The 71,151-nt window shown below is 48.8% G+C and overlaps 2 protein-coding genes across 6 annotated transcripts; one reads left to right on the top strand and one right to left on the bottom strand.

Annotated features, from left to right (window-relative positions):
* Window positions 1-10,552: 10,552 nt before the first annotated feature.
* On the top strand, window positions 10,553-40,865 carry KIF22 (kinesin family member 22). 2 transcript variants are annotated; one of them, XM_063935275.1, is made up of 14 exons: window positions 10,553-10,683; window positions 21,352-21,550; window positions 22,517-22,644; window positions 22,731-22,891; window positions 23,005-23,214; window positions 24,477-24,707; window positions 25,421-25,574; window positions 26,410-26,524; window positions 26,600-26,768; window positions 26,865-27,057; window positions 27,308-27,369; window positions 27,499-27,696; window positions 39,030-39,089; window positions 39,258-40,865. In XM_063935275.1, the coding sequence occupies exons 2-14, from the start codon at window positions 21,360-21,362 to the stop codon at window positions 39,294-39,296; spliced, it is 1,911 nt and encodes a 636-aa protein (XP_063791345.1). In that variant the 5' UTR covers window positions 10,553-10,683; window positions 21,352-21,359; the 3' UTR covers window positions 39,297-40,865. The 2 variants fall into 2 exon arrangements, with proteins under 2 accessions (XP_063791345.1, XP_063791344.1); XM_063935274.1 differs by lacking the exon at window positions 10,553-10,683 and adding an exon at window positions 17,539-17,812.
* Window positions 12,033-17,496, bottom strand: PAGR1 (PAXIP1 associated glutamate rich protein 1). 4 transcript variants are annotated; one of them, XM_063935276.1, is made up of 4 exons: window positions 17,309-17,496; window positions 14,968-15,392; window positions 13,511-13,593; window positions 12,033-12,766 (listed from the first exon to the last, which is right to left on the bottom strand). In XM_063935276.1, exons 1-4 carry the CDS (start codon window positions 17,354-17,356, stop codon window positions 12,582-12,584), a joined length of 741 nt encoding a protein of 246 aa, XP_063791346.1. In that variant the 5' UTR covers window positions 17,357-17,496; the 3' UTR covers window positions 12,033-12,581. The 4 variants fall into 4 exon arrangements, with proteins under 4 accessions (XP_063791346.1, XP_063791347.1, XP_063791348.1 ...); XM_063935277.1 differs by having other exon boundaries at window positions 14,968-15,386; XM_063935278.1 differs by lacking the exon at window positions 17,309-17,496 and adding an exon at window positions 17,101-17,271.
* Window positions 40,866-71,151: the final 30,286 nt, after the last annotated feature.

Raw genomic sequence — 71,151 nt, 5'->3', positions numbered from 1 at the left:
TTCCAAACTGCTCAGGTGGGAGGGAAACTGGGTTTCCCGCCGCATGGGTAATAAAGTGCAAATAATAAGAATTTACTTACCGATAATTCTATTTCTCGGAGTCCGTAGTGGATGCTGGGGTTCCTGAAAGGACCATGGGGAATAGCGGCTCCGCAGGAGACAGGGCACAAAAAGTAAAGCTTTTCCAGATCAGGTGGTGTGCACTGGCTCCTCCCCCCATGACCCTCCTCCAGACTCCAGTTAGGTACTGTGGCCCTCATTCCGAGTTGATCGGTCGCAAGGCGAATTTAGCAGAGTTACACACGCTAAGCCGCCGCCTACTGGGAGTGAATCTTAGCTTCTTAAAATTGCGACCGATGTATTCGCAATATTGCGATTACTAACTACTTAGCAGTTTCAGAGTAGCTCCAGACTTACTCTGCCTGTGCGATCAGTTCAGTGCTTGTCGTTCCTGGTTGACGTCACAAACACACCCAGCGTTCGCCCAGGCACTCCCACCGTTTCCCCGGCCACTCCTGCGTTTTTTCCGGAAACGGTAGCGTTTTCAGCCACACGCCCCTGAAACGCCGTGTTTCCGCCCAGTAACACCCATTTCCTGTCAATCACATTACGATCGCCGGAGCGAAGAAAAAGCCGTGAGTAAAAATACTTTCTTCATAGTAAAGTTACTTGGCGCAGTCGCAGTGCGAACATTGCGCATGCGTACTAAGCGGATTTTCACTGCGATGCGATGAAAAAGAACGAGCGAACAACTCGGAATGAGGGCCTGTGCCCGGACGAGCGTACACAATAAGGGAGGATTTTGAATCCCGGGTAAGACTCATACCAGCCACACCAATCACACCGTACAACTTGTGATCTAAACCCAGTTAACAGTATGATAACAGAGGAGCCTCTGAAAGATGGCTCCCTAAACAATAACCCGAATTAGTTAACAATAACTATGTACAAGTATTGCAGATAATCCGCACTTGGGATGGGCGCCCAGCATCCACTACGGACTCCGAGAAATAGAATTATCGGTAAGTAAATTCTTATTTTCTCTATCGTCCTAGTGGATGCTGGGGTTCCTGAAAGGACCATGGGGATTATACCAAAGCTCCCAAACGGGCGGGAGAGTGCGGATGACTCTGCAGCACCGAATGAGAGAACTCCAGGTCCTCCTTTGCCAGGGTATCAAATTTGTAGAATTTTACAAACGTGTTCTCCCCTGACCACGTAGCTGCTCGGCAGAGTTGTAATGCCGAGACCCCTCGGGCAGCCGCCCAAGATGAGCCCACCTTCCTTGTGGAATGGGCCTTAACAGATTTAGGCTGTGGCAGGCCTGCCACAGAATGTGCAAGTTGAATTGTGTTACAAATCCAACGAGCAATCGACTGCTTAGAAGCAGGCGCACCCAACTTGTTGGGTGCATACAGTATAAACAGCGAGTCAGATTTTCTGACTTCAGCCGTCCTTGAAATGTATATTTTTAAAGCTCTGACAACGTCCAACAACTTGGAGTCCTCCAAGTCGCTTGTAGCCGCAGGCACTACAATAGGCTGGTTCAGGTGAAACGCTGATACCACCTTAGGGAGAAAATGCGGACGCGTCCGCAGCTCTGCCCTATCCGAATGGAAAATTAAATAAGGGCTTTTATAAGATAAAGCCGCCAGTTCAGATACTCTCCTGGCGGACGCCAGGGCCAGTAACATAGTCACTTTCCATGTGAGATATTTCAAATCCACATTTTTTAGTGGTTCAAAACAATGGGATTTGAGGAAATCTAAAACTACATTTAGATCCCACGGTGCCACCGGAGGCACCACAGGAGGCTGTATATGCAGTACTCCTTTGACAAAAGTCTGGACCTCAGGAACTGAGGCCAATTCTTTTTGGAAGAATATTGACAGGGCCGAAATTTGAACCTTAATAGATCCCAATTTGAGACCCATAGACAATCCTGATTGCAGGAAATGTAGGAAACGACCCAGTTGAAATTCCTCCGTCGGAGCACTCCGATCCTCGCACCACGCAACATATTTCCGCCAAATGCGGTGATAATGCTTCGCGGTGACTTCCTTTCTTGCCTTAATCAAGGTAGGAATGACTTCTTCTGGAATGCCTTTTCCTTTTAGGATCTGGCGTTCAACCGCCATGCCGTCAAACGCAGCCGCGGTAAGTCTTGGAATAGACACGGTCCCTGCTGAAGCAGGTCCTGTCTTAGAGGTAGAGGCCACGGATCGTCCGTGACCATCTCTTGAAGTTCCGGGTACCAAGACCTTCTTGGCCAATCCGGAGCCACTAGTATCGTTCTTACTCCGCTTTGCCGTATGATTCTCAATACCTTTGGTATGAGAGGCAGAGGAGGAAACACATACACCGACTGGTACACCCAAGGTGTTACCAGCGCGTCCACAGCTATTGCCTGCGGATCTCTTGACCTGGCGCAATACCTGTCCAGTTTTTTGTTGAGGCGAGACGCCATCATGTCCACCATTGGTCTTTCCCAACGGTTTATTAGCATGTGGAAAACTTCTGGATGAAGTCCCCACTCTCCCGGGTGAAGATCGTGTCTGCTGAGGAAGTCTGCTTCCCAGTTGTCCCCTCCCGGGATGAACACTGCTGACAGTGCTATCACGTGATTCTCCGCCCAGCGAAGGATCCTGGCAGCTTCTGCCATTGCACTCCTGCTTCTTGTGCCGCCCTGTCTGTTTACATGGGCGACTGCCGTGATGTTGTCCGACTGGATCAACACCGGTCTTTCTTGAAGCAGAGGTTCCGCCTGGCTTAGAGCATTGTAGATTGCTCTTAGTTCCAGAATGTTTATGTGAAGAGACTTTTCCAGGCTCGACCACACTCCCTGGAAGTTTCTTCCTTGTGTGACTGCTCCCCAGCCTCTCAGGCTGGCGTCCGTGGTCACCAGGATCCAATCCTGTATGCCGAATCTGCGGCCCTCCAATAGATGAGCCCTCTGCAACCACCACAGAAGAGATACCCTTGTCCTTGGAGACAGGGTTATCCGCAGGTGCATCTGAAGATGCGTGCATTGATGTACAGACACCTTTCCTGGTTTTAGGAGATTCCTGACCAGGTCGGATAACTCCTTGGCTTTTTCCTCGGGAAGAAAAACCTTTTTCTGAACCGTGTCCAGAATCATCCCTAGGAACAGCAGACGAGTTGTCGGCATTAATTGGGATTTTGGAATATTCAGAATCCATCCGTGCTGCTTTAGCACCTCTTGAGATATTGCTAATCCCATCTCTAGCTGTTCTCTGGACCTTGCCCTTATTAGGAGATCGTCCAAGTATGGGATAATTAATACGCCTTTTCTTCGAAGAAGAATCATCATCTCGGCCATTACCTTTGTAAAGACCCGAGGTGCCGTGGACAAACCAAACGGCAGCGTCTGAAACTGATAGTGACAGTTTTGTACAACGAACCTGAGGTACCCCTGGTGTGAGGGGTAAATTGGAACGTGGAGATACGCATCCTTGATGTCCAAGGATACCATAAAGTCCCCTTCTTCCAGGTTCGCTATCACTGCTCTGAGTGACTCCATCTTGAACTTGAACTTCTTTATGTACAGGTTCAAGGACTTCAGATTTAGAATAGGCCTTACCGAGCCATCCGGCTTCGGTACCACAAAGAGTGGAATAATACCCCTTCCCTTGTTGTAGAAGAGGTACCTTGACTATCACCTGCTGAGAGTACAGCTTGTGAATGGCTTCCAAAACCGTCTCCCTTTCGGAAGGGGACGTTGGTAAAGCCGACTTCAGGAAACGGCGAGGTGGATCTGTCTCTAATTCCAACCTGTACCCCTGAGATATTATCTGCAGGATCCAGGGATCTACCTGCGAGTGAGCCCACTGCGCGCTGTAATTTTTGAGACGACCTCCCACCGTCCCCGAGTCCGCTTGAGAAGCCCCAGCGTCATGCTGAGGCTTTTGTAGAAGCCGGGGAAGGCTTCTGTTCCTGGGAAGGAGCTGCCTGTTGCTGTTTCTTCCCTCGACCTCTGCCTCGTGGCAGATATGAATAGCCCTTTGCTCTCTTATTTTTAAAGGAACGAAAGGGCTGCGGTTGAAAAGTCGGTGCCTTTTTCTGTTGGGGAGTGACTTGAAGTAGAAAGGTGGATTTCCCGGCTGTAGCCGTGGCCACCAAATCTGATAGACCGACTCCAAATAACTCCTCCCCTTTATACGGCAAAACTTCCATATGCCGTTTTGAATCCGCATCGCCTGTCCACTGTCGCGTCCATAAAGCTCTTCTGGCCGAAATGGACATAGCACTTACCCGTGATGCCAGTGTGCAGATATCCCTCTGTGCATCACGCATATAAAGAAATGCATCCTTTATTTGTTCTAACGACAGTAAAATATTGTCCCTGTCCAGGGTATCAATATTTTCAATCAGGGACTCTGACCAAACTACCCCAGCACTGCACATCCAGGCAGTCGCTATAGCTGGTCGTAGTATAACACCTGCATGTGTGTATATACTTGTTTGGATATTTTCCATCCTCCTATCTGATGGATCTTTAAGTGCGGCCGTCTCAGGAGAAGGTAACGCCACTTGTTTTGATAAGCGTGTTAGCGCCTTGTCCACCCTAGGAGGTGTTTCCCAGCGCTCCCTAACCTCTGGCGGGAAAGGGTATAATGCCAATAATTTCTTTGAAATTATCAGCTTTTTATCAAGGGCAACCCACGCTTCATCACACACGTCATTTAATTCTTCTGATTCAGGAAAAACTATAGGTAGTTTTTTCACACCCCACATAATACCCTGTTTAGTGGTACCTGTAGTATCAGCTAAATGTAACGCCTCCTTCATTGCCAAAATCATATAACGTGTGGCCCTACTGGAAAATACGGTTGATTCGTCACCGTCACCACTGGAATCAGTGCCTGTGTCTGGGTCTGTGTCGACCGACTGAGGCAAAGGGCGTTTTACAGCCCCTGACGGTGTTTGAGGCGCCTGGACAGGCACTAATTGATTGTCCGGCCGCCTCATGTCGTCAAACGACTGCTTTAGCGTGTTGACACTATCCCGTAATTCCATAAATAAAGGCATCCATTCTGGTGTCGACCCCCTAGGAGGTGACATCCCCATATTTGGCAATTGCTCCGCCTCCACACCAATATCGTCCTCATACATGTCGACACACACGTACCGACACACAGCAGACACACAGGGAATGCTCTAAACGAAGACAGGACCCACTAGCCCTTTGGGGAGACAGAGGGAGAGTCTGCCAGCACACACCAAAAAAGCGCTATATATGACAGGGATAGCCTTATAATAAGTGCTCCCTTATAGCTGCTTTATATATATCAAGATATTGCCATTAAATTTGCCCCCCCTCTCTGTTTTACCCTGTTTCTGTAGTGCAGTGCAGGGGAGAGACCTGGGAGCCGTCCTGACCAGCGGAGCTGTGAGAGGAAATGGCGCCGTGTGCTGAGGAGATAGGCCCCGCCCCTTTTTCGGCGGGCTCGTCTCCCGCTATTTTGTGAATACAGGCAGGGGTTAAATATCTCCATATAGCCTCTGGGGCTATATGTGAGGTATTTTTAGCCTTTATATAGGTTTACATTTGCCTCCCAGGGCGCCCCCCCCCAGCGCCCTGCACCCTCAGTGACTGCGTGTGAAGTGTGCTGAGAGGAAAATGGCGCACAGCTGCAGTGCTGTGCGCTACCTTTAGAAGACTGCAGGAGTCTTCAGCCGCCGATTCTGGACCTCTTCTTACTTCAGCATCTGCAAGGGGGCCGGCGGCGCGGCTCCGGTGACCATCCAGGCTGTACCTGTGATCGTCCCTCTGGAGCTGATGTCCAGTAGCCAAGAAGCCAATCCATCCTGCACGCAGGTGAGTTCACTTCTTCTCCCCTCTGTCCCTCGTTGCAGTGATCCTGTTGCCAGCAGGAATCACTGTAAAATAAAAAACCTAAGCTAAACTTTCTCTAAGCAGCTCTTTATGAGAGCCACCTAGAATTGCACCCTTCTCGGCCGGGCACAAAAATCTAACTGGAGTCTGGAGGAGGGTCATGGGGGGAGGAGCCAGTGCACACCACCTGATCTGGAAAAGCTTTACTTTTTGTGCCCTGTCTCCTGCGGAGCCGCTATTCCCCATGGTCCTTTCAGGAACCCCAGCATCCACTAGGACGATAGAGAAATAGTAAATGTCCATAAACTTCTTATGTCCATAACTATACGCACGAGCGAGTAATCCGCTTCAAACCAACACCGGAATATTGCTAATTATATTCTCTTCCGATGGATACTAAACACCACTGTGTCACCCCTGTCTGACCCTTCGTATCATACAAAGAGGGATCTCTCTGTCTCTGAACATACTACATTGACTAAACTTTCAGATTCTATCAAAGGGACCATAATCTACAAAATACATTATATGACTAAAATATGTAACGATCGAGTCGCCCGCTAGACGCACACAAACTCTACCGTAAATGCGCATACTGTGCGCCTGCGAGTGCACGCGACCGCGAGTATACGCACGCACGGGAGGGCTCATGCACGTGCAGCGGGCACACGCATGAGGTGCATATATGGCAATGTGTAGCGTGATATTTTTCTGACTTTGACAGTGGTCACCAGGACCCAGTCCTGTATGCTGAATCTGCGGTCCCCTAGAAGATGAGCACTCTGCAGTCACCACCACAGCGACACCCTGGCCCTTGGAGACATGGTTATCCGCCGATGCATCTGAGGATGCGACCCGGACCACTTGTCCAACAGATCCCACTGGAAGATCCTTGCATGGGACTTGGCGAATGGAAATTCTTCGTAAAAAGCTACCATCTTTCCCAAGGCTCGCGTGCATTGATTCACCGATACCTGTATTTGTATTAGGAGGTCTCCGTCTGAGACGCCAACTCCTTGGACTTCTCCTCCGGGAGAAAACCTTTTTTATCCTGTTCTGTGTCCAGAACCATACCCAGGAACAGTAGACGCGTCGTAGGAACCAGCTGCGACTTTGGAATATTCAGAATCCAGCCGTGCTGTTGTAGCACTTCCCGAGATAGTGCTACTCCGACGAACAACTGCTCCCTGGACCTCGCCTTTATAAGGAGATCGTCCAAGTACGGGATAAGTACTTCGGCCATTACCTTGGTAAATACCCTCGGTGCCGGGGACAACGGCAACGTCTGGAATTGGTAATGACAATCCTGTACCACAATTTTGAGGTACACCTGGTGAAGAGGGTAAATAGGGACATGCAGGTAAGTATCCTTGATGTCCAGTGATACCCTGAAATTTTCCAGGCTTGCAATAATCGCCCTGAGCGATTCCATTTTGAACTTGAACCTTCGTATATAAGTGTTCAAGGATTTCAATTTTAGAATGGGTCTCACCGAACCGTCTGGTTTCGGTACCACAATCATTTTGGAATAGTAACCCCGGCCTTGTTGAAGGAGGGGTACCTTGATTTCACCTGCTGGAAGTACAGCTTGTGAATTGCCGCCAGTACTACCTTTCTCCGAGGGCAGCAGGCAAGGCTGATGTGAGGCAACGGCGAGGGGGAGTCGTCTCGAACTCCAGCCTGTATCCCTGTGATACTACTTGCAGAACCTAGGGATCCACCTGTGGGCAAGCCCACTGGTCCCTGCAGTTCCCGAGACGCGCCCCCACCGCACCTGTCTCCACCTGTGCAGCCCCAGCGTCATGCGGTGGACTCAGAGGAAGCGAGGGAAGATATTTGATCCTGGGAACTGGCTGACTGGTGCAGCTTTTTCCTTCTTCCCTTGCCTCTGTGCAGAAAGGAAGCGCCTTTGACCCGCTTGCTTTTCTGAAGCCGAAAGGACTGTACCTGAAAATACGGTGCTTTCTTAGGCTTTTGTGAGGAAACCTGAGGTAAAAATTTTTCTTCCCAGCTGTTGCTGTGGATACGAGGTCCCAGAGACCATCCCCAAACAATTCCTCACCCTTATAAGGCAGAATCTCCATGTGCCTTTTAAAGGCAGCATCACCTGTCCACTGCCGGGTTTCTAATACCCTCCTGGCAGAATGGACATTGCATTAATTCTAGATGCCAGCCGGCAAATATCCCTCTGTGCATCCTTTATATATAAGACAACGTCTTAAATATGCTCAATGTTAGCAAAATATTATCCCTGTCTTAGTGTATTAATATTATCTGACAGGGTATCAGACCACGCTGCAGCAGCACTATTTATGCTGAGGCAATTGCAGGTTTCAGTATATAACCTGAGTGTGTAAATACAGACTTCAGGATCGCCTCCTGCTTTTTATCAGCAGGTTCCTTCAAGGTGGCCGTATCTTAAGACGGCAGTGTCACCTTTTGACAAACGTGTGAGCGCCTTATCCACCCTAAGGGATATCTCCCAACGTGACCTATCCTCTGGCGGGAAAGGGTACGCCATCAGTAACTTTTTAGAAATTACCAGTTTCTTATCGGGGGAAACCACGCTTCTTTACACACTTCATTCATTCATCTGATGGGGGAACAAACACTGGCTGCTTTTTCTCCCCAAAAATAAAACCCCTTTTATGTGGTACTTGGGTTCATGTCAGAAAATGCGTAACACATTTTTCATTGCCGAGATCATGTAACGGATGTTCCTAGTGGATTGTGTATATGTCTCAACCTCGTCGACACTGGAGTCAGACTCCGTGTCGACATCTGTGTCTGCCATCTGAGGTAACGGGCGTTGTTTGAGCCCCTGATGGCCTTTGAGACGCCTGGGCAGGCGCGGGCTGAGAAGCCGGCTGTCCCACAGCTGTTACGTCATCCAGCCTTTTATGTAAGGAGTTGACATTGTCGGTTAATACCTTCCACCTATCCATCCACTCTGGTGTCGGCCCCACAGGGGGCGACATCCCATTTATCGGCCTCTGCTCCGCCTCCACGTAACCTTCCTCATCCAACATGTCGACACAGCCGTACCGACACACCGCACACACACAGGGAATGCTCTGACTGAGGACAGGACCCCACAAAGTCCTTTGGGGAGACCGAGAGAGAGTATGCCAGCACACACCAGAGCGCTATATAATGCAGGGATTAACACTATAACTGAGTGATTTTTCCCCAAATAGCTGCTTGTATACATATATTGCGCCTAAATTTAGTGCCCCCCCTCTCTTTTTAACCCTTTGAGCCTGAAAACTACAGGGGAGAGCCTGGGGAGCTGTCTTCCAGCTGCACTGTGAAGAGAAAATGGCGCCAGTGTGCTGAGGGAGAAGCCCCGCCCCTTTTTCGGCGGACTTTCTCCCGCTTTTTCTGGAATACTGGCAGGGGTAATTTTACATCTATATAGCCTCTAGGACTATATATGATGTAGATTTGCCAGCCAAGGTGTCATATATTGCCCTCAGGGCGCCCCCCCCTAGCGCCCTGCACCCATCAGTGACTGGAGTGTGAGGTGTACATGAGGAGCAATGGCGCACAGCTGCAGTGCTGTGCGCTACCTTGGTGAAGACCGAAGTCTTCTGCCGCCGATTTTCCGTACTCTTCATGCTTCTGGCTCTGTAAGGGGGACGGCGGCGCGGCTCCGGGAACGAACACCAAGGTCGGGTCCTGCGGTCGATCCCTCTGGAGCTAATGGTGTCCAGTAGCCTAAGAAGCCCAAGCTAGCTGCAAGCAGGTAGGTTCGCTTCTTCTCCCCTTAGTCCCTCGTAGCAGTGAGTCTGTTGCCAGCAGATCTCACTGTAAAATAAAAAACCTAAATATACTTTCTTTCTAGGAGCTCAGGAGAGCCCCTAGTGTGCATCCAGCTCAGCCGGGCACAAGAATCTAACTAAGGTCTGGAGGAGGGTCTTAGTGGGAGGAGCCAGTGCACACCAGGTAGTCCTAAAGCTTTCTTTAGTTGTGCCCAGTCTCCTGCGAAGCCGCTAATCCCCATGGTCCTTACGGAGTCCCCAGCATCCACTTAGGACGTTAGAGAAATGTATGTAAGGCAGAAGCTGATTGGCTGGTACTTTATCTCAGACTTTTATCTCTCTCTGAGCTTTGATAAATAGCCCCCTTAGTAACTTATCATGAAATGGGTCAGTGATATGACTGGGTGGTAGTCATGTGACCGCCGGTCGGCTGACCGACAGTCACATGACCTCCTCCGTGAGCCCGACGGCTCACTATCCCGATGGTCGGCATGCCGACCAACAGGGACTATTCCCACTCGTGGGTGTCCACGACACCCATAGAGTGGGAATAGAACCCGCGGCGACCGCAGGTCGCCACCGAGCCCGCAGCGTGGCGAGCGCAGCGAGCCCGCAAGGGGCTTGCTGCACTCGCCTCTCCCCGCCGGGATTCCGGCGTCGGTATGCTGCCGGGATCCCGGCGTCGGTTAGGTGACCGGCGGTCAGGAGACCGCCGGTCACCCGTATTACACCCATATGACTGAACCCTACAATATCATCAGACTGCACAGCGCTGGTTGCTAGACTTTTAGGCCACATGACCTACAGAGTAAACATGGGTGTGCGCAGAGATTAGAGCAGGCATACAGGAGGCAACAGTTCGGTGTGTAGTTTGGAGTTCTTGCTTAGAGAAGCTCTGTGTGACACGAGATTTCATTCCGACAAGTGAAATTACTGAAATGAGAAAGAGGAAGAAGATGACGTTTCCACAGTAATTCCTCACTGGCTATGCTCACCTTCTACCACCAGTGGGGGAGTCGCGGCATACAGACCAATACTGCATGAGGAGGGACTAGTGAACTGCAGGTGAGTTTGATCATAATGCCCATTAGTCTGCTTTTTTCCTGTGCTAACCCACCTGAATCAGGTCCTGAGACCGCTAACAGTGCAGGTTTTCCATATATCCTACCTGGAATAGTGGTGTACTCATTAAAGACAGACACAGACAACGCTGACAGTGCAGGTGTATTCACTACAGACTGACAGGGACCGCTAACAGTGCAGGTTTTCCACATATCCTAGACTGTAAGCTTGTCTGAATGATGATCAGCTTAATGTACAGTGCGACACAATACGCTAGTGCATTATAAATAATAGCTAGTATCTGCTTTGTGCGATACTGGCACATTAATTACTTACTGACATTTTACAAGATCTACAGCTATGCCAAAATATATTTAATGTGTAATTCTGCAAGGAGTTCTGGAAAACATGCAATGTTAGCCGTCCCGGACATCATACAGAGAAACTGTTCTAGAGGACACTTAATTGCTAAGTTCCATAGTACCGGGTGGGAGCATCCGCCAAGTAACTTGGGTGGTCATTCCGAGTTGATCGCTAGCTGCATTCGTTCGCTGCGCAGAGATCAGGCAAAAAAAGGCACTTCTGCGCACGCGTATGCAGCGTAATGCGCACGCGCGAAGTAATATTGCAACGAACTATGTCGTTTCACACAGGGTCTAGCGAAGCTTTTCAGTCGCACTGCTGGCCGCAGAGTGATTGACATGAAGTGGGCGTTGCTGGGTGTCAACTGATCGTTTTCAGGGAGAGTTAAAAAAAACCCCGCAGGCATGCCAGGAAAAACACAGGCGTGGCTGGCCGAACGCAGGGCGTGTTTGTGACGTCAATACAGGACCTGAACAGTCTGAAGTCATCGCAAGCGGTGAGTAGGTCTGAAGCTACTCTGAAACTGCACAAAAAAAATTATGCCGCCGCTCCGTGACCCTTTCGTTCGCACTTCTGCTAAGCTAAAATACACTCCCAGTGGGCGGCGGCATAGCGTTTGCACGGCTGCTACAAACTGCTAGCGAGCGAACAACTCGGAATGACCACCCTAGACTATGCGGGATTGGCCGTGATACACATCCTACATTTATCAATCTGTGTAACTTGTATTTCAGAGGCACAAAGTATACGGATCGTCCCACAACAAAATGGTAAATAGCATAGGTACCTCCCATCTGAGGGGCCACGATGCTGACATAGATGGCATCTGTAGGTTGATGGAAATGTCTCCTCTATGAGGGAGCTTTTCAGTTTCATAATCGCTGTACATATGTATAGAAACCTCCAGCAAGATGCAGTAACATGGCTGAGTAATACAATCTGTTTAATCACCAGCAGGGGGACGTGAGGAGAAAACGTGTGGAACAGGATACGTAAAATACATTTATTTACACAGCACCAGTAAGGTACAGAGTCACAATACTGGCTAAGACGCACACAAGACACAGGCCCCGTCTTCACATCACACACCCAAGCGACTAAGTAGCCTGAGGCACCACACATGCCAGCATGCCTCGCCAGCCAAAAGCTGGCAGAGCATGCTGGGACCTGCAGTCCCACAGCAGCCGGCAGGGGCCACGTTGCCTGCCTCTGTGGCAGGAGACGGCCAGTGTCTCCGCCACTCTCTTATAGTGACAAGCAAAGATGGCGACACTCAGTGGAGAAGCTCTGACAAATACTGTGAAAACAAAACAACTGCTAAAAGCCTCCACAGAGCGGATAAAGCGCAGCCCCGTCCGGCGGACACGCAGGCGACTGGTCAACGTGGGTTCCCAGCCGACAATACAGTGCTTGGTGGCTCCGGCAGAGGTCATGCACCCAGTAGCGTCACTCTGAGCATTCCCCAAACTGTCATCGCCCACTTTAAGAGTTGCATATAAATAGGATATTCCCGGTGTAAAAGGCCGGACTTCTCAGGATCAGTACTTCCGCTGGCGAGGAAATATGGCAGAAGAGCGTTTAGGGGTGGGCACAGAGTCTGGGTCCATATCAAAGAGGTCACGACCAGTTTTTAGGATCTGCTCCTCGATCTTCTTGTGACGTTTCATGTCCGAGAGAACTTTGTCCAGTCGCGCTTCTCTCTTCTGGCTGCGAGACGAGCTCCCTGCGGGGAACAGAGAAGGGTGTAACACACAAAAGCTGCAAGCGGGAGGCTTCTAAACAGTATATAGATGTAAGCAGGGGGGGGGGGCTCTTCTTACATAGGCTAGATACGTACATCATGCAGACACTGCAGTTCAGTGTGATCTCAGGGAGACATTTGTGTAATAAATAGGCCCCGAGAAAAGCAACCGGTGGCTGTTCTCCATTCCACATTCTAACCAATAATGTCATCCATATACAGTGATATATACGGATAGTGTTCATTCTAGCACCCTGCACCTTTTAAAATCTGGGGTGTCGCTGTCTGCTGTGAGGCTTCTCAGCACACTCTGATCCGTTACTCAGTGCTGTGATACAGACCAGAGTGTGCTGAGAAGCACCAGAGCAGAGAGCGACACCCCAGGCAGGAAAGAGAAACTGCACAGGATTTGAAAAGGTGCAGGGTGCTAGAATGAACACTATACGGATATACCATTAATCTCTGACATAGGATAGGCGTGGGAACGTGTGGATAGTAAGTTGTCTTATTGCGACCACCATATGGAGAGCGCACAGAACCTCCCTGTGTATATGGGGGTCAGACTGTTGTGTGCCAACCTCTGTGTGATACTTTACACTCGGCCACGTGAAAATGGAAACTAAGGGTGTAAATGAAAAGCTCAAGTAAATCACCACGGATTTGCCTTGTGTGTGCGCAGGACATCTTCCCTTCCCCCCCTGTCAGTGAACCCACCCCTGTACTTACCAGGTGTCCTTCGCCGGTCAATTAAAGAATTCTTCGGCGTGATTGGTTCATCGTCAAAGTCGAACGCGGTGGGAATTTGCGGCCTGTACAGAAAGGAGAGACACAAGTATGACATAGTTTCCTAGAATCACAGTCTATAGTCATAGGAAGATGGAACAGCTGGACGATTCTTACTATCACCCATCAGTAATACAGGTGTCCATGAGATCACTGCTCCATAAACCCACTCTCATGATCATGTATAGTTGTATACAATACATTAATGTGGTCGTGGTCTGGCCTAAAATATGGAAGTACTGTAGATAACAGAATGTTTCTTTATTGCGCAGTTACAGCTCAGCAAATCCTGAGGGCTTGATTCAGTTTAGTGCAGTTCCGGGAATTTGAATTGCAAACGATCCATATCCATGATCATTTGCTTATTCAATTCCAAACTCCACGTTGTCAGAGCAAAATAAAAATTTTTTTAGGGGGTTGAAGGGGATTTTCCCATTCTTTTTGTTGCACTTCTCCCAGATCGCGCGCTGTACAATTAATGCGCTACATCGCCGCTATCCTCGTGAATAAGCCTTTACAATTGCAGGAGTGCACTTCATGCAAATTAGTTGTGATGGCGGGTGATTTTTACAGTGCAAATTTACACTTCCAAAATCCCACAGAATTGAATTAGACCCTGAGAGACTAGATGAAGCTCTTTGACAAAAAAGAATCATATTTGGGTGACTGCAAGTTAAGTGTGTATGGGATAATATAAAAGAACAAAGCAAAACTTTGAATTTTTCCTTACCTGAGAGAAGAGATGTATAAGTTTACACTGAAAAAACTGTGTAAACAATATACTGTATACAGGCCCTGTAAGTACCCCCAAAGGAGTACTGCATTTCCCCAATAAATCATATAATCATGTTTCATATGTATATGTGCGATAAACCATGCATGCCATGTTTAGCGGAATTGCATGTGTCTGCTATATTCTATAATTAAATATGTAATTAAAAATAATACCAGGGATTTGTAGTTTGTAGATGGTGAGAAATAGGAACATGACATACTGGGGGTAATTCCAAGTTGATCGCAGCAGGATTTTTGTTAGCAGTTGGGCAAAACCATGTGCACTGCAGGGGAGGCAGATATAACATGTGCAGAGAGAGTTAGATGTGGGTGGGGTGTGTTCAATCTGCAATCTAAATTGCAGTGTAAAAATAAAGCAGCCAGTATTTACCCTGCAGAGAAACAAAATAACCCACCCAAATCTAACTCTCTCTGCACATGTTATATCTGCCTCCCCTGCAGTGTACATGGTTTTGCCCAACTGCTAACAAAAATCCTGCTGCGATCAACTTGGAATTACTCCATATGTTAGAAGTTAACGAAGTAGACGCTAGCAGTGCAGTGTAACAGAAAGCACTAAATCTAGAGAATGGGATTTACAGGACCATCAGCCTTCTGACACTTACGTATCTAACTCCTCCTCTTCCTCCTCTTGTTCCTGATCGGACTCATCATCCAGGGGGTCTGGATCGGGCGTTGGAGGTCTGCGATAGAGGATGTCCACTTGAAGGGGGAGTGTTCCCTCACTGGCAATCAGCTCGTAGAGGCGTTTTATCTCCTCCGGCGGCGGATTCCAGCCGTCGGTCTCCTCAAGGTCATCATCGCTGCACGGAATGCACCAGTCCTCCTCGTCATCATCATCATCATCCTCCTCATCGTGCTGCTGCCGTTCTCCATCTACCTCGCCCTCCTCTTTCTCTCCTTCTTTTTGAAGTTCCTCCTCCTCGTCTTTATCTTCCTCGTCGTCGTCCTCCTCCTCTCCCTCCTTTACAGCCAGTGACTCCATGCCCGAGGTCACTTTCTCCTCCCCATCTTCTGAGGATTCCTGCATCTGGGGACAACCGGAGGGAAACTTAGGGAACAATTTCATCCAACACTTAAAATCGTGTTCATCTAGCACCCTGCACCTTTCAAAATCCATGCAGTTCCTCTTTCCTGCCTGGTAGTGTTGCTCTCTGCTCTGGTGCTTCTCAGCACACACAGGTCTGTATCACAGCACTGAGTTACAGATCAGAGTATGCAGAGAAGCACCACAGCAGAGAGCGACACCCCAGGCTGGAAAGAGGAACTGCACAGGTTTTGAAAGGTGCAGGGTGCTAGAATGAACACTATAAAATACAGTTTTAGTTGGAAATAGGCGCAGGAAACCTGAAAACCTAGTTTTATCTATTAATGCTCAAGCAACTGGTAGCTCCCTGCAATGCATTTAATGATGCGAGTGGGAGACTGTCCATCCAGTGCCGTAAGTTGTCAAAGCCCCTCCCACATGAAATCCTTACTTGTATGGATTGTAAGTCCATAAGGTGTGAGCTTTGCCAACCCAAATAAGACAGCTTGCTTTGACAATTCGGAGCACCTGCCGGATCCACCAAGCACGTCACTTAATCCCCCAAAACTGCATTTTTACTGTTGATTCAAACTTTGTGGCTTTCAGTCACTTATTTGTCATTTTCTAGCACCTTAAAGCTCGTGGTTGGAATGAAAAATACATGCAAATGACGAGTACAGCGGGACCCTAAACCGAGCGTTAGGACGCTGCAACCACCCAATTTTGTGTCATCTCTACTAGGAGTAACCTATTCCACCCAGGGTAATCCTACTTAGTGCTCCCAAGATGGCTGCCTCTCTAGTTTTCTGTTTTTATTTATTTGTATTTTTATTTTCTGAAATACTGATTCCTTGAACAATGCACCATACTTCTGTCTGTAAAACGACTTGGGGCAAGATTCAATGGTTTCATTGCACGAGATCTCCCATCTAAAGTGACAGGAGACAATATTAAATTTTTCATTTTTTATTATTGTATTGCGCCAAAAAGACCACGGCTGAACCCGACTAAACGAAGAGTTGCGCTGCGAAAAAGTGCCATTTAGGCGGCCAAACAGGTTACTTTTCGCACATTTCAGCTTGGCACCCCCACGGTGGTGGGACGAGCTGTATCGCCACCAACTCTTCGCATCTGACAGGAGCAACAATTGAATTGCTCTGTCGGCCGCCCGGTTGTGACAGATGCTGCGTCAAACTATTGACTATCGCCCTATGCGTCCTACAGGAGAATGCGCCATATAAATAAATTGTCCCTGCGTCCTACAGGAGAATGCGCCATATAAATAAATTGTCCATTAATTCAATACTACTTCTAGAAAACACAGGGGGGGGGGGGGGGGGGGGGAGAGCAATCACTGAGGTTGCACATCAGTAACATGGCTGCCCAGTGAGACAGACCTGTCTGCCCTGCTCCTATGTGCATGTGCCCTGTACATGTGCAGAACATATGTGACATAGGTATGCCAACATGCATCACTCAACACACATGTATGTGCAGATGCATGCAGTGACCTATCCTCTGCTGGCAACACCCCAGCTACCATGGTTTGGACCAGCAATCACCACTTACTGCATAAGGTGGTGTACCAGTTGGACTTGACACCCCCTGCAATGTGTGGCCATATGCATACGGTAATATGTGTGTGGGGGATTGACCTTTATGACAGTAATATAGATGATGTGGGCAGCCAAGGCCCCCTTGGGTCACTCACCCTGGAGCCCGCACGGATCCCCCCCTCACTGAGGTAAGCCCAGCAGCAGCACAGGTCACTGAGGGGGACAGGAAGCCGCCATGTTGGATCAGGCTCAGACCTGGTTACAGCAATTTACACCGCCCGCCCGACACTCAAGACGTCACGTCCGCCATTCTCCCTCCTCCTCCTCCTCCTCCTCCACTGTAACTGCACCGTAGCACCTCACCACCAGTAAGCGGCGCTGTCCGTCTCTTGCAACACCAACGGTGGCCATCTTTGATTAGGGCGGACGCGGACACACTCGCGGCGCGGTGATTCTGCGGAAGGTCGGGATTATACACGTAGTCCGCGGCATACTCGCGGCCCTGGAAGCCGGGACGGGCGGCGGTTTCCGACACGGGCGTCTATTGTGTGAGGCGCTGTCAGTCGGAGATAAGAGAGCAGCGTCTGCCCGCAGTGAACATGGCCGCGCTCTGCGGGCGGCAGGCGGGCACTGGCGGTCACGTGGCCTCCGTGATGACGTACGGGGCGATTTTTTAAACTGACCAGTGGGGAGCGGGGCCTCGCGTTTGGCTGGGAGCTGTCCGCGTCACGTGACCACACCGCGTATTCCCCATTGGCTGCAGGAGCCAGCGGCCGCCAAATACGAAGCGTATCTCCAGCAACCGATGCCGAGGACCCGGAGCTGCGGCCTGTGACCGGAGGAGGAGAGCGGAGACCCAGCAGGCCGGTAAGCGGCGCTCCTGCTACACCCAGAGGTCCCCCGGTGCCCATGGGTGCGGCTCTATGGCAATGCATTAATATATTACCACGTCCCTGGTGTGTGTATGTATATATATATATATATATATATATATATATATATATATATATAATCTCGCAATGTGGAATGGCACTCTTGGTCTTCAGAGTGTATATGTATGTGTGTATATCTGTGTGTGTATGTATGTATGTATGTATGTATGTATATATATATATATATATATGCCACTCCATACCCTGTGTGTGCATATATGCCCTGAGTACGTATGCCAGTCCATGCCCTGTGTCCATGTATGCCATGCTACATATCATGCATACATACCCCCCACCCATGTTCTTTGTTTTTGTTGGGCTGTTTAGTTGTGATTCCCGGATTTGTGAGAGCTAGACATGTAGTATGTTTCGCCTCTTCTGAAGCGTGATGCAGATGTCGGTATACATGGTCATTTGCTGTATTATAACATCTGTGCCTGATCAGAATATAGCTCAGCTGCAGTTAGTTATACCCCTTTCACACAGCCCAAAATTTCCCGGGTTATTGCACATGAACGCGCACCAACCCGGGAAATTTCTCGGTGTGAAAGAACAGGGTCAAAATCCTGGGATTCCTGCCCCGGCATTTCAACCCTACAATCGACCAGGGTTGGTCCCGGGAACCTGGTCTGTGTGAACCAGTGCGGTGGGGTGAGGCAGGTCGTCCCTGGTGTGAACGGGAGCCGGGTCAATGCGCCCCGGCTCCTGTTCACTTTCTATGTAGCAGGCAGCGCTTGGAGATCATGTGATCTCTTGTGCCGCCCCTGCCGCATCACCGCTGACGTCAGCAACCCGGCAATATGCCGGACTACTGACTGCGGTATGCAAGGGGTCTTACCCGGGAATGTCCCTGCATGATCCAGGGACCGTATTCCCGGGTAAGACCCCTGCATATCTGGTGTGAAAGGGGTATAAATAACCATTGCCTCAGGGGCACCATACACTACTGCAACACGTCCGACCCTCATGTCGCATACGATTTCCCTTGAATCGCCCGGGTGGCAGGATCGCATAGGATACATCGTAAGCGGTCCTTTTGCATATGATGTTTCTTATGCGATCTGAGAAATCATGAGTGCAGCATTTAAGGGCCCTACACACTGGCAGATAACACTGAAAGATATGAACGTTCTCCTTCATTAATGAACGAGAACTCGTACATATCGTTCTGTGTAGGCATGAACGATGCGCAGCCCCGCGCTCGTTCATCGTTGGTGCCCCGTCACTTCTGCATGCAGGCCAACATGGACGATCTCGTCCATATTAGCATGCAGTGCTATGGTGACGGAGGGAGTGAAGAAACTATACTCCCCCGTTGCTGGTCTCTCCCCGCCAAGTCGGCCGTATCTGCCGTCGGGCAGCTTAGCAGCGGCAGATCGCCAAATGTGTAGGGCCCATAACAACCTAGGGGATCCGATCCGACGCTCACAGGACCGCGCATCGGATTGGATGTAAAACACATGTGATTTGCCACTTTTCATCCGATTTATCGGCCCCAAAGGTCCAGAATCGGATGAAATCGGGCATTATTGTTCTAGTATATGGGGCCCTTTACTCTATAAGATTCAGTAATGAATTCCTGATACAATTTATTCTGTATCCTTCCGCCTGTGACTGCACTGTTACAGTGTGTACTATTTTCTGACACATTAATTTAAAGCCTTGTTTCTCTAAACAGGAATTGCCTTTGCTAGGGCTCATTCTGATTTAAATGTGATGCAAAACATGTTTTAAGTGTTATAATAAAGGCTAAGTTCTAAACACCATGTTTCTTATACCTCACAAAGTTTGCACCCCAAAAAGTTTATTTATCTTCTCTTTTGCTGTCTTGCAAAGCACCCGAGTCTGGGCATATAACCCGGGGAGCACCACCAGCTTTAAGTTTGAGTGTGGGAAACTTTTTAGGTATAATATTGGACTTCTCATTGGCTCTTACAGTTGTTTTCAGGCCTGTGCAGGATTAATCTGATTTTATTATGTCCTATCCCGAGGCCTCATTAGTCTTCATTATGGAGACTGACCGTTGTGAGGCACTTTCTCGTTCTATTCACCCCAGTGAGTGGCCTCATCACCCAGTGTTTGGTGTCCAGCTATTGATGGGGTTACATGACGATGACACTAAGGGTACTAAGCAGAGAAGGCCTTCGAGGCAGTCTGGTAGCTCCAGGTTGACCACAGGGGTCATGGTTCTCTGTCGTGGTGGAAGGTCAGTCTTGTCTGCCGCTGCTCCTGAGTGTACAGCGGCTGAAGCTGTGACTGTTAGAGGACAGTACCTTTCTGAGTGGGTGACTCCGACTCATCTTTGGGCCTGAAAGTGGGTTAGGCCATTACAGAAGAGTATGGAAGGCCGATATCATGATGTGGGCTCTTCACTTCATCCTTTTATGTTGTTGCTGTACTTACAGGAAGGTCTGAGGGTTGAGACTTGGTTCCATGACGCGTCAGGTTTTGTCTTTCGGTTTTCTGTCGGAGAGAAGTTACCGTCCGGACATTCTTACGAGACGTACTGCGTGTATAGCTTTCGTCTCTCCCTCCTATGGCACCTTGTGGTCTTACTCTGGTTTCGGTTGCTTGCAGTATCATCCCTATCAGTTATCCCATTTGATTGAGTGGAGGTTCCTCTGATCTGTAGGAGCTGCAAGGGCAGTTTCAGAGCTGGGGCTACTGTCCTTTGCATGAGGATACCTCTGCCCTTGGGATTGTCTTCTTTGGCCGAATGTGATCTCCCGATTTCATATTTATCGGGATATTGTTATTCTGGCTTTAGCCTGTTATAGGTCTCCAAAAGAAGTATTCATTGGATGTGGTCAGAGCTTTGAGGGCTTGTATTGGATGGGGATGGATGCCCAGAAGGTGGAGAGGTCCTCTGTGATGCTGAGAAGAGGTGATGGATGGCCTCCAAGCAGTCTCATGCTGGCAGTGTTATTGTGCCAGTCAGTCTGGCTTACACAGGGGCTAGGTAGCCTGTTCCTGAAAATCTAAGGGTGGTGCATTTACTTTGGTCCTTTTCCTAGCGTAATGGTATACAGGTATTCCTATCACTGTATAAATGGCATGCTGTTTGGCTACACTTGATATCCAGGGTCTACGTCTGCATGTGTTTGGTAATAGAATAACTCCGGGCACTTGAACCAGGAGCTACATCGTCCTCATGAGAATTGAAAGTTCAGAGAAGACTTCCGATGACCTAACTTGGAAAAAGATTAGTGTTCTTTCCAGCTTATATATACAGGGCTGTATTGTCACAGTGCCCCTGCATAGCGCATATATACCCACTGAAGGCCTAGGGGAGGGGGAGAAGAGGGATCTGATGATGGTAACCAGACCGTATTGTCACAGTGCCCCTGCATAGCGCGTATATACCCACTGAAGGCCTAGGGGAGGGGGAAAAGAGGTATCTGATGGTGGTAAGCTGAGTGGTACTGAGGAGGGAGCAGGTTATGCCGCCATATTGTTATTTCTCTCAAATTACAGTTAGGACCATGGCCAAGAGAGTAAGTGTGATGGATAGCCACGTGGTGAACAAGAAGGCAACGCCTTCCCGTGTCCGCGTAGCAGTGCGCCTCCGGCCGTACATGGAGAAGGAAGAGGAGAAGGCCTGCGTGAGGGGACTCAACTCCCAGTCATTGGAAATTGTAAACTGGAGGAACCAGCTGGAAACCATGCAGTACCAGTAAGTATCATGATCCCTGGTAATTATACCCCCTGGCGCAGACCAATATCTTATTATGGGAGACAATCTCCTGTTGTAGTGTTATCTATACCGAGCACACAGGCTGATAATACATCTAGTGTGGGGGGCTGGGAGTGTGTATACATCGGGCTTACAAGTGTTGGGGTGGCAGTGTCTTTTTTTTTTTGTAGCGTTTACCTGCAGTTAACGGGTGACTTTTTAGTTATGATCTAGATTAGTATGAAACAGTTCTATCAATGAGAATACTTTTTGTAGCGCTGTTTAAGTGAAAGGAAACGTGTGCGCTGCAGGCTCCATCTCTTCACTTGTTTATAACTGCAACAAATGTCATCGGGGACCTACCTCATTAGCTGGCTGGTACAGGATGTGATCCACCGACTTGCTGTACTGTTCTGCAGTGGCATAAGGTGTTTGTTTTCTGCTGCACAGAGAACCGTACTGCCTGTCAAGGCTAGATCTGCTGCGTGACTGGGCACAGGATTAGGGTATGCGGAATCTGTTAGTATATGGTGTTCATTCTAGCACCCTGCACCTTTCACAAACCCTGCAGTTACTCTTTCCTGCCTGGGGTGTCACTCTCTGCTCGGGATGCTTCTGGCACACTCTGGTCCATATCTCAGTGCTGCGATACAGACCAGAGTGTGCTTGAAGCATCCCGAGCAGAGAGTGACACCCCAGGCAGGAAAGAGTAACTGCAGGGTTTGTGAAAGGTGCAGGGTGCTAGAATGAACACTAATATATGTAATGCCCAAGGAGCTGTGGAGACGGGCGCAGATTACACAGCACAGAGCTGCTTTTGCTGAGGACCCCCTTTCTTTATTGTAGCAGGGTTGGGACTGTACTGAGAAACAGCTACTGCTGTGATGTAAGAACCATCTGCTGCTGCTAGTTATGTGTAATGCAGCTGCGGAACGTCTGGGTTTAGAACCTTTGTTTGTTCCGTAGATTCGATGCATTTTATGGCGATGCTGCCACCCAGCGTGAGATCTACACCGGATCTGTATGTCCGATCTTACCCCATCTGCTGATCGGGCAAAACGCCAGCGTGTTTGCTTACGGACCCACAGGAGCAGGTATGTATTTGTCCTTCTGGCTGAGCAAACAACGTTTTAGTGCTATTCCATGTTACATATGACAAATAACCATCTCTGTCCTTCAGGCAAAACGCACACAATGCTCGGGGACCCCAGCCAGCCTGGTGTGATTCCCCGGGCCGTCAGAGACTTGTTACAGATGACCCGGGCAGCGAGCTGTTCCCCTACGGAGGAGGATTGGACCTACAACCTCACCATGTCCTACGTGGAGATTTACCAGGAGAAGGTAAGCGAACCGCTGTAACCTCTGTCATGGTGCATGCTGACTTCTCCTAGTGTGTTCTGTCATGGACTTGTTGAAGTAGTTTCTTCTGCTAATTACACCACTCTCCCTGTCAGGTGATGGATCTCCTGGAGCCTAAGAACAAGGACCTTCCAATCCGAGAGGATAAAGACCATAACATCCTCATCCCCGGCGTGACACACAAGACCATTAACACGTTTTCTGACTTTGACGAGCATTTCATTCCTGCCAGCCAGAACCGTACAGTGGCCAGCACCAAACTGAATGACCGGTCCAGCCGCAGCCATGCTGTGCTGCTTATCAAGGTGAGGTCCTCCCCCTTCCCGGTGATGTGGCCGCTTCTAGCCTATACAGAGCTCTCTGGTCACTCTTTAGGTGGTCTAAGCAGCTCTGTTCTGCTGGATCTTCTAATTTTCTTGTCACTATGCTCCTCCTCGTTACTCCGTTCGTCTGTCAAAATTAGAAATATTGGGGTTCTATAGATCATACAGGGATGTTCTGGGGCAAAATGGAGTCTGATTGGCATGTGGAGAAATCTGAGGTGTTCTGCAGAACATGGAATATACTTCAAGCAGCCAAGTTCCTTGCATTTTGTTTAGATTGATGATGTATGGCCCTTGTCAGTGTTGGAGGCCCATGTGTTCATTGATGTGTATTAGGTCTACATGACACAATGATGTGGTCCAACCTTCCCATGATGAAGTGGGAATTCTCTAATGTAAATAAAATGAAAGGGCTCGGAGACTAGATGGCTCCTTAACGCCTTTACTAAAGCTAAGAAAATTACTGCAACATGAAGAATTTGTAATTCAAATCAATTTTGGCCAGGGTCGCTGGTTTTCTAATTTAATTTTTTGCAAATGGAATTTTTTACTTTTATTTTATTTCGCTGCATTTAGTAGTCTAAAAACTCCAGCACCATTAAATATGTACAGCTGATGTTGTATATGGGTAATAACGTCCATCGCTAACGTCCTCTGTGTATGCTGGGGTTTGTGTCATTCAGCGGAGTGTAGCATACGCTCTGCTGGCTGGTCGGGCTCGTTATAGGGCTCTGCAGTGCTCATCTCTCCCCCATGTACTTGGTGAGTAATGTATTGTGCGGCCAGGTCACTGTGGTTGGTAGGAAGGGCTTTCAGGGCAGGAAATCCCTTAGAGCCAGGGGGTGGGAAACCTGCGGCCTTCCAGCTGTTGAACTACACATCCCAGCATGCCCTGCAACAGTTTTAGCATGGCCAAATATCAAAACTGTAGCAGGGCATGCTGGTGTGTGTAGTTCAACAACAGATGGAGGGCCAAAAGTTCCTCACACCTGCCTCAGATTTAGCCAGAGTTCTGCCATTATGGGAACGTCTCATCAGGAAGTGTTGCTCAGGCATTTGAGGTGCATTACAGCACTTGGTGAGGGGTTGCTTTGACTCCTTCAGAAGCTGGCACAATAAGCCCTGCTCCCTGCCACCAGGTGACAGTTATCCAGATGCCACCTGTAGGTTATTCCCTCACAGCGTGGAGCTACATTTCTATTGCGTTATTAAAGCCTCCTTGGTTTTTTCCATTACCCCCCTAGGTGCAGAAGAATCAGCAAGTGCCGCCATTCAGACGGCTGACCGGCAAGCTGTACATGATAGACCTGGCAGGGTCAGAGGACAACCGCCGAACCGGAAACCAGGGGATACGTCTGAAAGAGAGCGGCGCCATAAACTCCTCTCTGTTCACCCTCAGCAAAGTGGTGGATGCCTTAAACCAGGGCCTTCCCAGGATCCCTTACAGAGACAGCAAGCTGACGCGTCTCTTGCAGGTGAGTGCAGACCAGTGTGCGGGTTCTGTGCCTGGCTATAAATTGTGGTTGCAAAGGAAACGGTTTCATTGGTTTTGTACGCTGGCTGTTTTTCGTGTGTGAAGTAGGTTTAAGTAGAGTAGTCTAACTTACTGACAGGGGTAATAACACATTTATCCTCCAACATAATGTTTTTCCTTTAAATAGTTGTAACAAAGCTAGGGTAAAATAGTAAAGGACTCCCAGAAAGACTTTCCATCACAGTAAATGAAGCGCAGTTGTATGGCAGTAAGATTAACAGGAGGGCTCGAGGAGACGAGATATAATATATATAGAGCTAGATGGAGGGGAAATATACATACATACATACATACATACATACATACATACATACATACATACATACATACATACATACATACATACAGAATGTTCCGCACCTCACTCTACAGCTGTGCAGGCGATACAAGCTGGACTCTGTACAGCTGGTTGGATCCAATCCTCATAGTGAAATTCGTATTCTTCACTGTAGTTGCTGTTATGCTCCTGATAGTAAATGACTACACAGCTTTCCTTATTACTATGGGGTGACGTGTTATCGGTGTAGCAAGTTGTGAGTACTCTGGGGCCAGTCTGTGCACTTGTCCGGTAAAGGTGATCTTATGCTGTATTATTAATATACAAGTTGAGCTGTTTATCCTCTCTTAAACGCCTGATGTTAATGTTCCTCCTAGGATTCGCTCGGGGGGTCCGCCCACAGCGTCATGATAGCAAACATCGCGCCGGAACAGAGTTATTACTTTGACACGCTTACCGCCCTCAACTTTGCTGCCAAGTCCAAACAGATCATTAATAAACCCTTCAGTCAGGAGACCACGCAGGCCCCAGGTAAGATGGCGGACCGCCTCCGCTTAATGCGCTAATACAGCTGTTTTTACGAACGGTAAATGTCGCACTGCTTTCAGTTGGGATATCCAGCATGCTGGGACGGGAGCAATGAAGTCCCTTTAATCCTGTTCCTGCATCTTAAATGTTTTACAGGAAACCAGGCTTTAGCTATACGGTTCCATCATGATAAATGGTCTTTTCTAGGAGAGTGGCGATATGCGGATGGTCTGACTGTAGAGTAGAATCTCATTATCCTTTATGTATTATCTGCCCCCTACAATGTGGAAATTTATTCCTAAAACACCCCAGCAAGTGTTTGCCAAGTAGCAACTAAATGTTTCAAAACAATGTAATTGGGAATGTATCGGCCTGTTCTTGAGTGTAGAATAAATGGTGGCTGGATCTGGGGTGGTAAACCCAACCTTGATCTAGGGAACACTCACAGCGAGGCTTCTTGGGGCACCTATAGCACCAGTTTATGTAAATTAAGCCCATGATTAAATATATGTATTGTTTGCAAAATACCACATTGTAGTTTTGGCTGATTTTGGTTATGTGGAAGATCTATGACACTTTAGAGAAAGATAAAGTACCAACCAATCCGAGTCTGCCACGTTACCGGCTGTTTGAAAAGTGACGGACAGGAGCTGATTGGTTGGTAATTTACGCTCTGCCCTTTTTTTCTGGCTTTACTCTAATTTATTGTAAGCTGATGGGACAGTTTAATCCGCTTCATTTTAGTTACATCAATAACCATATAGGATACCTCCTTCTGACCGGTATGCAACTGCTGTGATTTAGATGCCTTAACCTCCTAACCTCTGTGTCCGCCCAGCTCATCCCTCTATGAAGAGACCCCGGGAGGATGTGGAGCCGGCTCAATCTCGACTGAAGAAAACCAAAACTGACTCCTCAGAAGAGTCTCCCAACTCCAGTGATGGCCCCAAGAAGTGCGTTACTGGTGCTGTGTAGAAATACCAGCTGAGCCTCTGCTCGGCCTGCCTCTCAATCTGTCCTCTTTACAGGCGGAAGCTCAACCTGGCCTCTCTGAAGCCATCCGTGGTGGAAAGGCTCCTCAAGCTGGATAAGATCCTCAGCGAGAAGGGAAAGATGGAAAGCCAGCTTCTCAGCACCCCGAAACGGGAACGTATAGCCCTGCTGAAGAAATGGGAGGAGAGTCAGATAGAGATAGAGGTGAGAAGGCTACTGGCATATGCGCATCGCTATCGAGATGGTCTGCAGTAGTCATTGCGGTCCTCGTGTAATGACCTCCTTCCTTGTTGTGCTCAGCGACTGAAGGAGAAGCAGAAGGAGTTGGAGGAGAAGGCCATGCTAGCCGAGGCTCGTTTTGAGAAATCAAACGGCTCCGACTTCGACTTGTCCGATTCCAGCGTGAGCGAAAGTACGTTCCGTGCCCCTCTGAAGACCCGCGCCACATCTACCGCCAAGACGAAGAAAGTACTACGCGTCCTGCCACTGCAAGGTGAGCGGTAATGGGAGACTCCTAAGGACTTTGCAGCTGCCATGCATGGGGAGAGGTGGCGCTGTACTGGACAGCCTCACTGAAGAGCTAGCATCATTTACAGACCGTGTGGCAATGGATGTCTATGGTTGCCTTTATTTCCGCATTCTGTGGGTCATGTTCTGCCGGAAACTAATGTATTTGTGATGAGTGAGAGTCTGGGGTTAGGTCTTCGCTGGTCATTTACTGCTTTTATTTTTGCTCTTTCCAGGCCTCAATCTACAACAGAATGCTAACGAAGAAAGCATTACTGTTATTGAGAAAAAGAAACGGGTAAGGGTGATTTTTCACTTTTTTTTTTATTTATTTTTTTACCAAATATCAAAGTTGTGTGCTGGGGAGCGGATATCTGAGTTCTAGGTTCAGTCAGTTGATTAGATGCCGTTACGTGTTTACCCACAGAAACCCTGCGCAGGGCGGGAGAATGAGCCCAGCTGGGAGGTTACCATGCAGACGGAGCTTCTCCAGAGCGGCAGAGAGATGATCCTGCACCTACTTAATAACGGCTCGGTGAAAGAGCTGAAGTCTCTGCAGAAGATCGGTGACAAGAAGGCCAAGCTCATCGTGGGCTGGAGGGAGGTCAACGGGCCTTTAAAAAATGTGAGTGCTAAAAACCCTGCCATCTCTTCTCATTTATGGCTGCCCCCTACTAGATGTGTGCAAAACCTGTTCACATTAGTGGAGAGGTCAGTATAAATATAGGTATTTTTGTTGACTTACCGTAAAATCTTTCTCTGATTCCATCTGGGGGACGCTGCGCCGTTACTTGTGGGTTAGTGTGTGTGGCTAGTGGAGTTTGGCACAGAACCTATAAAAAAAACAAAACCTAACTCCTCCTCCCTCTAACCCCTCCCATCTGACTAGCCAGTAGCTAGTTAATGTTTAGCCAAGTCAGTAGAGATGGAACAGAATATAACCACTAAACCAGACAAATATATGGGGGGGATCGCAGCGTCCCCCAGATGGAATCGGAGAGAGATTTTACGGTAAGTAAACAAAAATCCCTATTTCTCGGTCATCCATCTGGGGGACGCTGCGCCGTTACTTGTGGGTTAGAGGTGTGTGGTAGTGGAGTTTGGCACAGAATCTATCAAAAAAACTGCCTCCTCCCCCCTCTAACCCCTCCCATCTCCTTCCTGCTCAGCCATCAACTCAGTTTTAGTTTTGTGCCTGTGGAGTACAGACAGTTTTTCTTTCTCCTTAGATTTTTTTTTTTTTCTTCTCAAAAGTACCTAGTTCGTGTTTACAGGTGACAGGTACTACTGGAGTGGGTTTAGTATTCCCACTCTCTGCTGCCGCTGGAGGTCACCTCACTTTGGTCACTGGGGCCATCCTTTTCTTCAGGATGCGGCAGGAATAAGGTACAGGACAGCCACAATCTGTCACTGACAGTATTGGGCTGTCCCCTCTATTGTTACTTTGCTTTTATGTATATATTCTTTTATGTATATATGCTTCCGCCTGCCAGCCGCCCGCCCACATCGAACACCTCCCCCCGCAGTGAGGGTGAGCGGTCGGGTTGTGGGGACATGCAGAAACTAAGTCCGGGAGAGTGTTATACACTCCCTGGGACCAACACACGCTGCCGCGACAGCCGCTGTGTGTAGCGGCGCGCGGGAGACCCGAACTTCCGGTTTCGGTAATCTCCCAGGGAACAGCCGCGGCGGTTACGTCAGACTTGCAGGGATGGCTTCCCGCCCTGCTCTGCCCGCGCGCGCTGTTCTGCAGCCTCCTGAAGGCTCCGGGGCGCCATCTTCTCCGGCTGCATACTGGGGGACACTGTGCTACTCAAGCACACACGGATGCCACTATCTTCTGGGGGAAGTTTTTCATTACAGTCACACAACTAACTGCAAGTATATTGTGGGCTAGCCCTAGTGGGGCATAGCAGTCAGCATTATTGAGGTCACTTTTCTAGGGGATTTATAGTACATGTTTAGTGCTCTTAAATATTAACATAAATAGAATAAAATATGGCCAGTAAACCAGACAAGGCTACAAAGGGCAAAACGGCCTCAGTAGTTTTTCTCCTGTTCAGTGTGGCTCAAAGCTGGCTAAGGGTAGTGCTGACGCAGGTACCCTCTGTACTTCGTGCTCTGGTGCATCAGTGCCGGATCAGCAGGGAAGTTCCACAGATCAGTCTATGCCCCCATGGGTCAAGAACATGGTGGATGCCATTTCGGATTTGCGTCAGTCTAGGTCGGAGGCTGAAACTGCTCAAACTCGGGTGGAGCCTCTGTGGGCCCAAAATATGGGCAAGTGTCTTACTGATTTAACTCATTCTTTAAATAAGTTTGTAAACTCTGCCAGTAGTTCTGCTGCTACTAAACGACCACAACCGTTACCTGCTATAACGTTTCTGGGAGAGGAGTTGGATTCTCTGACATCTCCATTGGAGAAGGGGAGGTAGATCCTGAATGGGACGAAGTTTCGGCTTGGGAAGACGAGGAGCTATCTACTAGCTCTGGTGTTAGATTGCTGATAGAAGCCATTCGTCAAACCCTTAATATTCAGGATGCGGCAGTGGAGGAGACTTCCTCTGCCTTTTTCAAACGACAGAAAAGACCGGTTACTGCCTTCCCTTCTTACACTCACTGTGTGGATATTTTAAAAGAACCCTGGCTTAAACCGGATTCTCGTTTCCAGGCTCCTAAGAAATTAAAATTTCTATATCCTTTTACGGAGGAAGATACAAAATTTTGGGAGACAGCCCCAAAGGTAGACGCTCCTATTTCACATTTGGCAAAAGCGACGGTTATTCCTTCTGTACAGTCCGTGACTTTAAAAGACCCTACAGATAGGAAGATAGAAGCAATACTAAAATCTGTTTTCTTTATCAGGTGTCTCTCTCCGTCCGGTTATTGCGGGAGCCTGGGTCCTTAAGGCCGTGGATGAATGGCTAGCACAGGTCATATCTGGAATGCAGTCGGACGATCCGTCGGAAGCAATTAAATTAGCAGAACAGATTTCAGAGGCTCTTACTTATGTGGGTGAGGCCTTGTTAGATTCTGTTGCGCTACAGTCCCGTGTTTCTGCCTTGACAGTGTCAGCAAGACGGTCTCTTTGGCTTAGGGTTTGGAATGCTGATTCGGACTCGAAGCAGACCTTGACGGCAGTTCCCTTTTGATAGGGGAGGTTCTTTTTGGGTCGGAGTTAAAAGAAGATTATTTCAGATACTACAGGAGGAAAGAGCCCCTTTCTTCCATCTGCTCCTCACAAACCGAAACCTACGAGGTTTCGGTCCTTTCGTACGCAGGGCAGAGGTAGTTTCAAATCCTTTCGTGCTTTCTCCAGATTTCCACGAAGGGGGTCATTCAGAGGTAGAGGATCTCAGGCTACTCGCAGACCTGCCAGTAAGCCTGCCGACAAGCCTGATGCATGACGCTTCAGGTCTTCCGGAGGGATCGATGAAGGTGGGGGCTCGGTTACTTCAGTTCAGGGAAGTGCGGCTCCTGTCGAAACCGGATCGGTGGGTAATGGGGGTCATATCCAGGGGATATATGTTGGATCTCGAAGAAACTGTTCCATTCCGGCTGTTCGTCACACCTCTCCCAGACGATCCCTCCAGGCGTCAAGCTCTTCAGGCAACAGCAACCCTCTTACAAAATGGAGTAATCCTTCTGGTTCCCTCTCCACAGAGGGGTCGGGGTTTTTACGCTGGTCTTTTTCTCGTGGACAAACCGGACGGTTCGTTCTGACTCATTCTGAATCTAAAAGCCCTCAACCCGTATCTCTCAACCCAAAAATTCAAAATGGAATCCATTCGCTCAATTATCGCCGCCATGGAGCCAGGGGAATATTTGGCTTCAATAGACATAAGACGCCTACCTACATGTCCCTATTTGGATAGGTCATCAATCTCTTCTGAGGTTTGCAGTCGGTCCGTTTCGGTTTCAGGCTCTTCCCTTTGGTCTATCCACGGCTCCTCGGGTATTTACAAAAGTCATGGGTTATGTCGTCGCGGTTCTCCGTTGTCAGGGGGGTCAACATCACTCCATACTTGGACGATCTGTTGGTCAAGGCCCCGTCAGAGGCGATTCTCAATCGGAACCTGCGTCTAACGATAGAGACTCTGCAGTCATTCAGATGGATAATAAACTTTCCAAAGTCGTCTTTACTCCCTTCCCAGAAAATTATTTTTCTGGGACTTTTATGCGACACCAACAGCCAGAAGGTGTTTCTTCCTACGGACAAGATTCAGGATCTGCAGTCCAGAATCCGGACCCTGTTGCACTTACCGGTAGTGTCGGTCCTCAGATGCATGCAGATGTTAGGCAAGATGGTGTCTTCCTTCGAGGCAGTTCCATACGCCAGATTTCATGCCCGACCTCTTCAGGCTCAGATTCTCAGCTGTTGGACTCGGATGGATCCACGTCTCAAATTGCAGTTGATCCGCTTGTCGGTAAAGACTCGTCAGTCGCTTCACTGGTGGCTTCACAGTCACAATTTGAGAAAAGGAGCGCCGTTCACGGTTTGGTCTTGGATGATGGTCACCACGGACGCAAGCCTCAGCGGTTGGGGAGCAGTGTTCCAGACTCATCACTTCCAAGGGCGCTAGAACAGTCAGGAGTCGAAATTACAGATCAACAGGGCAATCCGGTATGCACTTCTTCAGATTCAGACCATGGTACAGGGTCATCCAGTTCGTGTGCAGTCCGACAGTGCCACGGCAGTGGCTTACATCAACAAACAGGGATGAACTTGCAGCTGGTCTACCATGAGAGAAGTCGCTCAGATTCTCACGTGGGCGGAACGTTGGGTTCCAGTAATATCCGCAATTCACATTCCAGGAGTCGAGCACTGGGAAGCAGATTTTTTGAGTCGTCGCACGATTCATCCGGGAGAATGGGAACTTCACCAGGAAGTGTTTCTCTCTAGTGGCCCGCTGGGGAATGCCCGACGTAGACCTAATGGCGTCTCGTCTCAACAAGAAGCTTCCTCACTACGGCTCGCGGACTCAGGATCCTCAAGCATTTCTGATCGATGCTCTTAACAGCCCCGTAGCATTTTCATCTGGGTTACGTGTTTCCGTCAATTCCACTGATTCCACGTCTGCTTCAACGCATTCGGCGAGAAGGTCTCGCAATAATTCTGGTGGCTCCAGATTGGTCGCGCCGACAGTGGTACACTCTTCTGCGCAGCATGGTCGTCGGAGACCCCTTTCGTCTCCCCCTGCGACCAGATCTTCTTCTTCAAGGGCCTTATCGGCACCCAGATTTAAGTCGGCTGGCTTTGACGGCTTGGTTCTTGAATCCAACATTTTAAAAGCTAAAGGTCTTTTTCGTTCTGTGGTACAGACGATGATTCGGGCTAGGAAACTGGTGACTTCTGGCATTTACCATAGGGTATGGCGTATTTACATTGCTTGGTGCGAAAAGTGGGGCTTGACTCCGCATTTGTTTGAACTTCCTCGCCTGCTATCTTTCCTTCAGGAGGGTCTCGATAAGGGTCTGAGGCTTTCTTCACTGAAGGGTCAGGTTTCGGCCTTGTCGGTTCTTTTCCAAAAGAAACTAGCGATCATTCCAGAGGTTCAAACATTCCTTCAAGGAGTACTTCAGATTCAACCACCTTTTTGTTCCTCCGGCTCCTCCCTGGGATTTAAACTTGGCCCTTCAAAAATCTCCATTTGAGCCTTTGGAATCTGTAGAACTACGTTATCGAACACTAAAAGTAGTTTTTCTTTTGGCTATTGCCTCAGCTAGATGGGTGTCTGAGTTGGCGGCTCTTTCTTGCAGGCCACCCTTGTTAGTTTATCATGAGAACCGGGTGGTTCTGCGGACTAAGCCTTCTTTCCTTCTAAAGGTTGTTTCAGCATTCCATTTAAATCAGGACATTGCCCTTCCAGCATTTGCTCTGTCTTCTCCCGGGGAGAACTCCCATTTGGCCCTCCTGGATGTTGTTTGGGCCTTACGTATTTATGTCTCGCACGGAGTCTTTCCGTCGTACGGATACCTTGTTGGTATTGATTGATGCTCCCAAACGAGGTTGGCCGGCTTCCAAGAACACTGTGGCCCGTTGGGTAACTTCGGCCATCAAACAGGCGTACGTTTTTTCAAATGTTTCGGTTCCTGACTCAATTAGGGCTCATTCGACTAGAGCTGTTGGAGCCTCTTGGGCTGTTTGCGGTGGTGCATCTATTGAGCAGCTGTGCAGGGCGGCGACCTGGTAGTCAGTCCATACTTTCACAAAGTTTTACAGTTTTCATACCTTTTGGTTTAGAGACTGCCTCTGTTGGGCGTCGTATTTTACAGACGGCTAGGCCGTCAACGTCTCCCTCCTCTCATTAGCTTGCTTTGGGAAATCCCACAAGTAACTGCGCAGCGTCCCCCAGATGGATGACCGAGATCCCTCCCGTAGTTTTGTCTGGGTTATTTGGTGTTTTTTTTGTTCTGGTCTATCTCCTTTTGGCTTGGCTAAACGTTAACTGAGTTGATAGCTGAGAAGGAAGGAGATGGGAGGGGTTAGAGGGGGGAGGAGGTAGTTTATTTTTTATTTTTTTTGGTGATAGATTCTGTGCCAAACTCCACTACCACGCACCTCTAACCCACAAGTAATGGCGCAGCGTCCCCCAGATGGACTCGGAGAGAGATTTTACGGTAAGTAAAAAAAAATCCCTATTTCTCTTTCATCCATCTGGGGGACGCTGCGCCGTTACTTGTGGTATTTCCCAAAGGAAGCTAATGAGAGGAGGGAAATGTAGACGGCATAGCCGTCTGTAAAATTTGACACCCAACAGAGGCAGTCTCTGAACCAAACGTATGAAAACGGTAGAACTTTGTGATGGTATGCACGGACGACCAGGTCGCCGCTCTACACAGCTGCTCGACGGAAACACCCCCGCGAACAGCTCAAGAGGCTCCAACAGCCCTAGTCGAATTAGCTCGTATTGGAGCAGGTACAGCAACGTTGGAAGAAACGTATGCCTGTCGAATGGCCGAAGTCGCCCAATGAGCCACAGAGTTCTTAGAAGTCGTCCGACCTCGTTTGGGTGCGTCAACCAGCACCAACAACGTATCCGTACGACGAATAGATTCCGTACGAGACAAGTAAATGCATAAGGCCCGAACCACATCCAATAAGGCCAAATGGCTTTCATCCCCGGAGGAAGCTGGAGTAAACGCTGGGAGGACAATGTCCTGATTAAGGTGGAAAGCCGATACGACCTTCGGAAGTAAAGAAGGTTTTGTACGCAAAACCACGCGGTCATCGTGAAACGCCAACAAAGGCGGTGTGCTTGACGGAGCTGCTAACTCCGAAACCCGTCTGGCTGAGGCAATGGCCAGTTATAAACCTTTAGTGAGGCCATCCTGAAGAAATGACAATTGACGAGGCACCCTAAAGAGGTCCGGTGTCAATCTGCGTTTTTCACATTAGGCAATGTAAATGCACCACACCCTGTGATATGAATTCCAGAAGTTACCGGCTTCCTGGCCTGAGTCATCGTCTGTACGACTGGCCGAGATAATCCTTTAGCCCTAAAAAAAAATGCTGGATTCAAGAACAATGCCGTCAAAGCCATCCGATTTAAATCTGGGTGGTAACATGGTCCTTGAAGGAGAAGGTCTGTTCGTAGAGGGAGACGATAAGGTTCCCCGACGACCATGCCGCGCAGAAGTGTACCACTGACGACTCGGCCAATCCGGACCAATCAGAATGGCCGGACTTCAACACATCCGGCGGGAAGTAAACGTGGAAGCAACGGAATTGGTGTAAATACTGTACATATACCAGTTGAAACTGCCATGGGGCTGTCAAGGCATCGACCAGAGTTGCTTAAGGGTCCTGAGTGCGCGACCCGTAAAGAGGGAGCTTTTTGTTGATGTGGGACGCCATGAGATCTATGTCGGGTGTTCCCCACCGGGAGACTAGAGAGAAACGGGATCAGTACGAAATACTGCCAGACGGGATCCCGGCAGTCGGAATACAGAATATGGATCCCAACCGGCACAATCCCGACAGGGGGTTGAGCGCAACGCAGCCCCTTGCGGGCTCGCCACGCTGTGGGCATGGTGCCTCGCTACGCTCTGCAAACTAATTTATTCTCCCTCTTTGGGTGCCGTGGACACCCACAGAGGGAGAATGTCGGGATTGTGCCGGTCGGGATCCCGGTGTCTGTATTTCGACTGCCGGGATTCTGTCCGGCGGGATCTTGACCGCATCCCAGAGAAACACCACCTGGTGAAGCTCTCACTACCCCGGGTGGACCGTGTGACTGCTTAAGAAATCTGCTTCCCAGTTGTCTACTCCCGGAATGTGAATTGCGTAAATGGCCGGAACCCACTTCTCCACCCATCTGAGAATGTGAGCTACCTCTTTCATGGCGGTCCAACTTCGAGCTCCTCCTTGTCTGTTTATATAAGCCACTGCTATGGCGTTGTCGGACTGAACACTAACTGGATGACCTTGGACCATGAACTGTATCTGAATGAGCGCTTACAGGATCGCTCGCAGTTCCAAAATGTTGATCTGCAACAATGACTGCTCCAGAGTCCCAGAAGGTGATTTGTTTGAAACACCGCACCCCAACCCGTTAGGCTGGCGTACGTGGTCACTGACCATCCTCCAAGACCAAATCGTGAACTGAGCTCCCCTGGTTAGATTGTGGCTGTGAAGCCACCAGTGGAGCGATTGACGAGTCTGTATTGACAATCGGGATAACTACGTTGTGTGGACCTATCTGGGACCAACAGCAAAGAATCTGGGCTTGAATGGGTCGGGCATGAAATCTTGCGTATGGAACTGCCTCGACTGTTGCAACCATCTTGCTTAACACCTACATGCCTCTGAGAACTGAAACCTTCAGTAATTGTGACAGTGTTCGATTTCTGGACTGTAAATCCTGGATCTTGTCCTGAGGAAGAAACACTCTCTGATTCCTGGTGTCGAATAGGAGTCCCAGAAATATCATCTGGGAAGGAAGTAGTGACTATTTTGGGAAATGTATTATCCAATCGAATGATGCAGGGTGTTTATCGTGAGTTGTAAGTGTTGTTGAAGAATTGACTCCGATGGAGCCTTGATTAGGAGATCGTCCAAGTAAAGGGGTAATGTTGATTCCCTGACACCTTAGAACTGCCACAATATGTCCCATGATATTTGTAAACACCCGAGGGGTCGTGGAGAGCCCAAATGGAAGAGCTTGAAACTAAAAATGCCAAGGTCCGACTGCAAATCTTAAGACATTGGTGACCTGTCCAAATGGGAACATGTAGGTATGCATCCTATGTCTATGGAAGCCAAATATTCCTCCGGCTCCATGGCTGTGATTGAACGGATTCCATTTTGAATCTCTGGACAGAGAGATACTGATTTAGGCATTTGAGATTTAAAATGGGACGAAACGAATCATCCGGTTTGTTTACGAGAAAGAGCCTAGAGTAAAATCCCTGACCTCTCTGCTGGTCGGGAACTGGAAGAATTGCACCATTGTGCAAAATGGCGGCCGTTGCTTGAAGAAGAGCTCGACGTCTGGAGGAATCGCTCGGGAGAGGGGTGACGAAAAACGATGTGGGACTAGTTCCTCGAGATCCAAGATGTATTTTCTGGATATGATCCCCCCCCCGTCACCCACCGATCAGGCTTCGACAGGAGCCATACGTCCTTGAAATGCAGTAACCGAGCCCCACCAAGCCCGAAAGGACTGAGAACTTCCTCTGCCTTGAGTACGAAAGGACCTAAACTCCGTGGATTTTGGTTTTTGTGGGGCAACCGGAAGAAAGGGACTTTTACCACCAGTAGTATCCGAAATAATCTTTTTTTTTTTTTTTTAGTTCCGATACGAAAAGAAACTCCCCTTCAAAGGGCACAGCTGTTAGGGTCTGTTTTGACTCCATCAGCATTCCAGACCCGAAGCCAAAGAGACCGTCTTGCCGTTACGGCCATGGCAGAGACACGCGGCTGTAGCGCTGCAGAGTTCAATAATGCTTCTCCAACATATGACCGAGCCTCCGATATTTGTTCTGCTAATTGAATAGCTTCCGACGGATCGTCAGATTGCATACCAGACACCACTTGTGCTAGCCAGTCATCCACGGCCTTAAGAAAGAACCCAAGCGCCTTAAGAACCCAAGACGCAAGGAAACACCTGATAGAGCAAACACAGTTTTAAGGATTGCCTCTATCTTCCTGTCTGTAGCATCTTTCAAAGTCACCGACTGTATGCAGGGAATAACCGTAGCTTTCGGCAAGTGTGTAATGGGGGCATCTACTTTTTGGGGCTGACTCCCAAAATGTTGCATCTTCCTCCGAGAAGGGATACAGAAATCTTTTTTTTAGGGGCTTGAAAACAAGAGTCCGGCTTAAGCCAGGGTTCTTTCAGGATATCTGTAAAGTGTGAATAAGAAGGATAAACGGCAACCGGTCTTCTGAAAAAGGCAGTAGAAGTCTCCGCCACCTCAGTCTCTTGGTGGTTAAGAGTCTTGACGAATGGCCTCTATCAGCAGTCTGACACCTGAGCTCGTAGATAGCACCTCTTCTTTCCAAGTCGAAGTAGCCTCCCATTCTGGGTCTACTTCACCTTCCTCCAAGGAAAGGGTCATAGGATCGAACTCCTCCCCCGGAAAGGTTATGGCGGTTAACAGATGTGTCCGTTTTGTAGCAGCCGAACCGCTTGAAGAATTTACAAATTTATTCAAGGACTGAGTTAAGTCCGACTTTTGCCCATATTTTTCGCCCACAGTGGTTCTTCGGGAGCCTGATTGGGAGCCGCACCTGACTGGGATTGCTGTAACTCTGAAATGGCATCGGCCATGTGTTTGGCCCACGGAGGCATAGTCTTATCTCCAGAAGCTCCCTGCTGGTCCGCTACTGGTGCCACATCTGTGCTACTTTTTGAAAGTTTGGAACCACAATAGACAACCGAAGCGGTCTTCCCTTTAGTAGATTTGTCCTGCTTATTGGCCATATTTCTATCACAAATAGTTGAATAAGAAATAATAAAAGGTCTCCTCAAAACTTAGTGTTCCCTTTAGAACCACAAGAAGAAGGTGACTCCCGGAGCAGAAAATCCTCCACAGAGGCTGTGTGGAAGTGCGTGCGGGCTTACCAAGGTGTGAAGTGTCTCCTTCCTGTCTGCGTCACCGCCGCGTCTAGTCTTGCCTCTCCGCTAACGGACCCTGCTGTCTAACCGCGGCGCTAATACACTGAGTGTCCGGCGCCAGCGGTAAGACTGTAATTAATTACCCCCCTCCACCTTGCTCTTGTACAGTAAAAGAGCATCAGAGTAATAAACAATCTAGACTTTGCAGTCACCTGAGGGGGGGAGGGGGAGAGAAGCGGACACACGTGCGCACACACCTCTAGAACAGTCCAATACTGTCAAAGATAGATTGTTACTGTTCTGTACCTTAGTAGTGCCTCTCCGATTCCACAGAGAAATACAGAGCCCCAGTGATGAAGCATGGTGACCCGTCTAAAGGCAGCAGAGTGGGAAAATGAACTAACGCCACTCTAATAGTAACTGTCACCTGTGTACAGGGACGAGGTACCCCAAAATGAAATAAAACAATAAAAACCTAACTAAAAGCTATAGGTCAAAAAGCGGTCTGTACTCCGCAGGCACAAAACAAAAACGGAGCTACTGGCTGGTCAGGCTGGAGATGGGAGGGGTTAGGGAGGATTTCTTTTTTTTTTTTTTAAGTAGGTTCTGTGCCAAACTCCACTACCACACACTAACCCACAAGTAACGGCGCAGCGTTCCCCAGATGGATGAAAGAGAAAATATATTTTTAAAACCCTAAAAAAAATATAAAAATATTCTTTCATTTGGTACTGTAATTCTTCAGTCAGTGGAATCACCCTTGTATCAAAGGTCCACTGCTAAGAGGGTTGTCTGACACTGATGTTTGGGGAGGGAGGGGAAATCTGTCACACCCCGCTGATTTCCTCTGTGGTGCACTACATATGCCAGTAACGCTTGCTTTTCTTTGTCATAGGTGGAAGATCTGATCACTATGGAAGGAATGTCTGCCAAACAAGTCTCTTCATTTTTAAAGGTGACTATCCTTTGATACCAGCTATTGCTTTCTCCTGCAAATTAATGTTTTCTGCCCAAGATCATGGCCACAAGTGATCTTTTCAGCTATGAGGTTGAGCGGTATAGTACAAGGAGGTGGTGATCCTGGTACTAACATCAATTTAATTTTTTTTCGGACCACCTACAGGTCAACATCCCGACACTAGTGGCCAGCCGAAGACCGTAAAACCCTGCTCACCAGGACCTTGCACTTCTCTCTCTGAGAAGCCTCAATATCATGGATTCTATGAAACCTTTCCTTCACCTCTGACCATCTCCACGTGGGACTATCGGAGGTTTGTACGGCTGTGGATGGAGAGTCTCCTGTGGGTCCTCTTGTGTCCCCATCACACACACCCTCTATTGTGAGACTCTGTTGTCCATGACAGACTTAATTCGGAGACCAAGACAATGGGGGATGTGGGGTTATACTGCCTGCCGAATTATTTTTATTTTTATTTTTTTTAAAATGCTATTTTGGAAGCTTTTGAACTGAATGAGGCTGCAAAACTCCACGCACCGTGAAGAACGAAGGAACGTCCTTGTAGGGTCCCCACATCTTATATGCGTCGTTATGATGGAACAGCGCTTGGTTTTATTAGTTATTTTAAAGGCAGATTGCTAGGACATAAATTCAGTGACCCTTTTTAATATGGATTATGGTTTAAAGTAACATTATATTTTTTATTTTTTATTTTTTTTTTACTGAATGCTGCAAAGATGAAAACTTGGGGTGTCCCAAAATACCCCAGGGCATAAGATCTATAGTGTGAGAATGGTGTGAACCCTTGGTGCTAGGTGAAGCAACAGGTACTTAGATAACATGTAGTCCATTTAATTTTCTTAAGATTAAACAGTGAATATATGGAAAAACACAATACATAGAACGGGTGGGATACGCGATACCTGCATTCCGACGCGGAGAATCTCAACAGGGTTTTTGGTAAGTATACTTACCCTATCCTTCCTTCCCCAGGTGGTTATTAACCCTCCCTTCCTCTCAGCCTAACCATCCCTTCCCCGCAACCTAACCCTAGGAGTCCCCAGTATTCTGAGTGATGGCAAGATTCCCTTTGCGCCATTCTGGCAGCATGTTGGGATTCCGGCAATGGCATCTTCATAGAACACAACCACGACACAAACAGCTAAAGATGCAGATCTGACTTGAAGTACCATAGGGTTCGAAACGCATCGGAATTCCTGCGCTTGCTGCCATCTCCACTAAGGACTCTGCGCTGCTAGTTGTGGGAACATCTTAGGCGCCAGAAGCAGGGTACGTTTCCCGGGATACCGTGCTAAATACCACCTGCGGCTCCTCCATCCACTGCTGTGTATGCTTTTTGTCTGTCTAAGCTCCGCTTAAGCTCATTTACTGGACTGTATTTGTGTGTTTATCGTATATTTATCCATCATCTGGCAATTGTAGATACTCTCTTGCTAATGTATGCATCATATATTCACCTTTTTAATCTTAAGGAAATTAAATTTTATATTTTATCTAAGTTCCTCATTGCCGGTTTCACCTAGCGCCAAGGGTGTACACATCACTCTATAGTTCTTAATAAGTATTATTTTTTTACTGCCCAAAATGGCCTTTCTGCCAGCGTGACTTTCCCTGCCAAAGGGTTTGAATGAACCACGTCCGAACTGAGAGAGTTGATGGTTTTAATCTGTGGTCCACTTGTTCTTCTGTTTTTTTATTTTTTTCCAGCTAGCCTTTTGTGTTTATAATAAAACATGATATTTTTTATTTAAATGCCATGTCTCTTTACTTCCGTAACTTAAACTAGAACATAGCTCATTCCTTGTTGGATGTTATTACCAGGACAGAATTAGACTTTGCTGGGTTTTGTGGCATGGCTGGACACTGTGATGCCTGACCCATAACATAAATATATATAAATTGTGTGTGGTTTCTGTTAAAGCAGAATATTTATCTTATATAATACCCTTTATGAGGTCTAAGAACACTGTACGCTATCTACGTATGAAGTACCGTAAGGGTGCGCTCGCTGCGTAACAATCGCTTTGCCGTGATCGAGACGCTCAAGCGTCACGTTCACTCACGGCCAAGAGATCACAGGCAGGCACGTTATTGGCTGTTGACTAAAGTAATGATTCGCTATAGCGTAGCGGACGCTCGGGACCACGAGGAGATCACCAGCGGCGCTGACGCTCACTATGTTAAACCTTTAAATTTAAACCATAAACAGTATATTATGCAGCAAATCCTTAGTGTAGTGATAGTGTGTAGATGCAACCTTGTGTAACCTGATTAACTTAAAAGCTGTTTGAGCGTCACCGACGCTCTGAGAATACTAGACACTATAAGAAATACACAGATACCTGGGCTTAGGGTCCAACGCCTAATATGTATATATTTTGAATGATATACTTGCAAAAGAATTAATACAAATACAAATCATACACTACAATATAACATAGACTACCTAACCAGATAACTACACAGGAAATATAATACAATTACTATTTAAGAGAAAATAAGAGAGAAAGAGGAGGAGAGAGAGAGATTGGCCCACAATAACAAGAAGATCAATATAGTTGCGGAGAAAAACTTACGCACAAAGGAAACGATCGCATGCGCCTCTGGACATCCAGCTCCCGATTTTCAGCAATGATAACCGTTGAAGAGTGAGAGCTGGATGTGATCGGCCTTTCTATTTATGCCCCACACACAATGCAATTCAATGGTCCCTACAATCTCATTGTTCATTGGACACAGGAATTCGGCCTTGCATCATAACAAAAGGTCATAGGTTGATTCATACAGGTGGGCTGTGACTATTTCCAACAGCTCAGGTGGGAGGGAAACTGGGTTTCCCGCCGCATGGGTAATAAAGTGCAAATAAAGTAAATGTTCATAAACTTCTTATGTCCATAACTATTCGCACGAGCGATTGATCTGCTTCAAACCAACACCGGAATATTTCTAATTAAATATTCTTCCGATGGATACTAAACACCACTGTATTACTCCTGTCTGACCCTTCGTATCAAACAAAGAGGGATTTCTCTGACGTCCTAGTGGATGCTGGGACTCCGTAAGGGCCATGGGGATATAGCGGCTCCGCAGGAGACAGGGCACAAAATAAAAGCTTAAGGATCAGGTGGTGTGCACTGGCTCCTCCCCCTATGACCCTCCTCCAAGCCTCAGTTAGATTTTTGTGCCCGGCCGAGAAGGGTGCAATCTAGGTGGCTCTCCTGAGCTGCTTAGAATAAAAGTTTAGTTAGGTTTTTTTATTTTCAGTGAGTCCTGCTGGCAACAGGCTCACTGCATCGTGGGACTAAGGGGAGAAGAAACGGACTCACCTGAGTGCAGAGTGGATCGGGTTTCTTAGGCTACTGGACACTAGCTCCAGAGGGACGATCACAGGTTCAGCCTGGATGGGTCACCGGAGCCGCGCCGCCGTCCCCCTTACAGAGCCAGAAGAGACGAAGAGGTCCGGTGAAATCGGCGGCAGAAGACATCCTGTCTTCAGACTAAGGTAGCGCACAGCACCGCAGCTGTGCACCATTGCTCTCAGCACACTTCACACTCCGGTCACTGAGGGTGCAGGGCGCTGGGGGGGGGAGCGCCCTGAGACGCAATATAACAGAATACCTTAGGTGGCAAAACAGAATACATCACATATAGCTCCTGGGCTATATGGATGTATTTTAATCCCCTGCCATTTTACACAAAAAAGCGGGAGATAAGGACGTCGTGAAGGGGCGGAGCCTATCTCCTCAGCACACAAGCGCCATTTTCCCTCACAGCTCCGCTGGAAGGACGGCTCCCTGACTCTCCCCTGCAGTCCCGCTTCAGTATCAGGGTAAAAAAGAGAAGGGGGGGCATTGTTGGCAGCAAATAACAATAATTAACAGCAGCTATAAGGGAATAACACTTATATAAGGTTATCCCTGTGTATGTATATATATATATATATATATATATATATATATATATATATATATATATATATATATATAGCGCTGGGTGTGTGCTGGCAGACTCTCCCTCTGTCTCTCCAAAGGGCTAAGTGGGGTCCTGTCCTCTATCAGAGCATTCCCGGTGTGTGTGTGCTGTGTGTCGGTACGCGTGTGTCGACATGTATGAGGAGGAAAATTATGTGGAGGCGGAGCAGTTGCCTGCGTTGGTGATGTCACCCCCTAGGGAGTCGACACCTGACTGGATGATTGTATTTAAACAATTAAGTGATAATGTCAGCAATTTGCAAAAAACTGTTGACGACATGAGACAGCCGGCAAATCAGTTAGTGCCTGTCCAGGCGTCTCAGACACCGTCAGGGGCGCTAAAACGCCCGTTACCTCAGTGGGTCGACACAGACCCTGACACAGATACTGAGTCTAGTGTCGACGGTGACGAGACAAACGTAATGTCCAGTAGGGCCACACGTTACATGATCACGGCAATGAAAGAGGCATTGAACCTTTCTGACACTACAAGTACCACAAAGAAGGGTATTATGTGGGGTGAGAAAAAACTACCAATATTTTTTCCTGAGTCAGAGGAAATAAATGAGGTGTGTGAAAAAGCGTGGGTTTCTCCCGATAAAAAACAGCTAATTTCTAAAAAATTATTAGCATTATATCCTTTCCCGCCAGAGGTTAGGGCGCGTTGGGAAACACCCCCTAGGGTAGATAAGGCGCTCACACGTTTATCTAAACAAGTAGCGTTACCGTCTCCTGATACGGCTACCCTCAAAGAACCAGCTGATAGAAGGCTGGAAAATATCCTAAAAAGTATATACACACATACTGGTGTTATACTGCGACCAGCAATCGCCTCAGCCTGGATGTGCAGTGCTGGAGTCGCATGGTCGGATTCCCTGACTGAGAATATTGATACCCTGGATAGGGACAATATTTTGTTAACTATAGAACATTTAAAGGATGCATTATTATATATGCGTGATGCACAGAGGGATATTTGCACCCTGGCATCAAGAGTAAGTGCTATGTCCATCTCTGCCAGAAGAGCGTTGTGGACGCGACAGTGGTCAGGGGATGCGGATTCCGAACGGCACATGGAAGTATTGCCGTATAAAGGGGAGGAGTTATTTGGGGCTGGTCTATCGGACCTGGTGGCCACGGCAACGGCTGGAAAATCCACCTTTTTACCCCAGGTCACTCCACATCAGCAGAAAAAGACACCGTCTTTTCAATCTCAGTCCTTTCGTTCCCATAAGTACAAGCGAGCAAAAGGCCACTCCTTTCTGCCCCGGGGCAGAGGAAGAGGAAAAAGACTGCACCATGCAGCCGCTTCCCAAGAGCAGAAGCCCTCCCCTGCTTCTGCCAAGTCTTCAGCATGACGCTGGGGCTTTACAAGCAGACTCGGATATGGTGGGGGCCCGTCTCAAAAATTTCAACGCGCAGTGGGCTCACTCGCAAGTGGATCCCTGGATTCTACAGGTAGTATCGCAGGGGTACAAACTGGAATTCGAGGCGTTTCCCCCTCATCGTTTCCTGAAGTCTGCTTTACCAAAGTCTCCCTCCGACAGGGAGGCAGTTCTAGAAGCCATTCACAAGCTGTATTCCCAGCAGGTGATAATCAAGGTACCCCTCCTGCAACAAGGAAAGGGGTATTATTCCACGCTGTTTGTGGTACCGAAGCCGGACGGCTCGGTGAGACCAATTTTAAATCTGAAATCCTTGAACACTTACATAAAAAGGTTCAAATTCAAGATGGAGTCACTCAGAGCAGTGATAGCGAACCTGGAAGAAGGGGACTATATGGTGTCTCTGGACATCAAAGATGCTTATCTCCACGTCCCGATATACCCTTCTCACCAAGGGTACCTCAGGTTTGTAGTACAAAACTGTCATTATCAGTTTCAGACGCTGCCGTTTGGATTGTCCACGGCACCTCGGGTCTTTACCAAGGTAATGGCCGAAATGATGATTCTTCTACGAAGAAAAGGCATTTCAATTATCCCTTACTTGGACGATCTCCTGATAAGGGCAAGATCCAGGGAACAGTTAGAAGTCGGAGTAGCACTATCTCAGGTAGTGTTACGTCAGCACGGGTGGATTCTAAATATTCCAAAATCGCAGCTGATTCCAACGACACGTCTACTGTTCCTAGGAATGATTCTGGACACAGTCCAGAAGAAGGTGTTTCTCCCGGAGGAGAAGGCCAGGGAGTTATCCGAGCTAGTCAGGAACCTCCTAAAACCAGGACAGGTCTCAGTGCATCAGTGCACGAGGGTCCTGGGGAAAATGGTGGCTTCTTACGAAGCGATTCCATTCGGAAGATTCCATGCAAGAACATTTCAGTGGGATCTACTGGACAAATGGTCCGGATCGCATCTGCAGATGCATCAGCGGATAACCCTGTCGCCAAGGACAAGGGTGTCTCTCCTGTGGTGGCTGCAGAGTGCTCATCTACTAGAGGGCCGCAGATTTGGCATTCAGGATTGGATCCTGGTAACCACGGATGCCAGCCTGAGAGGCTGGGGAGCAGTCACACAGGGAAGGAATTTCCAGGGCCTGTGGTCAAGCTTGGAAACGTCTCTTCATATAAACATTCTGGAACTAAGGGCCATTTACAATGCCCTAAGTCAAGCAAAACCTCTGCTTCAGGGTCAGGCGGTGTTGATCCAATCGGACAACATCACGTCAGTCGCCCACGTAAACAGACAGGGCGGCACGAGAAGCAGGAGGGCAATGGCAGAAGCTGCAAGGATTCTTCGCTGGGCGGAAAATCATGTGATAGCACTGTCAGCAGTATTCATTCCGGGAGTGGACAACTGGGAAGCAGACTTCCTCAGCAGACACGACCTTCACCCGGGAGAGTGGGGACTTCACCCAGAAGTCTTCCACCTGATTGTAAACCGTTGGGAAAAACCAAAGGTGGACATGATGGCGTCACGTCTAAACAAAAAACTGGACAGATATTGCGCCAGGTCAAGGGACCCTCAGGCAATAGCAGTGGACGCTCTGGTAACGCCGTGGGTGTACCAGTCAGTGTATGTGTTCCCTCCTCTGCCTCTCATACCAAAAGTACTGAGAATCATAAGGAGAGGAGTAAGAACTATACTCGTGGTTCCGGATTGGCCAAGACGGACTTGGTACCCGGAACTTCAAGAGATGCTCACGGACGAACCGTGGCCTCTACCTCTAAGAAAGGACCTGCTACTGCAGGGGCCTTGTCTGTTCCAAGACTTACCGCGGCTGCGTTTGACGGCATGGCGGTTGAACGCCGGATCCTGAGGGAAAAAGGCATTCCAGAAGAAGTCATCCCTACTCTGGTCAAAGCCAGGAAGGACGTAACCGCAAAACATTATCACCGCATTTGGCGTAAATATGTTGCGTGGTGTGAGGCCAAGAAGGCCCCTACAGAGGAATTTCAACTGGGTCGTTTCCTTCATTTCCTGCAAACAGGACTGTCTATGGGCCTAAAATTAGGGTCCATTAAGGTTCAAATTTCGGCCCTGTCGATTTTCTTCCAGAAAGAACTGGCTTCAGTACCTGAAGTTCAGACATTTGTAAAAGGGGTGCTGCACATACAGCCTCCTTTTGTGCCTCCAGTGGCACCTTGGGATCTCAATGTGGTGTTGAGTTTTCTAAAGTCACATTGGTTTGAACCACTTTCGACTTAAAATATCTCACATGGAAGGTGTCGATGCTGTTAGCCTTGGCTTCAGCCAGGCGTGTGTCAGAATTGGCGGCTTTATCATATAAAAGCCCTTACTTGATATTTCATTCTGACAGGGCGGAATTGAGGACTCGTCCTCAATTTCTACCTAAGGTGGTTTCTGCATTTCACATGAACCAACCTATTGTGGTACCTGCGGCTACCAGGGACTTAGAGGACTCTAAGTTGCTTGACGTTGTCAGGGCCTTGAAAATATATGTTTCCAGGACGGCTGGAGTCAGAAAATCTGACTCGCTGTTTATCCTGTATGCACCCAACAAGCTGGGTGCTCCTGCTTCTAAGCAGACGATTGCTCGTTGGATTTGTAGTACAATTCAGCTTGCACATTCTGTGGCAGGATTGCCACAGCCAAAATCAGTAAAAGCCCATTCCACAAGGAAGGTGGGCTCATCTTGGGCGGCTGCCCGAGGGGTCTCGGCTTTACAACTTTGCCGAGCAGCTACTTGGTCAGGGGCAAACACGTTTGCTAAATTCTACAAATTTGATACCCTGGCTGAGGAGGACCTGGAGTTCTCTCATTCGGTGCTGCAGAGTCATCCGCACTCTCCCGCCCGTTTGGGAGCTTTGGTATAATCCCCATGGTCCTTACGGAGTCCCAGCATCCACTAGGACGTTAGAGAAAATAAGATTTTACTTACCGATAAATCTATTTCTCGTAGTCCGTAGTGGATGCTGGGTGCCCATCCCTAGTGCGGATTGTCTGCAATACTTGTATATAGTTATTGTTACAAAAATTCGGGTTATTATTGTTGTGAGCCATCTTTTCAGAGGCTCCTTTGCGTTTATCATACTGTTAACTGGGTTCAGATCACAAGTTGTACGGTGTGATTGGTGTGGCTGGTATGAGTCTTACCCGGGATTCAATATCCTTCCTTATTATGTACGCTCGTCCGGGCACAGTATCCTAACTGAGGCTTGGAGGAGGGTCATAGGGGGAGGAGCCAGTGCACACCACCTGATCCTTAAGCTTTGATTTTGTGCCCTGTCTCCTGCGGAGCCGCTATATCCCCATGGTCCTTACGGAGTCCCAGCATCCACTACGGACTACGAGAAATAGATTTATCGGTAAGTAAAATCTTATTTTCTCTGTTCATGAACATTCTATATTAACCAAACTTTCAGAATCTATCAAAGGGACCATGATCTACAAAATACATTATATAGTGAAAATATGTAACGATTGAGTCGCACGCTACGATCACATAAACTCTACCGTAAATACGCATACCGTGCGCCTGCGACTGTGAGTATGCGCACGTACGGGAGAGCGTACGCATGCGCAGCACGGACCTGTGTGAGGTGCAAATATGGTAGTGTGCATAGAGATATTTTTCTGACTTTGACATTTCTTTTGCAAATGGTACTTTTTACATGGTCCGAGATCATATAGAGTTCCTTGTGTTGAATCCTAATAACCAGAATTAAGTTCATTATCCAGGCTTCTTCTTTCTGCATGCCTTGGTTTTTGCCCATCCTGCCTGGTCCTCCTTAATCCTCTATGTATTCTCCCTAGATATGGCTTCCTCGTAATTTGCAGAGCACCATCTTGTTCAATTTTGTGTGTTTCTCATACGTTCTAGAGGATGCTGGGGACTCCAAAAGGACCATGGGGTATAGACGGATCCGCAGGAGCTTGGACACACTATAAAGACTTAAACTGGGTGTGAACTGGCTCCTCCCTCTATGCCCCTCCTCCCTCAGTTAGACTTTGTGCCCAGGAATGATGGGTCACACACTAGGGGAGCACTACTGAGTTTCTCTGAAAGACTTTGTTAGGTTTTTTATTTTCAGGGAGACCTGCTGGCTAGAGGCTCCCTGCAGCGTGGGAGTGAGGGGAGAGAAGCAGGACCTACTTCTTCTTAGTTTAAAGGCTCTGCTTCTTAGGCTACTGGACACCATTGGCTCCAGAGGGGTCGATCACTTGGTGCGCCTAGCTGCTTGTTCCCGGAGCCGCGCCGTCACCCCCTCACAAAAGCCGGAAGAAAGAAGCCGGGTGAGTATTGGAAGAAAAGACTTCAGTGACGGCAGAAGACTTCAGTAACGGAGGTAAGCACAGCAGTAGGGCTGCGCTCCAGGCTCCCACACACAAACGTCGCTGGGGGGGAGCGCCCTGGGGGCATGTTGCTAAGGGTCTACAAGGCTGGTGGGGGACATATTTAGGTGCCTGGTCACAGCGTATGTTCACCCCGCCAGGGTGCCGCAGGGGGGAGAGAGAGCTGCGCTCCCTGCTCCCACATGTACCATCCCCTGCAGGGCGCTGGGGGGGAGCGCCCTGGGCGACATATAGCTTTTAATCTGTAGTTCACTGGCGGGGGGACATGCTTCAGTGCCCGCCCCGCCAGTGTGCCGAGAACGGGAGGGAGCGGTAGCGCTGCGTTCCCTGCTCCCGCACTCCGCCGGCCTGCAGGGCGCTGGGGGGGGGGGCGCCCTGGGCAGCATATACCATAGTTTCTATAGATCACTGGCGGGGGGACATACTTCGCTGCCTGCCCCGCCAGTGCGCCGCGTGCGGGAGAGAGCAGCAGCAGTAGCGCTGCGCTCTCGGCTCCCGCTCTCCGTCGGCCTGCAGGGCGCTGGGGGGGAGCGCCCTGGGCGGCAATTTTGAAAGGATCCCGGGCGGGGGAACATACCCGGACACCGGGTGTCTTTGCCCCGCCGGGATACCGCAGCGTGCACGCTGCGGTCCATGGCTCCCACACACCAACTGCTTCCGTGGGTGCAGGGCGCGGGGGCACCCTGGGCTGTGTCGGGACATACAGCATGTTATACAGGGGGTTACCCCCTGTATATAGGGTCCCCAGCTAGTTTCTCTGACGTCCTAAGTGGATGCTGGGAACTCCGTAAGGACCATGGGGAATAGCGGCTCTGCAGGAGACTGGGCACAACTAAAGAAAGCTTTAGGACTACCTGGTGTGCACTGGCTCCTCCCTCTATGACCCTCCTCCAGATCTCAGTTAGAATCTTGTGCCCGGCTCAGCTGGATGCACACTAGGGGCTCTCCTGAGCTCCTAGAAAAAGAAAGTTTAATTTAGGTTTTTTATTTTCAGTGAGATCTGCTGGCAACAGACTCACTGCTACGAGGGACTAAGGGGAGAAGAAGCGAACCTACCTGCTTGCAGCTAGCTTGGGCTTCTTAGGCTACTGGACACCATTAGCTCCAGAGGGATCGAACACCGGACCCGACCTCGATCGTCCGGTCCCGTAGCCGCGCCGCCGTCCCCCTTACAGAGCCAGAAACAAGAAGATGGTCCTGAAAATCGGCGGCAGAAGACTTCGGTCTTCAACAAGGTAGCGCACAGCACTGCAGCTGTGCGCCATTGCTCCTCATGCACACCTCACACTCGTCACTGATGGGTGCTGGGGGGGGGGGGGGGGGGCGCGCCCTGAGCAGCAATATTAACACCTTGGCTGGCAAAAAAATCACAATATATAGTCCTAGAGGCTATTTATGTGAAAAATACCCCTGCCAGAGATCCATAAAAAAGCAGAAGTCTGCCGAAAAAGGGGCGGGGCTATCTCCCTCAGCACACTGGCGCCATTTTTCCTCACAGCTCCGCTGGAAGGATCGCTCCCAGGCTCTTCACCAGGAGTACCTCAAAATTGTGGTACAGGACTGTCCTTACCAATTCCAGACGTTGCCGTTGGTCTGTCCCCGGCACCGAGGGTATTTACCAAGGTAATGGCCGAAATGATGATACTCCTTCGAAGAAAGGGAGTTATAATTATCCCGTACTTGGACGATCTCCTTATAAAGGCGAGGTCCAGGGAGCAGTTGTTGGTCGGAGTAGCACTATCTCGTGAAGTGCTACAACAGCACGGCTGGATTCTGAATATTCCAAAGTCGCAGCTGGTTCCTACGACGCGTCTACTGTTCCTGGGTATGGTTCTGGACACAGAACAGAAAAAAGGCCAAGGAGTTGTCATCTCTAGTCAGAGACCTCCTAAAACAAATACAGGTGTCGGTGCATCAATGCACGCGAGTCCTGGGAAAGATGGTAGCTTCTTACGAAGAAATTCCATTCGGCAGGTTCCATGCAAGGATCTTCCAGTGGGATCTGTTGGACAAGTGGTCCGGGTCGCATCTTCAGATGCATCGGCTGATAACCCTGTCTCCAAGGGCCAGGGTGTCGCTGTTGTGGTGGCTGCAGAGTGCTCATCTTCTAGAGGGCCGCAGATTCGGCATACAGGACTGAGTCCTGGTGACCACGGATGCCAGCCTTCGAGGCTGGGGGGCAGTCACACAGGGAAGAAACTTCCAAGGACTATGGTCGAGTCGGGAGACTTCCCTGCACATAAATATTCTGGAACTAAGGGCCATTTACAATGCCCTAAGTCAGGCTAGACCCCTGCTTCAACACCAGCCGGTGCTGATCCAGTCAGACAACATCACGGCGGTCGCCCATGTAAACCAACAGGGCAGCACAATGAAGCAGGATGGCGATGGCAGAAGCCACAAGGATTTTCCGATGGGCGGAAAATCATGTGTTAGCACTGTCAGCAGTGTTCATTCCCGGAGTGGACAACTGGGAAGCAGACTTTCTCAGCGGGCACGACCTCCACCCGGGAGAGTGGGGACTTCATCCAGAAGTCTTCAAAATGATTGTACACCATTGGGAAAGGCCACAGGTGGACATGATGGCGTCCCGCCTCAACAAAAAGCTAAAAAGATATTGCGCCAGGTCAAGGGACCCTCAGGCGATAGCTGTGGACGCTCTGGTAACACCGTGGGGGTACCAGTCGGTGTATGTGTTCACTCCTCTGCCTCTCATACCCAAGGTACTGAGAATAATAAGAAGGAGAGGAGTAAGAACTATACTCGTGGTTCCGGATTAGCCAAGAAGAGCTTGGTACCCAGAACTTCAAAAAATGATCAGAGGACCCATGATGGCCTCTGCCGCTCAGACAGGACCTGCTGCAGCAGGGGCCCTGTCTGTTCCAAGAATTACCGCGGTTGCGTTTGACGGCATGGCGGTTGAACGCCGGATCCTGAAGGAAAAGGGTATTCCGGAGGAAGTCATCACTACTTTCCTAGCTTTAATCAGCGTAGGGAACGCAAACCATTATCACCGCATATGGCGAAAATATGTTGCGTGGTGTGAGGCCAGGAAGGCCCAACGGAGGAATTTCAGTCGGGCCGTTTTCTGCACTTCCTACAGTCAGGGGTGACTATGGGCCTAAAATTGGGTTCCATTAAGGTCCAGATTTCGGCTCTGTCGATTTTCTTCCAGAAAGAACTGGCTTCACTGCCTGATGTTCAGACATTTGTTAAGGGAGTGCTGCATATTCAGCCCCCGTTTGTGCCTCCAGTGGCACCTTGGGATCACAACGTGGTGTTGGATTTCCTAAAGTCACATTGGTTTGAGCCACTAAAAACCGTGGATTTGAAATATCTCACGTGGAAAGTGGTCATGCTGTTGGCCTTGGCTTCGGCCAGGCGTGTGTCAGAATTGGCGGCATTGTCATATAAAAGCCCTTATCTGATTTTCCAAATGGATAGGGCAGAATTGAGGACTCGTCCCCAGTTTCTCCCTAAGGTGGTATCAGCTTTTCATTTGAACCAACCTATTGTAGTGCCTGCGGCTACTAAGGACTTGGAGGATTCCAAGTTGTTGGACGTAGTCAGGGCCCTGAAAATTTATGTTTCCAGGACAGCTAGTGTCAGAAAAACTGACTCGCTATTTATCCTGTATGTACCCAACAAGCTGGGTGCTCCTGCTTCAAAGCAGACTATTGCTCGCTGGATTTGTGGTACGATTCGGCTTGCACATTTTGCGGCTGGACTGCCGCATCCTAGATCAGTGAAAGCCCATTCCACGAGGAAGGTGGGCTCTTCTTGGGCGGCTGCCCGAGGGGTCTCTGCTTTACAACTTTGCCGAGCAGCTACTTGGTCGGGGTCAAACACATTTGCTAAATTTTACAAGTTTGATACCCTGGCTGAGGAGGACCTAGAGTTTGCTCATTCGGTGCTGCAGAGTCATCCGCGCACTCCCGCCCGTTTGGGAGCTTTGGTATAATCCCCATGGTCCTTACGGAGTCCCAGCATCCACTTAGGACGTCAGAGAAAATAAGATTTTACTCACCGGTAAATCTATTTCTCGTAGTCTGTAGTGGATGCTGGGCGCCCATCCCAAGTGCGGATTGTCTGCAATACTTGTATATAGTTATTGTTAACTAAAGGGTTATTGTTGAGCCATCTGTTGAGAGGCTCGGTTATATTTCATACTGTTAACTGGGTATAGTATCACGAGTTATACGGTGTGATTGGTGTGGCTGGTATGAGTCTTACCCGGGATTCAAAATCCTTCCTTATTGTGTCAGCTCTTCCGGGCACAGTATCCTAACTGAGGTCTGGAGGAGGGTCATAGAGGGAGGAGCCAGTGCACACCAGGTAGTCCTAAAGCTTTCTTTAGTTGTGCCCAGTCTCCTGCAGAGCCGCTATTCCCCATGGTCCTTATGGAGTCCCAGCATCCACTACGGACTACGAGAAATAGATTTACCGGTGAGTAAAATCTTATTTTTTACTGTATTTATATATTTATAGAATTGAGCGGGCATAAGCGCCGGGAAGGGGCGGAGCTTAGCCCTCACAGAGGAGTCAGCGCCATTTCTCTGACGTCCTAGTGGATGCTGGGAACTCCGTAAGGACCATGGGGAATAGCGGCTCCGCAGGAGACTGGGCACAACTAAAGAAAGCTTTAGGACTACCTGGTGTGCACTGGCTCCTCCCTCTGACCCTCCTCCAGACCTCAGTTAGAATTTTGTGCCCAGCCGTGCTGGATGCACACTAGGGGCTCTCCTGAGCTCCAGGAAAAGAAAGTAGGCAGAAGCCACAAGGATTCTCCGATGGGCGGAAAATCATGTGTTAGCACTGTCAGCAGTGTTCATTCCCGGAGTGGACAACTGGGAAGCAGACTTTCTCAGCAGACACGACCTCCACCCGGGAGAGTGGGGACTTCATCCAGAAGTATTCCAAATGATTGTACACCATTGGGAAGGGCCACAGGTGGACATGATGGCGTCCCGCCTCAACAAAAAGCTAGGATGTTATTGCGCCAGGTCAAGGGACCCTCAGGCGATAGCTGTGGACGCTCTGGTAACACAGTGGGTGTACCAGTCGGTGTATGTGTTCCTTCCTCTGCCTCTCATACCCAAGGTAATGAGAATAATAAAGAGAGGAGTAAGAACTATACTCGTGGTTCCGGATTGGCCAAGAAGATCTTGGTACCCAGAACTTCAAGAAATGATCTCAGAGGACCCATGGCCTCTGCCGCTCAGACAGTACCTGCTGCAGCAGGGGCCCTGTCTGTTCCAAGACTTACCGCCGCTGCGTTTGACGGCATGGCGGTTGAATACCGGATCCTAAAGGAAAGGGCATTCCGGATAAAGTCATTCCTACGCTGATTAAGGCTAGGAAAGATGTGACCGCAAAATATTATCACCGCATATGGCGAAAATATGTTGCTTAGTGTGAGGCCAGGAAGGCCCCAACGGAGGAATTTCAACTGGGTCGATTTCTGCACTTCCTACAGTCAGGAGTGACTATGGGCCTAAAATGGGTTCCAGTAAGGTCCAGTATTCGACTCTGTCCATTTTCTTCCAAAAAGAACTGGCTTCATTGCCTGAAGTTCAGACTTTTGTTAAGGGAGGGCTGCATATTCAGCCCCCGTTTGTGCCTCCAGTGGCACCGTGGGATCTCAACGTGGTGTTGGATTTCCTGAAGTCGCATTGGTTTGAACCACTTAAATCTGTGGAGCTAAAATACCTCACGTGGACAGTGGTCATGCTGTTGGCCTTGGCGTCGGCCAGGCGTGTATCAGAATTGGCGACTTTGTCATGCAAATGCTCTTATCTGATTTTTCATAAGGATAGGGCGGAATTGAGGACTCGTTCCCAATTTCTCCCAAAGGTGGTTTCAGCTTTTCATTTGAACCAGCCTATTGTGGTGCCTGAGGCTACTCGTGACTTGGAGGATTCCAAGTTGCTGGACGTAGTCCGGGCCCTAAAAATCTGTTTCCAGGACAGCTGGAGTCAGAAAGACTGACTCGCTATTTATCCTGCATGCACCCAACAAGTTGGGTACGCCTGCTTCAAAGCAGACTATTGCTCGCTGGATCTGTAGCACGATTCAACTTGCACATTCTGCGGCTGGACTGCCGCATCCTAAATCTGTAAAAGCCCATTCCACAAGGAAGGTGGGCTCTTCTTGGGCGGCTGCCCGAGGGGTCTCGGCTTTACAACTTTGCCGAGCAGCTACTTGGTCGGGGTCAAGCACATTTGCTAAATTCTACAAGTTTGATACCCTGGCGGAGGAGGACCTAGAGTTCGCTCATTCGGGGCTGCAGAGTCATCCGCACTCTCCCGCCCGTTTGGGAGCTTTGGTATAATCCCCATGGTCCTTACGGAGTTCCCAGCATCCACTAGGACGTCAGAGAAAATAAGATTTTACTCACCGGTAAATCTATTTCTCGTAGTCCGTAGTGGATGCTGGGCGCCCGTCCCAAGAGCGGATTGTCTGCAATACTTGTATATAGTTATTGTTTAACTAAAGGGTTATTGTTGAGCCATCTGTTGAGAGGCTCAGTTATATTTCATACTGTTAACTGGGTGTAGTATCACGAGTTATACGGTGTGGCTGGTATGAGTCTTACCCGGGATTCAAAATCCTTCCTTATTGTGTCAGCTCTTCCGGGCACAGTGTCCTAACTGAGGTCTGGAGGAGGGTCATAGAGGGAGGAGCCAGTGCACACCAGGTAGTCCTAAAGCTTTCTTTAGTTGTGCCCAGTCTCCTGCGGATCTGCTATTCCCCATGGTCCTTACGGAGTTCCCAGCATCCACTACGGACTACGAGAAATAGATTTACCGGTGAGTAAAATCTTATTTCTCTATCGTCCTAGTGGATGCTGGGGTTCCTGAAAGGACCATGGGGAATAGCGGCTCCGCAGGAGACAGGGCACAAAAAGCAAAGCTTTAGGATCAGGTGGTGTGCACTGGCTCCTCCCCCTATGACCCTCCTCCAAGCCAGTTAGATTTTGTGCCCGGCCGAGAAGGGTGCAATCTAGGTGGCTCTCCTAAAGAGCTGCTTAGGAAAGTTTAGCTTAGGTTTTTTATTTTACAGTGAGTCCTGCTGGCAACAGGATCACTGCAACGAGGGACTTAGGGGAGAAGAAGTGAACTCACCTGCGTGCAGGATGGATTGGCTTCTTGGCTACTGGACATCAGCTCCAGAGGGACGATCACAGGTACAGCCTGGATGGTCACCGGAGCCTTGCCGCCGGCCCCCTTGCAGATGCTGAAGTAAGAAGAGGTCCAGAATCGGCGGCAGAAGACTCCTCAGTCTTCTAAAGGTAGCGCACAGCACTGCAGCTGTGCGCCATTTTCCTCTCAGCACACTTCACACGGCAGTCACTGAGGGTGCAGGGCGCTGGGAGGGGGGCGCCCTGGGAGGCAAATGAATACCTAGTTTGGCTAAAAATACCTCACATATAGCCTCCGGAGGCTATATGGAGATATTTAACCCCTGCCAGAATCCGTTAAGAGCGGGAGACGAGGCCGCCGAAAAAGGGGCGGGGCCTATCTCCTCAGCACACAGCGCCATTTTCCCTCACAGAAAGGCTGGAGGGAAGGCTCCCAGGCTCTCCCCTGCACTGCACTACAGAAACAGGGTTAAAACAGAGAGGGGGGGCACTAATTTGGCGATATAAATATATATACAAAGATGCTATAAGGGAAAACACTTATATAAGGTTGTCCCTATATAATTATAGCGTTTTTGGTGTGTGCTGGCAAACTCTCCCTCTGTCTCTCCAAAGGGCTAGTGGGTCCTGTCCTCTATCAGAGCATTCCCTGTGTGTGTGCTGTGTGTCGGTACGTGTGTGTCGACAGGTAGGAGGACGATGTTGGTGAGGAGGCGGAGCAATTGCCTGTAATGGTGATGTCACTCTCTAGGGAGTCGACACCGGAATGGATGGCTTATTTAGGAAATTACGTGATAATGTCAACACGCTGCAAGGTCGGTTGACGACATGAGACGGCCGACAAACAATTAGTACGGTCCAGACGTCTCAAAAACACCGTCAAAGGTTTTTAAAACGCCCGTTTACTTTAGTCGGTCGACACAGACACAGACAGGGACACTGAATCCAGTGTCGACGGTGAATAAACAAACGTATTCCTTATTAGGGCCACACGTTAAAGGCAATGAAGGAGGTGTTACGTATTTCTGATACTACAAGTACCACAAAAGAGGGTATTATGTGGGATGTGAAAAAACTACCATAGTTTTTCCTGAATCAGATAAATTAAATAAAGTGTGTGATGATGCGTGGGTTCCCCCCGATAGAAAATTATGGGCGGTATACCCTTTCCCGCCAGAAGTTAGGGCGCGTTGGGAAACACCCCTTAAGGTGGATAAGGCGCTCACACGCTTATCAAAACAAGTGGCGGTACCGTCTATAGATAGGGCCGTCCTCAAGGACCAGCTGACAAGGCTGGAAAATATAATAAAAAGTATATACACACATACTGGTGTTATACTGCGGCCAGCGATCGCCTCAGCCTGGATGTGCAGAGCTAGGGTGGCTTGGTCGGATTCCCTGACTAAAAATATTGATACCCTTGACAGGGACAGTATTTTATTGACTATAGAGCATTTCTATATATGCGAGATGCACAGAGGGATATTTGCACTCTGGCATCATGAATAAACGCGATGTCCATAACTGCCAGAAGATGTTATGGACACGACAGTGGTCAGGTGATGCAGATTCCAAACGGCACAGTATGGCCGTATAAAGGAAGAGGACTTGTTTGGGGTCGGTCCATCGGACCTGGTGGTCACGGCAACTGCTGGAAAATCCACCGTTTTTTACCCTAAGTCACATCTCTGCAGAAAAAGACACCGTCTTTTCAGCCTCAGTCCTCTCGTCCCTATAAGATCATATCTGCCCAGGGATAGAGGAAAGGGAAGAAGACTGCAACAGGCAGCCTATTCCCAGGAACAGAAGCGTTCCACCGCGTCTGACAAGTTCTCAGCATGGCGCTGAGACCGTACAGGACCCCTGGATCCTACAAGTAGTATCCCGGGGGTACAGATGGGAATGTCGAGACGTTTCCCCTTCGCAGGCTCCTGAAGTCTGCTTTACCAAGTCTCCCTCCGACAAGGAGGTAGTATGGGAAAAAATTCACAAGCTGTGTTCCCAGCAGGTGACAATTAAATTACCCCTCCTACTACAGAAAAGGGGTATTATTCCACACTATATTGTGGTACTGAAGCCAGAAGGCTAGGTGAGACTTATTCTAAAAAATTTTTTTTGAACACTTACAAAGGTTCAAATTAAGATGAAGTCACTCAGAGCAGTGATAACGAACCAGGAAGAAGGGGACTATATAGTGTCCCGGGACATCAGGGATGCTTACCTCTATGTCCCAAATTTGCCCTTCTCACTAAGGGTACCTCAGGTTCGTGGTGCAGAACTGTCACTATCAGTTTCAGACGCTGCCGTTTGGATTGTCCACGGCACCCCGGGGTCTTTACCAAGGTAATGGCCGAATTGATGATTCTTCTTCGAAGAAAAGGCGTCTTAATTATCCCTTACTTGGACGATCTCCTGATAGGGGCATAGTCCAGGGAACAGTTGGAGGTCGGAGTAGCACTATCTCGGATACTGCTACAATCAGCACGGGTGGATTCTAAATATTCCAAAATCGCAGCTGATCCCGACGACACGTCTGCTGTGCCTAGGGATGATTCTGGACACAGTCCAGAAAAAGGTGTTTCTCCCGGAAGAGAAAGCCAGGGAGTTATCCGAGCAAGTCAGGAACCTCCTAAAAACAGTGCATCATTGCACAAGGGTCCTGGTAAAAATGGTGGCTTCCTACGAAGCAATTCCATTCGGCAGATTTCACGTAAGAACTTTTCAGTGGGATCTGCTGGACAAATGGTCCGGATCGCATCTTCAGATGCATCAGCGGATAACCCAATATCCAAGGACAAGGGTGTCTCTCCTGTGGTGGTTATAGAGTGCTCATCTTCTAGAGGGCCGCAGATTCGGCATTCAGGATTGGATGCTGGTAACCACGGAGCCCAACCTGAGAGGCTGGGGAGCAGTCACACAAGGGAAAAATTTCCAGGGAGTGTGATCAAGTATGGAGACTTTTCTCCACATAAATATACTGGAGCTAAGGGTAAATTTATAATGCTCTAAGCTTAGCAAGACCTCTGCTTCAAGGTCAGCCGGTATTGATCCAGTGGGAAAAACATCACGGCAGTCGCCCACGTAAACAGACAGGGCGACACAAGAAGCAGGAGGGCAATGGCAGAAACTGCAAGGACTTTTCGCTGGGCGGAAAATCATGTGATAACACTGTCAGCAGTTTTTCATCCCGGGAATGGAAACTGGGAAGCAGACTTCCTCAGCACGACCTCCACCCGGGAGAGTGGAAACTTCATTGAGAAGTTTTTTCCACATGATTGTAAACCGTTGGGAAATACCAAAGGTGGACATGATGGCGTCCCGTCTGAACAAAAAACGGGACAGGTATTGCGCCAGGTCAAGGGACCCTCAGGCAATAGATGTGGACGTTCTGGTAACACCGTGGGTGTACCAGTCGGTGTATGTGTTCCCTCCTCTGCTTCTCATACCTAAGGTGCTGAGAATTATAAGACGTAGAGGAGTAAGAACTATACTCATGGCTCCGGATTGGCCAAGAAGGACTTGGTACCCGGAACTTCAAGAGATGCTTACAGAGGTCTTATGGCCTCTGCCGCTAAGAAGGGACTTGCTTCAGCAAGTACCATGTCTGTTCCAAGACTTACCGCAGCTGCGTTTGTCGGCATGGCGATGGAAAGCCGGATCCTAAGGGAAAAAAGGCATTCCGGAAGAGGTCATTCCTACCCTGGTCAAAGCCAGAAAGGAGGTGACCGCACAACATTATCACCACGTGTGGCGAAAATTTGTTGCGTGGTGTGAGGCCAGGAAGGCCCCACAAAGAAATTTCAACTCGGTCGTTTCCTGCATTTCCTGCAAACAGGAGTGTCTATGGGCCTCAAATTGGGGTCCATTAAGGTTCAAATTCGGCCCTGTAAATTTTCTTCCAGAAAGAATTGGCTTCAGTTCCTGAAGTCCAGAAGTTTGTCAAGGGAGTATTGCATATACAAACCCCTTTTTTGTGCCTCCAGTGGCACTGTTGGATCTCAACGTAGTTCTGGGATTTCTCAAATCACATTGGTTTAAAACCAGTCAAATATGTGGATTTGCAGCATCTCACATAAAAAGTGACCATGCTCTTGGCCCTGGCCTGGACCAGGCGAGTGTCAAATTGGTGGTTTTTTCTCAAAAAAGCCCATATCTGTTTGTCCATTCGGACAGGGCAGAGCTGCGGACTCGTCCCCAGTTCTCTCCCTAAGGTGGTGTCAGTGTTTCACCTGAACCAGCTTATTGTGGTGCCTTGCACCTACTAGGGACTTGGAGGACTCCAAGTTGCTAGAAGTTGTCAGGGCCCTGAAAATATATTCCAGGACAGCTGGAGTCAGAAAATCTGACTCGCTGTTTATACTGTATGCACCCAACAAGTTGGGTGCGCCTGCTTCTAAGCAGTCGATTGCTCGTTGGATTTGTAACACAATTCAACTTGCACATTCTGAGGCAGGCCTGCCACAGTCTAAATCGGTTAAGGCCCATTCCACAAGGAAGGTGGGCTCATCTTGGGCGGCTGCCCGAGAGGTCTCGGCATTACAACTCTGCCGAGCAGCTACGTGGTCAGGGGAGAACACGTTTGTAAAATTCTACAAATTTGATATCCTGGCAAAAGAGGACCTGGAGTTCTCTCATTCGGTGCTGCAGAGTCATCCGCACTCTCCCGCCCGTTTGGGAGCTTTGGTATAATCCCCATGGTCCTTTCAGGAACCCCAGCATCCACTAGGACGATAGAGAAAATGAGAATTTACTTACCGATAATTCTATTTCTCGGAGTCCGTAGTGGATGCTGGGCGCCCATCCCAAGTGCGGATTATCTGCAATACTTGTACATAGTTACAAAAATCGGGTTATTATTGTTGTGAGCCATCTTTTCAGAGGCTCCGCTGTTATCATACTGTTAACTGGGTTTAGATCACAAGTTGTACGGTGTGATTGGTGTGGCTGGTATGAGTCTTACCCGGGATTCAAAATTCCTCCCTTATTGTGTACGCTCGTCCGGGCACAGTACCTAACTGGCTTGGAGGAGGGTCATAGGGGGAGGAGCCAGTGCACACCACCTGATCCTAAAGCTTTGCTTTTTGTGCCCTGTCTCCTGCGGAGCCGCTATTCCCCATGGTCCTTTCAGGAACCCCAGCATCCACTACGGACTCCGAGAAATAGAATTATCGGTAAGTAAATTCTCATTTTTTCCTCAAATCCCCGCCAAGATTTACTGTATATTAAGAAGGAGGGGGGGGCACAGTGTTTTTAATGCTATATGGGTGTCATATAGCATTATGTTTAATAATGGACGCATAATCCTTGTTGTGATACATAAATTCACTGTTTCCCTGTTTATTTACCCACTATCGGTTAGTTGACATATGTCGACAGGTGCGGGGGCTTTGTCGCAAGCTGCTGTGGGGGATAACTGTTGGCTTCGCCGACGCAGGGCGGTACTTGATTCAAAAAATTAAGTATTAGCAGGTTGGTTTTGGGGACTTAAAAACAAGTAAACGCGCTAGGGGAGACACAGTTGTTGGTGGATGCCCTGTCGGCATCAACGGTATTCCTGGGTAAAAAAATTAACAGGCTGTTATTGCCTTGTACCTGTATATGTGTTTGTTTGTTTGTATGTATGTATGTATGTATGTATGTATATATATATATATATTATAATGTGTTATTGAAATTGTATAGGTATGCTTCCCTCAGACCCCTCGGGGTTCCAAGATTATTGTTTTTTGCCCGCTTACTATTCCTTGCTGTTGACATTTACTCAGTTTCTGTCGACCATAACGTTCCTGGTAGATCCACATCGGGGGCACGTCAGTACAGGGTCATACACATTCACAACACATTACTGGGACCTGACGGGTCTGGACAATCCACTTGCGTATAGGTTTTATCTATATGTGTATATATGTAGAGATATATACATACATACATACATACGATATGTGTATTGCATTATGTATATCCATGAATGCTGAAATAATGGTTTTCTTCTCATGTGCTGATCGCTCTGTTGATTAAGCTCTAGATTGGCCGTGACGAGTTGGTTTTCGATCCTCTCAAGGAGTCCGAATATTTTTCTCTTCCCGACGCGGAGAGAACATTACGGCAGTCAACTCCTGGTCGACGCAGAGCCCGGTCGCAAAGGATCATACACAGGAAGCTAAGGGATATTTTATTTCTATACTTTGACCTTATTTGCATTGCATGCACATGAGGGAGGGTTGTATTCGGGTAGGCATCCGATAGAATTACCCTACCCAGAGTGGGTAAGCTTGCTTATGTTGATTCTACTTATAACATTGCAGCAGGCTGCCGCGTGACAGCAGGAGGTGTAGCCGGGGAAATGCTGAGGTTGTCTCCGAGAGATACTCGAGGTAGGTATACAGCTGTTTGGTGAGCCCTCTGTTCAGTCACTCTCGGCGGATACACCTGGTAAGTCTACCTTGGTGAGTTAGCCTCCTTTTACAACGGTTGGTGACGCATTCGTTTGTGGGATGCAGTTGTTTTAACCAGTTCGATACCGTTCTTTTTTTCCTTTTCTGTGCAGACAGTGGAAGGTTGGAAGGTAAGAGTTCTGCAGCCTTGTTAGGTTCGCAGAAGTGGATGTCGTTTCTGTTTCCAACACATCCATCACTTGTCGCTGGGTCTATCTGGCTAGTTCCCACTCTGGTGAGCACTCGTCTACTAATTTTCAGTTAGTCCAGGAATAGAGTACGACCTGTGTGTTCTTTATAGAATCCAAAAGGGGAGCATTCTGAGTTACGATTGTTCCCCTTACTGTTTTTTCTAATAGATCTTGCCGTTCCCCTCTGGAAGGGGAGGTAGTAGGGCGACGTCATACAGAGGTGGTTCAGGACATTGTCCGGTTGTCCCTGTATAAAGGTGCGAATCGTTGTTTCTCTCTGACTGTTCTTCGACACAGGGATTGGCTGTTGTTCCCATCGACACAGTTGTCGGAGGTGGGTTTCAGAGTAGATACTGACCAGTTAATGTTCTGTGTTTTTTCCTGTGGAAAGCGGTCTGAGGATCCAGAGTTGGTTCAGCTTTGCTGTGAGGGCCCATTGGAATTGTGGTCCGGGTCTCAACTGCACATGCACCGGAATGTAATCCAAAAGGCCAGGACATCACTCCTGTGGTGTCTGCTCGGTTCTCTCCTTCTACAGGGATGAAGGTTCGGGATCCAGGTTTAGATCCTGGTGTCCGTGCATACAGATCTCCGAGGCTGGGGAGCAGTCCTTGCAAGGGACGTATTTCCAGAGGATAAGGTTAAGTTGGAAAGCTTGTCTGCAATAGGCTTTCTTGATTTAAGAGCTATTTTCGACGAACGTATTCTTCGTGTTCGGCCCATGTTAGTTCTGCCAGACCACTTGTCAGCAGTGGCGTAAGTAAGCCGCTATGGTGGAACAAGGAGCAAAGCGGCAATGGCAGAAGATGCACGGTTTTGCCGTGGGGCGGAAAGTCTGGTAAACACTATATTAGCAATATTCGTTCCGGAGGTAAACGAAGGAGAAATAAATTTCCTCTGCTGACGCAATCTCCATCCGGGAGAAATTCAGTCATCATCGATACGTTTTCGCAGACGTGACAACTTTTTGTGGAGTGTCGCAATTGGTCCTGTTGGCGTCTCGCTTCAACGAAAGGCCTCAGGGATATTGTTTCAGGTCAAGGGACACAAGCTATAGCAGTGGACACTCTCGTGACACCGTGGGTGTTTTTAGTCGGTCTATGGGGCCTCTCCTCTTTAATTTTTTCGGAAGGTGATAAACGTAAGAAGAACATAGGTTCAGGCGATCCTCTCGGATCCGATCTAGCCAAGGAGGGTTTGCTATCCAGTTTTTCATGATTTGCTCATGGAAGTTTCCTGCCCTCTTCCTCTACGTGAGGATCTGTTACAACAAGATCAGGGCGTGTATCAAGACTTACCGCGACTGCCTCTGACGGCGTGGAGGTTGAATGCCATATCCTTAGCCGGAAGGATGTTCCCAGTGAAGTCATTTCCTCAAGGTTTCAGGCTCGGAAAGAAGTAACGGCAAAGCCTTACCGCCGTAGTTGGCGTAACTCTGTGTCTTGGTGTGAATCCAGGATGGTTCCTACGGAAGACTTTCAGCTAGGTCGTTCTTATCCATACTTTACGAGCCGGTGTGGATGCAGGCCTACAGTTAGGCTCCATTTCGGTGCAGTATGGCCTTATTATTTTCTTTAAAAAAAAAAAAAAAAGAATTCTCTCTTGGAAAGTGGTCATGCTATTGGTTTTGGCGTCCGCAAGGCGGGTGTCGGAAGTGGTGGTTTTGTCTCACAAGAGCCTTGTTTGATCTTCCATGTGGATAGAGAGGAATTGTGAACTCGGATTGTAGTTCTGCCAAAGAGTGGTTTCTGGGTTCAGCAGAAATCTGTCTATTTTGATGCCGGTGGTTACTTAGGCATTAGCTGATTCAAAGTTTCTCGATGTTACCGGGGATTTGAATATTTCGGTCGCCAATTTGGCTCAGTTTGGAGAAACAGAGGCTCTGTTTGTCCGGTATGCTCCCAACATGCTTGGGGCGACTGCAGTATGCAGTCTGTTACACGCGGAATCTGTGATGCGATTTGGCATGTTTGTTCTACGGCTGGATTGCCGTTGCCGAAGTCGGTAGAAGCCCATTCTAATGGAAAGATGGGCTCTTCTTGGGCGGATGCCCGAGGAGTCTCGGCGGTTCAACTTTGCCGAGCGGATTATTTGTCGGGATCAAACGCTTTTGCTATGCTCTACGAGCTTGATACCCTGATTTTTGGGGAGCTTTTGTTTGCTCATTCGGTGCTGCAGAGTCGTCCGCACTCCCGCCCGTTTTGGAGCTTTGGTATAAACCCCATGGTCCTTTTGGAGTCCTCAGCATCCTCTAGGACGTATGAGAAAATAGGATTTTAGTACCTACCGGTAAATCCTTTTCTTAGTCCGTAGAGGATGCTGGGCGCCCGTCCCAGTGCGTACGGTGTCTGCAGTTATTGTTTTTGGTTACACCCTGGTGGTGTGTCTTCTCTGTCGGGCGGTTGCTACCGTTTTTTCATGCCATGGCATGCGGGGTCTTATTTTTGGTTATGTGGACACACGGTTTGTGTTACATATTCTCTCAGCATGTGGCTGTGTTTTGTTCATGCCGTGGGCTGGTATTCTACTGAATGCCACGTTCTACGGTGTGTTTGAGGTGTGAGCTGGTAGGACACTCACCGTGTTTATAACAATAAATTCTTTCCTCAATGTCCATCTCTCCTGGGCACAGTTTTCTAACTGAGGTCTGGAGGAGGGGCATAGAGGGAGGAGCCAGTTCACACCCAGTTTAAGTCTTTATAGTGTGCCCAAGCTCCTGCGGATCCGTCTATACCCCATGGTCCTTTTGGAGTCCCCAGCATCCTCTACGGACTAAGAGAAAAGGATTTACCGGTAGGTACTAAAATCCTATTTTTGTTGCCTTAGTCGGGAACTAGAGCTAGGTACACGCTATACAATTATCTGGCAGATAATCTGCCAGATCTGGCTGGTTGGAATAAACATTTGGTAATGGATGAGAGCAAATGACAATCAACTATTTTCTCCAACACTGAAAAACGAACAAAACCTGTCGTTCATACAAATTAATTAAGCACAAATTTAACCGACTTGGATGAACGACTGTTCTTGTCCATTTTCCAGTGTTTGGTCGATTGTCATTTGCTCTCATCCATTACCAAATTTTCATTCCAACCAGCCAAATCTTCCCATGTCTCACATCCTAAAAAGAGAAAATAATTACTTTTCTGCTGCGGGGTACACTGGGTTTCACAGGGAATAACATTGGGGTGTAGAGTAGGATCTTGATCCAAGGCACCAACAAGCTAAAAGCTTTGACTGTTCCCAGAATGCATAGCGCCGCCTCCTCTACAACCCCACCTCCGTGCGGTGCACCGGAGCCTAGTTTTGTAGTTGGTGCCATGCAGTGCAGGCATACAACAGGTGGGCTGCTCCAACAGCCCTTAGAGGAGCTTTCTTAAGTGAATATTGAACACTTCAAGGGCTGCAGCAGAGGCACCGTGTGTGTGTGTGTGTGTGTTAGATGTCAGTCAGACATCTCCAGCTGCAGCTCCATCACTCCCCCAGCAGCACTGTGTACTCCTGTGTCCTGGTTGCCGGGTACTTACAGCGGAGGCTCCGGTTTTCATCTGTCAGGCACACACCACCTAAGCTTTCATGGATCGCGTGGCCACACTCAGGGAGGAGGTAAGTGGGTCCCCTAGACGGGACCCGCTGGAAATCTCGATCCTGCGCGGCCGGTGGGATGCAGGCCGCACGCGCTGGCGTGGACACTGTGGCAGTACAGGGACCCCACTAGACCGCAAGGGCACAGGTTGGTTTTACTAAAAACAGTTTACTACATACCTCACAATAAAATGCTGGCTCGCTATCCCCTCGCTTCGGAGCTAAGTAAGCATTGGGAAACACCCCTGCCAGTGGATTCGCAAGTGGCGCAGCTGGTGGTATCCGTAGCTCTGCCTGTAACTACCGTCACGTCTTTGAAAGAACCAATGGATAAGCGTGTGGAGAGTTGCTTAAAGGCGATTTACACCCTGGCAGGTGCTGTGCATCGGCCCACTATTGCAGCGACATGGGCTGCAGAGGCTATTGAAGCGCGGGCTCCGGAGGTGGAAGCGGAGCTGCCATCCAACTTTTCTTATAATGCTAGACAGTGTCTCTCGTATATTGTCACAGCATCTCATTACATTAAGGAGGTGGCTTCTGATGCTGGTATTCTAGCGGCGAAGGCTTCTACTACGTCCATTCTGGCTCGCTGGATTCTCTGGCAACGATCCTGGTCTGTGGATCTGGATTCTAAGAAAACCCTGGAGGTACTCCCTTTTAAGGGAGACATTCTTTTTGGAGGGGACCTCAACAAGATAGTGGCTGACTTGGCTTCTGCTAAAACAGCGTGTCTACCATGTACTGCTCCTTCGGTACCGAAGGCTAAGAGTACTTCCTTTCGTCCTTCAGTGTAAGCAAAGGATCAGACGTACCCGAAACAGACTCGCATTTCCAAGTACACTAAGCCCAAACCTAAACGGGCCTGGGCTGCCCGTCAGCCTGCTTCCAAAACGGACAAGCTTGCTGCATGACGGAGCGGGCCTCCCTATGGGGATCCCAGAGTGGGGGGCCGACTTCTATGGTTTATCCAGGAATGGTTGAAGACCACTTCCGGTGCCTGGGTACGGGAAGTCGTCACTGGAGGTTACGCCTTCAAAAATCGTCCCCCTCATCGATTTTGCCCGACAGACGTCCCTTCGGATCAGGTGAAGGCAAAAACTCTTCATTCGGTGGTATAGTCCCTCCTGGACACAGTGATAGTACAGGTGCATCTGGCTCAGAGAGGCAAGGGGTACTATTCACCGCTATTCCTAGTCCCAAAACCGAATGGGTCCTCACAGCCGATTCTCAACCTCAAGTCCTCGAACAAATACGCGAGAGTCTCCAAGTTTCGTATGGAAACTCTTCGCTCGATTGTTCTGGCATTGGAACCCGGGGATTATATGGTCTCCCTGGACATACAGGATGCTTACCTGCATATTCCTATTGCAATGTTGCATCAGCAGTACCTGAGGTTTGCTGTTGGCAACCTCCATTACCAATTTCGGCCGTTACCTTTTGGTTTGACCACGGCTCCACGAGTTTTCACCAAGGTAATGACGGCTGTACTCCGCCGTCAAGGGGTCAGGATCCTGGCAAATTCCCCAGAAATTCTCCTAAGTCATCTGGAAATGGCGCTCCAGTTTCTGCAAGCCCACGGGTGGCTCATCAACTGGAAGAAATCTTCCCTGGTCCCTGCTCAGAGCATGGTGCACCTGGGGGCGTTGTTGGACACTCGCAACGAGCGGTTGTTCTTGTCCCAGGAGAAGGTCCTGAAACTTCAAGGCAGGATTCGATGCTTCCCATCTCGTCCGCAAGTGTCGATACATTCGTCGATGCAAGTGCTAGGTCTCATGGTGTCTGCTTTCAACATGGTGGAGTACGCTCAATTCCATTCCCGCCCTCTGCAGAAATTGATTCTGGCCAAGTGGGATGGCCTGCCTCACCGGATCAGGTCTCACATGATCTCCTTGTCTCCGGAGGTCCGTCTGTCACTGAGCTGGTGGCTGCAGGACCAACGATTATGCAAGGGTCGTCCCTTCTGGATCTCCAACTGGGTCCTTCTGACAACGGATGCAAGTCTGAGAGGTTGGGGCGCGGTGGTGTAGCAACACTCGGTAAACATTCTGGAACTGCGGGCAGTGTTCAATGCTCTGAACTTGGCCCAGCATTTAATACAGAACAGACCTGTTCAAGTACAATCGGACAATGCCACCACGGTGGCGTACATAAATCATCAAGGCGGCACTCAAAGCCGCATGGCAATGAGGGAAGTATCAAGAATTCTTCAGTGGGCAGAACGCCATCTGCCAGCCATATCGGCATTGTTCATTCCGGGGGTCCTTAACTGGGAAGCGGACTTCCTCAGTCGTCGGGACATACACGCCGGAGAGTGGAACCTCCATCCAGAAGTTTTTCAACTCCTGGTGGACAAGTGGTCTTCGGAGCAAGGACAAGGGATCCTCAAGCAGTGTTCGTGGACACACTGGCAATTCAATGGAACTTTCGGCTGCCATACGTGTTCCCTCCGGTGTCACTTCTGCCCAGAGTACTAAGGAAATTCAAGCAAGAAGGAGGAATCCTACTTCTGATCACTCCAGCGTGGCCCAGACGGCATTGGTTCTCAGACCTTCAGGGTCTAGGCTTGCTTTGACGGCATGGTTCTTGAAGCTTCAATACTGAGGGCCGAAGGTTTTTCTGAGGCGATCATTCAGACTGTTGAAGGCCCATAAGCCGGCTTCTGCCCGGATTTACCATAGGGTCTGTAATTTTTACTTTGCTTGGTGCTCATCTAATCATCATGACGCTTACAAGTTTAGTACGGCCAAAGTTTTGGCCTTTCTACAACAGGGCCTGGACTTGGGCCTTCGTCTGGCCTCCAAGGTTCATATTTCTCTTATGTCCTAGAGGATGCTGGGGACTCCGTAAGGACCATGGGGTATAGACGGGCTCCGCTGGAGATAGGGCACCTAAAAGAACTTTGACTATGGGTGTGCACTGGCTCCTCCCTCTATGCCCCTCCTCCAGACCTCAGTTAGATTCTGTGCCCAAAGGAGAAAGGGTACAAAGCAGTGAGCTCTCAAGAGTTTGCTGTTTTAAAGAATTTTGTTAGGTTTTTTATTTTCAGGGAGTCCTGTTGGCAACAGGCTCCCTGCATCGTGGGACTGAGGAGAGAGAAGCAGAGCTGGCTTGTAAAGTTGGGCACTGCTTCTAGGCTACTGGACACCATTAGCTCCAGAGGGAGTCGGAACACAGGCCTCACCTGGGGTTCGTCCCGGAGCCGCGCCGCCGTCCTCCTCGCAGATGCCGAAGATAGAAGCCGGGTGAGTATTGAGGAAACGACTTCAGGCGGCAGAAGACATCAGATCTTCACGAGGTAAGCGCGCAGCGGTAAGCTGCGCGCCATTGCTCCCAGTCACACACACAAGAGGCACTGTAGGGTGCAGGGCGCAGGGTGCAGGGCGCCCTGTGCAGCAATAAACCTCAATTTGGGCATAAATATGTTGGATTAGGCTGTGGGACAGTAAATCCACTGACCCCCGCCATTTTCTTACAATATCATGAGGGGACCGAAGCCCGCCGTCGGGTGGGCGGGGCTTGATCCTCAGCACTAACCAGCGCCATTTTCTCCACAGAGGCTGCATGAGATAACGCTGGCTCCCTGTTCTCTCCCCTGCTGAGCTTCACAGGCTGGAAAAAAGAGGAGGGGGGCACATTGGCGACGCAGTGAGTGGAGATTAACATTATAAATATATAAAAGCGCTATCTGGTCATACATTCCAGTGTTTGGGCGCTGGGTGTGTGCTGGCATTCTCTCTCTCTCGGTCTCCCCTAAGGGCCTGGTTGGGGTTTTGTCTGGGGCCTGCGCTGGGTGTGTGCTGGCATTCTCTCTCTGTCTCCCCTAAGGGCCTGGTTGGGGTTTTGTACCCTTATAGGTAACTCCCTGTGTGTGTGGGGTGTCGGTAATTGTGTGTCGACATGTCTGATGCGGAAGGCTTCTCCAAGGAGGAGGTGGAGCAAATGAGTGGTGTGTCCCCGTCGCTGGTGCCGACTCAGGATTGGATGAGTATGTGGCATAGGTTAAATGCAAGTGTGACATCTTTACATGAGAGGCTTGATAAGGCTGAATTAAGGGGAACATCAGGGGTCAATCCTCGCATTGGACCGATTCACAGGGCCCGTCGGGGTCTCAAAAACGTCCCTTAGCACAAGACACTACTACCGACACGGACTCTGATTCCAGTGTCGATTATGACGAAGTAAAATTGCACCCTGGGGTGACTAAAACCATTCAGTGTACGATTGTGGCAATTAGGGATGTCTTGCATATTGTGGATGAACCCTCGGTCCCCGACACGAGGGTACACATGTTTAAGGAACAGAAACAGATTCTAAATTTTCCCACATCTAATGAATTGAATGAATTCTTTATAAAAGCTTGGGAGACTCCAGAGAAGAGGCCGCAGATCCCCAAAAGAATTTATATGGCATACCCCTTCCCTAAACAGGACAGGGAGAGTTGGGAATCAACTCCCACTGTGGACAAGGCCCTGACGCGCTAGTCCAAGAAGGTGGCGCTACCGTCTCCTGACACAGCTGCCCTTAAAGACCCTGCAGATCGCAGGCAAGAAACTACCTTAAAGGGTATTTATTCTCATACGGGTGCTGTACTACGACCGACTATTGCGTCGGCATGGGTGTGTAGCGCAGTTGCAGCTTGGGCAGATGAGCTGACAGATAATGTTGATAGTATGGATAAGGATACTATATTCTTAACTATAGCCCATATAAAAGACGCAGTCTTATTTATGAGGGATGCTCAAATAGACATTGGATTGCTGGCTTCTAGGGCCAATGCCATGTCGATCTCAGCGAGACGATCCTTATGGACTCGCCAATGGATGGGTGATGCGGATTCCAAAAAGCATATGGAAGTACTACCCTATAAGGGTGATGTATTGTTTGGGGATGGGCTGACGGACCTGGTTTCCACAGCTACAGCAGGTAAATCAAATTTTTTACCATATATTCCCCAACAGCA

Source organism: Pseudophryne corroboree, chromosome 7, assembly GCF_028390025.1.
Source record: "Pseudophryne corroboree isolate aPseCor3 chromosome 7, aPseCor3.hap2, whole genome shotgun sequence".
Taxonomy (NCBI): domain Eukaryota; kingdom Metazoa; phylum Chordata; class Amphibia; order Anura; family Myobatrachidae; genus Pseudophryne; species Pseudophryne corroboree.
The sequence above is the reverse complement of the archived record's forward strand: the minus strand, read 5'-3'. Positions and strand labels throughout refer to the sequence as shown.

Excerpts from the sequence above, each read along its gene's own strand:
- PAGR1 (XM_063935276.1), bottom strand. The coding sequence starts at position 17,356 with ATGGCCACCGTTGGTGTTGCAAGAGACGGACAGCGCCGCTTACTGGTG. Across the intron at positions 15,393-17,308 it reads GACAGCGCCGCTTACTGGTG|ATGCAGGAATCCTCAGAAGA; the intron begins GTGAGGTGCTAC and ends GGTTGTCCCCAG. Across the intron at positions 12,767-13,510 it reads TGACCGGCGAAGGACACCTG|GGAGCTCGTCTCGCAGCCAG; the intron begins GTAAGTACAGGG and ends TGTTCCCCGCAG.
- KIF22 (XM_063935275.1), top strand. The coding sequence starts at position 21,360 with ATGGCCAAGAGAGTAAGTGTGATGGATAGCCACGTGGTGAACAAGAAG. Across the intron at positions 23,215-24,476 it reads ATGCTGTGCTGCTTATCAAG|GTGCAGAAGAATCAGCAAGT; the intron begins GTGAGGTCCTCC and ends TTACCCCCCTAG. Across the intron at positions 27,058-27,307 it reads ACGCGTCCTGCCACTGCAAG|GCCTCAATCTACAACAGAAT; the intron begins GTGAGCGGTAAT and ends TGCTCTTTCCAG.